Source organism: Henckelia pumila, chromosome 4, assembly GCF_033568475.1.
Source record: "Henckelia pumila isolate YLH828 chromosome 4, ASM3356847v2, whole genome shotgun sequence".
NCBI lineage: Eukaryota > Viridiplantae > Streptophyta > Magnoliopsida > Lamiales > Gesneriaceae > Henckelia > Henckelia pumila.
Window position 1 is genome coordinate 4,050,325 of NC_133123.1, and position 72,089 is coordinate 4,122,413.

The following is a 72,089-nucleotide window of genomic DNA, read 5'->3' on the forward strand; positions in this document are numbered from 1 at the left end:
ATGTGTTTGATTTGAAAAAATAGAGGATGTCATAGCTTATTAATATTTTTTAAGGAGTTTTAATCTTTTAAATTTTTCACAAAATGACTTGATACAATTAGCTAGCCCACATATATTACAACAATATATTCAAGAAAAAAAGTAACTGGCTCCCTATATTTAGATTTAATTCGTTATATTTAATTTTCATATATTTCTAGCAGAATAAAGTATGTATTCCCTTTTTCATATTTACCAATATTTCAATGTTTATTTAGTATTTATGTTTTTGTGTTATGAGTGACACATAACTACAACTCATGTCAATCTATTGCTAGTATTTAGCATGACAAATTTCCTGATCCATAAGATATGAGAACTCCAGTGAATTATATATATGTAGTTTGAGTAAATATTTATTTATAGGAACCAACATCTAGGCCCTAGCTATCAAGTATAGTATGGAATATTTTGTGGAAAGGGGTAGCCTCATTAGCTTTACTTAGAAGCATAAACGAGGACAAAAAGAAAGCATCTTGCACTTTGAACCTCGATCATCATTAGAGAGAAGAGCATCATCATATGATGAAACGCTAATTAATTAACTCTCTAAACATCAAATTAAGATTTTGTCTTCTTAATTGGTTATAATTTTGATGAATATTTTGTATGCACTGTTCAATCATTAAGTTAGCTTACATATGATCTTTGAACTACTATTACAATTTTACCTCGGGTGTCCTACTCCTTGCATGATAAAATGAGCGTGTCCCATTGGGAATCATGGATTCAAAATTTCGACGACAAGTATAACATAATTTAACAAGTTTTATATTAGGAAAATAAGAGAGCAGCTTTGGCTCGCGAAGATTTGTACTGAGGTTATCGTACTGAAATAATACCAAATTTTAGATAAAATACGATAATGATATGTAATTTTTCGTACGATATATGGTTTTCGATACAATAGACCATCCTTAAGCTATGGTGTATCACTCAAGCTTAATTTATAGGGAAATTCTTGGAGGGAAAAAGGGGTTTAATTTGAAGTGCAATATTGACAAGTTGGCGTATAGCAAGTATAATGATTGTTTGTAGTTAGTGCAAAATGTGTTTCGATAATGTGAGCAAGGACGTCAGCGAAGAATTTTGAGCTAAGCGCAACTACCGACGCAGCACTAATGCTTCGGACTTGACCGATTTCATATATCTTATTACTTTGCAACACAAATTAAAGGCACCACTAACAAAGAAAACTCTAATATAAGGTCAATGCGTCATTTTTTAATGTGTACGAAACATTTTTTATATTTTATTTGTTTATTACATAAACTTTGATTATCATAAAGAAGACATTGGAGAAGACACCAAACTGTACAAACTAACCTGCTTTTGCCAAGACACATCATATACGAAATATAATTTTTTTTTCCTCCAAAACGCCATCATTTTGCACTTCTGGAACAAAATAAACTGTGAAACTGGACTCGATCATGATTTTTCGATGATCTATGATAATTGTATTAAATAAATTAGAAAACCCATATTATTATGATCATTATTATTTCTTAGAGAAAAAAAAAACATATCAGACTTAAAATATGTTTAATATTTTTAGAGAGCTAGCCTATGTTGCTCATATTGGGTCAGCGCATCAGAGATAACAAGAAAAGAGTTATAGATGGACTTTTACTCTACATATCAGAGCATAGTATATTTGTTGCACCAAAGCATATCACACGTTACGTTTGCCAAGAAGATAACACCATTTGTCTGAAAGTAATCGAGCACTAACTAAAAAAAAGTTGGCCTTGCATTTGCGATTGAAACACAAGCAGAAGACATATTTGTATCGAAGATAGTGCCAACCACCATAATCCTATCCTCAGCTGAAATTAAAGTTTTTCAAGAAAAAGCTACTTCACCATGGAAGAAGCTAGTCATGCATCGGAACAGTATCCACTGTCGGATTAAAGAATATCTGAAGTTGGCATCAATATGCCACCCCATATCATGCAAAGTTCAAATATGTGTCGCAAATAACGAACTTAACTCATCTCTTAAATGTAGAAGATAATTCCAAGTTCAAGAACATATCCCCAAAACCGTTCCATTTAAATCAGATAGTTGCAACTCTCGTCTTACCCCAATTGACGTGTTCCCCTGCACCCCTCATCCCCCAGATCACTTCGTTCAGTGATGGTGGTTGATGTGGACTGTGTGGTGGGGGTGCATGGAGAGTGGTTTCCAGTTTGAGCCATGCAAATGGTAAGGACTGCGGTGAGGTCGGTGCACTGTTTCATTCTAATAAGGGAAACGAGTGCACCGATCTACTCATGTCAGTTCAACTACACAACAAAGATCTAGACACTTGACCAATTCAATCTATATATGATGGAAATACAGGGAATCGACCGGTAAACGCAGTTTACTACGTACATTAATATTGAAAGTGGACAAACTTTTGAACTGGGCATAACACTGTATTAAACAAAACAAATAGATGGGAACATCATAGCATGAATTACACACCCATTTCATGATATTATATCAATAGGAAAAGAAATAAATCGTAAAACCACAAACAATATGATGTATACGGAATAGATTAGGCGGTGGTTTTCTTCAGTTTCTTGGCAACGGTGGCAATTAACTTGCCTTGGTGAAACGCCTGCTGGATTTCAAGCTCAGATGGCTGCCTCGAACCATCGCCAGCAAATGTTCCAGCACCGTAAGGACTTCCTCCTTTAATTTGTTCCATTTCAAACATTCCAGCTCCGAATGTGTATCCAATGGGGACAAAAATCATTCCATGGTGAACAAGCTGAGTAATGGCAGTTAACCTGCAATAAATCATAGACTCAATTTTGTGCTCAATATTTAGATGATTTTAACGATAAAGAAAAAAAGATGGATAGCTGATGAGTTTGAAATTTTGAGCAACAACTTGTTTTCTACTAAGATACAGGGACTATCACAAAAGGGAATTACGCTGTAGTTTCTTGGCCACCGCCTTGAGATCCAGTGCTGTAGAAAATACCAGCTGGCTTTCCAGCGAGTTGCTGTGTTCTCCAAAGACCTCCAGTAGCATCAAGAAACGCTTTGAATTGGGCAGCCATCATTCCAAACCTCGTAGGGAAGCCAAAAATAAAGCCATCAGCCTCGGCAAGTTCATTAGGCTGGATAATATGTACATCACTCTTTGGAGGCGCACCCATTTTTGCAAGAACATCATCTGGCAGTGTCTCGGGAACCTGGAACACAAAGATTCAAGTAAAAGCTTAAAAATGTTTTTATCATAGGAATGTAACACTCTTCTTTATTCTTTAAACAATCCAAATAAAGATACATAAGAACAAATATCATGCAAAACTCAAACCAAATAATACTAGCCATCCTGCAAATTTGAAACTAGGCCGAAGCACCAAAAATTAAGCAAACATTGGGATACACTTGGGGCCCGAGAGACGCTTAGATGAAATATGCATGCAATCGTCTAAAAAATTAAAATTACTAAAAATTAATTCAAATATAATAAATTTGTCCCATAGATGCATACGTTCCACATCTATTCTTGTTGTTTTCTCTAAAATAAATACAATGAGATAACAGGGGAGCTCATACCTGCCATAGTTTGGCCTCAACTCCTTCAACAGATGCAGCTCCCTTCTTTATCTCTTCAGCCAGTTTCTCCACGTGACCATACATAGAATAGTACCTATTCGGTGAAGTTTTATCGTTATCTTTATTCATAGTATTACCAGAAGAATTTCGCTTGCCTCATGTGCGCTCCCATCACATAGTGAAAAAGTGTTTTCTTAAGAATTCGGACTAACAAGGAAAAAAATAGCATCCAGACTAAACCAAAGGACAACAAAGCTTCTGCAACTGTCACTATTTCACAGGTGTATATCCTAAAAATTCCATATAAATAGATAATTTAAAAACGTAGGTATTAAATTTCTTTAAAATTGGAGCCCCTTTTTTATTGATTCAGGGACTGGTGAAACATTCATCATGACGCTACGCAACCTCTGACCTATTTGTAATCGAAACATAAATTTCAAAGAAGTAGGACAGGGAAACCAGTTTCTTGAAAGTTTATATCTTCCAGAAACAAACAGAGTCCTATGCTTGCCTAATACACATTTTCCATTGAAAAGTTCAGGCTTTTATCTTTCCATTTGATGAACCAAGACTAATGATGCAAGAAACGAAATTAACATCAAATATTTAATATTTAAAGCCATGAGAAACAACTAGATTATATTAACCAAGAGCGCATAAGCAAGCTATGATGGCTGAATAAAAGTAAACCTACTCTAAGTCATAAAATAATTAGCTCAAACGCACACTAAAGAATCTGAAAACTGATATATATTGCTTAAAAATCTAAACTATGTCAATATAGAGGCGTAAATCAAAAACATAAATGAAAAACAAGAATAACGATCATCATATCACGGAAGCGCGTATGATATTACTGGTCCGACAAATACTTTATAAATGTTATCACCAACCAAATAAACATCAATAATCTGCTACCAATTCCTTTTATATTCATAATTTCTGATTTATGGTTTAAGTTTAAAGCAGTGATTAAAGCATTAAGAAGATAAAAGCCAAAAGATTTCAGCTATCGGCTGTTCACTAATAGTACCACCCATTTTCCAACAGATCACAAAAATCAGTCGGATTGGCCCTTAACAATAAGTGGATCAAAAATTTGAAAATGAAAAACACGAAAACAAAGACAACCCCATTAAAACCTCAAGAATTGCAACATCAACCCTTCACACAAGTTTAAGAAGGCGGAGACAAATTAATTACGCAGAGTCGAGGAGAAGTAAGAAGCCCATGAGATGGATGAAAAGAAAAAAAAAGAAGAACGAACTGGAAGATTACTTAAATCATACTTACACAATGTAAATCTTGGTCGCCATTGGTAACAGAGCTACCCTCTTGTTAAAGATTGAATCTTTTTACCAAGAAATGCGTAAAATGCAGCTAACAAAGAGAAGATGAGAGTTGGCTGAATTGGTCCTCGTTTATTATAGTGCAGAAGCTCAGATTCGGTTACGTTTCCGCCGGATTCAGGGGACCTTAAATAAGAGCAATTATCTTGGTACGACGAAACGACGTCGTTTGATAAGTGATGAAATTTGAAGTCGAAGGAAAGACCTGTGACTTAAATGATGATGGATAACGGCCACGCTCATCATCATTTTATTAAAAAAAATTTAATTAACTTATTGTTTTATTAAAGTGGGACTCTAGATAATTCCATAGTTTCATCATTTTATAAGACATGCATATTTTTGTTTGAGATGGATAATGATCCACATAAATGGCGCATAAAATAAGCAATATATTATTCAATATTGTTTTATTAAAGTACGTGATAGCGCATTTTGTTGACATATTTGTGCGCCTAAAACATTTGGACTAATGCTATCAAATATATCTTATATCAATATTTACATCTATTATACAATGAAATATAAGATTCGATGTACATGTAACAAGACTCAAAATAATTTTATCAAAACATAGAATTAGGTGAAAGAAGTGTGTGGCTTCTAGCTAGTGTTTGAGTATTGTTGTTTATACTAGTGTTGGCTGATGATTAATGAATTTGTAGGTGAAGAAAAGAAAGGGGGGATATGGGTGCATCACAGGTTTGCATGGTGGCCAAAGTAGTAATGAGATAATGGTGTCAAATGGTTTCATTTTTGGAACATTCTGTGGTGTCTGCTTTTTGAATTCTTGTACAGAGAGGCCCACCACTGCGAATCATCTCTGGGATTGGCTTTTGCATCGACAAGCCACTGATACAATTTCATGGTTGCTTGCGAAGCCAAGAATTGTTTTTCCCCTGCTTCTTTCTACACACTAATGCTAAAAAATAAACTTATAATAGAAGATTATTTTACTGTTATCGTGATACCATGTATTATGACAACATGGGATTTCAATAAAATAGTAAAAACATATTGATATGATTCGTCCGTAAACATAATTTAATGTACCTGCGATCATGTCGTATGGCTTTCCCAAGACATGCATGCTCCTGGAAAAAAGATGAAGACTTGGAAGCTTCAAACTTACATCGTTCAAAAAAATTCTTTTTGCGCAAGTAAAATAATGTAATTAGAGCATACATATTCATTATCGTACGCATAACGCAACAAAGTAAATTCAATTCAAGCATCATAATTTAATTTATTATAGAGTAATTGAAGAATTTCCCGTTGATCTTTTCCTACCGTTTGTTTTAAATTGATGGCTACCAACTAATTAGCACCAATCTTTATTCTTTAGAGAACCAATAAAATATAATGAAGAATCTGCATGAACTTTTGATCTACATATTTATGTCTTCAAATAACATTTACTTATTTTTATCAACTTAGATTCGTAATGATATTAATATCGAGAAAGAAATTATTCACTTCATTATGTTTAGAATTGTGCGGTCATAAAAAAAAATGATATTTTTTGGGTTCACATCTGCGTGTGACTTGCAAAATAATGGCTTTCACATCAATATGGGATGAGACTGACTCTCAACTGGAATCTTGATAATTCTATACAAGACCCCAACCACTTTGTTATATATATATATATATATATATGATGTGAAGTCACAAGACTTTTTGCAAAATTAGCTTACTGGGGAGCCAAACCAGGATAATTTCCTTCCACAACAAGGTGGACAAAATATGAAAATTACACATTAAGACCACCAAATTGACTCCAGAAATGACCGTAGAATAAATTTAAGAAGCTCATATTATATCATCATACACCATTCATTGTTCTTAATTGTATCTCTAGCCTAAAATCGATGCTCTTGCTAAGGACCAAAACATCCGACGTTCCTATTGTATCGATTTTTTATGCATCAATTCACACATATTTCACCAGTAAATCACTAATGAACTTGGCAAGCCATAGGAACTGGTATATCTGGATTACATCTTTCACCATGTCTCTCTTCTGCTTCTCCTTGCTAACTTGAAGGACTAGCTACAGAGCTGAAAGCCCTACCATGTTAATGGCTTGCCAATTAATTGAAAGTTGCTTACAAAATATGCCTTGCTTCTCCTCAGTTGTAAGGCGGATTTATGCAGAAAATAATGTTTTCGTGGCCAGTCAAATGACCCATTATATGCGTACATGTAACCAGATTATAGCATTGATGTTCTGTTTCAAAACGTTTAACCACAGGCATACACATTAGTCACAGATGACAGCACATTCCATGAGTATTTAGTACCTGTCAAACATACCGAGCAGAAGCTTCCCCACGTGATCTGCATCCGTCCATTGCTAAGTTCTGCAAGAAAGGATGATAAACAGCCCGGACTCTTATACGAAGATAGGCTACAAAGAAAAGTTCTCAACTCCCATCCAAATTTCAAACCTTGTGGCTTGTGCTGAACTAACAACCTTGTGAATCTCATTATAAAGCATAAAACTGTCTTCGCGTTTCTTTTAAACCCTTTCACAAGGGTTGGTGCCTGGCTTCATAAAACACATCTACGAACAGAACCAATCTTCGCAAGCTGGCTGTTTGAGTCCTCAAAAACAAACACCAGAGGTGTAGCTGAGACTTATTGAGGGCCCAATCCCAAATTACTACCACGAGATAGTGTCATCACAAAACTTGCCATCGTGTCATTTTAGGAAAAGAAATTCCATCATCAAGAAAATCCACTGACAGTGACTATGGCTTTTAAGCAATGATTTCAGGGTATATATAACTGGAGTTCTGCAGTTCAAACTCAAGGACATGGGCAATTACTGCTACCATTTAGGATCAAAGTTTTTACCGTATAGTTTGTAAGACAGGATCTCCGTGTTGGAAACAGTAAGAAAATGACCAAACAAATATGACATAAGCTCATATGTCACGACAGAAACATCACTACAAGAATGGGTCAAAATGTGGAATGTTGAACACGAGAAGAAGACAATTTTTTGATGCTGTGAATCATGCTGGTGAAGTTCATCACAGCAAATTTAACAAGATAAAAAACAAAATCGGACGATCAATCCTGTTACATCATATAGCTCACAATAACTAAGGTTCGGGTCACCGACTATGAAATCAATGAATACACACGATATTTAGCTTTTTCTCGAAATATTTCTGCGTTTTGTGTTATTTTGCCTATCAGTTGATAATATACAACAAATATAAGCCACACATAAGCACAACAAGTTGTTTGCATCCAAAAGGAACAAACCAAAATTTCATTATTCTTCACTCAATTAAAATGTATATTTGAATCCAATAATCACCCAACAATCGTCAGAATTACGTTTGTGTATATGTAAAAAAAGAATGTTAAAATAGTTACAAAGAAAAGTCAAAGTATTCGAAACCCTCCTGCTGAAGAAGCTCTTCCAACAAAAACTGGGACTCTTCCATCAACTCGGGGCTCAATCTGAACATAAGCACACAAAACTCCATCTGATTCAGCGCCCCATCACCGTCAAAGTCACCTTCTTTGATCATATTATAAAGATCAGCATCAGAAAATCCTTGAAGCCCCAGTAAAGCAGCGTTCTTTTTGAGACTCTCAAATGTGATGACCCCTTTGTCAGAATCCACCAATAGCTGAAACCCATTGCAGAGCTCCCCAATCAAGCCGTCCCCACCAAGCTTCTCCGCCATCAGGGGCAAGAAATCTTGGAAATCGGATCGACCAGCAGACGCCATGAAAAATGACTTCTTTTTTTGTGCTAGCGTGGGATTCAAAGTCTGTGATCGTCGATTTGCAAGGAACTAGATTCTTGTGTGATGGGTGTGAAGGAAATGGATTAATATAGAGGAAGAATGATGGGGAGTGAGGCTTCTGAGAAGGAGAGGGGCATAATGGAACAACTAAGGGACAGCTTGTTACTCGCAAAGAAATGGTCAGAAGGAGTTGGTTTTAGCTTCCAGGAAGTGGCAATTGACCTGTCTGCTTATTAATGCACAAGAAAAAGAAGTTGCCTTTTACCTTCTCTTCTCAAAAACACGATATTGATTTCTCCAAGGGTAAAACAGTCAATTCAACGCCACATCCCACTCTTTTAACTTGGAAATTTAATTCGAACTTTCCATGATCCCATCACCTTGTTATATATATATTGTTATATATATATATATATATAGAGTTTTGCTATGTTGTTCATCAATCGTGTCAACTTTTGTATCCACCATTAGTCACGCTTAAGCGGTTTTATTTTTTTTAACCTAAATATCTAATTATTCTAGTCCGATCCAATAATTCTTCTTTATCTAATATACATGTCTAAGTGGTGCTTTTTCAAGTCTAAATATCTATTTATTCTTGTTCATCTTAATATTTCTAAAATAATTCATCGTTATCGAATTGAACTCGAAATATATGACATATTTGAGTTTTCATCCGATACAAATTGATGGACAAATATGTCAAATAATCTTTTTTAAAAAAATTAAAATTAAAAATATATATAATATTATATGTTAATATAGGCGGTCACCTAGGCGAATTTTGAAGCGTCTAGGCGACGATTAGGCGGCCTAGACGGTCAACTGATGTAATAGCTCTCAAAAACTTCAACTGTCTAAAAATCGAAGCGGTGAGCAATCGCCTAGCGCCTAAACGATCCTAGGCACTGCCTTTTAGAATACTAATATAAACAAAGTACTGCAAATTGAAATTCAATTCCTAGAAAGAAATCTATCTAATATTAAAAAAAAAAAAGTTTATAGTCGCCTCCTTAAATGACAATTTTTTAAAAATCTCGTGCAATAACAAATTTTTTTTCCAAGTGTGATAACAAGTTTTATTAAACACACATATTTTCAATAAAAATTAATATTTTTAGAATAAAAAGTAATTTTTTTAATGTTTAGTTAGAAAATCTGTCTCATAAAATTTAACCGTGACATTACCGCACAAAGAGTTTTTTGCTAAATTTTTTTTATGAGATCAAGTGTGTGCCATGCACGAATCATGATCTTGTATTAATATGGATGACAGAAAATATATTGATTTGGTATATATGTTTGTCTATTTATCAAGGGAAATTATATGTGTACATGAAGAGTTACACATTGGGTTACACACTACACATAAAATTACAAAAGTATCCCTCCACTTTATTTGAAAAAACTCTTTCCAAAATACATATATGTAATTTCAAGGGCTGACAGTTTATTTTAACAGTTTATTTTTAAAATGAGTCCTGACAATTATTATTTCTTACGAGTTTATAATAAACTATTTTAAATATGTTTAGCCAAACATCATCCTATCAATCTCTATAAATAAAAATAGATGACAAAAAATATAAGTACAAGTAGAGATGTCAAAATGAGTTAGGTCCGTCGGGTTGGCCCGCCCCGCCATACAAATTGGTGGGTTGAGTTGGAAATTTCCCAACACGCCTAAAAGTTGGGCCGGCCCGCACTGCCCCGCCTAATGATGGGTTGTGGTGGCTTGCGGGTTGGCCCGCAAAAACCCGTCAATTTACACATGAACCTGTCGGGTTGGCCTGTCCCGCCACCTAAAATAAGTAGGTTGGGTTGGTGTTTTCCCAATCCGCCTAAAAAATGGGCCGACCAGCCCCGCTTAATGGTGGGTTGTGACGGATTGTGGGTCGGCCCGCTCTGCTGCCCGTTTTGACACCTTTAAGTACAAGAATCTTCCTTAACATTACTGACTATTCCGATTCAAAATCGCAATGATATCCTTTCCCATCCTAATTATCAACATTGATATCCCGATGAAATATCTCTGGTTATCATCAAACCCGAGTGATTGTTAAAGTCCGGGTGCGAAGTGGTTGCTAGATTGGTGAGTGAGAGAAGATAAGAGCCCGGGAATCCGAGCTAAAGGTGTCTTCCCTGGCCAGAGGGCCCTTCCCGTCAAGAGAGCCCTTCCTGGGCCAGAGATCCCTTCTCGGGCTAGATCAGAACGCGGGCCCCACGACATGGTCACCATGTGGAAGTGACATAAAATAATGAATAGACATGGGCACCATCCAAAAATTGCGGGAGACATCACGTCACATTTAATATTGTCAGAAATCACATGTCATGCAATCATTAAGGTCTCTCCAGAACTCATATAAATACCAGGCTCTCGGGCCTGACCATAGAACGTTATCACGTCTTACATTTTACAGACACTCAATTTCTCAAATTTATAAGCTCATTCCATACATCTAAATCTGACTTAAGCATCGGAGTGGTGACGTCGAAAGACTCTCCGACGCTCCACTGACTATTTCCTCGTTTTCGTGTGCGCAGAAACCATATTGGAAGAAAGAATTCATCGTCATGACTTCCCATGAAACCCATTTTATAATAATCGCATCAAACATTCTGCAGACTCTCACGCTAAGTCATTTTTATTTGGCTGATTCAACGAAGTTGTGAATTATTGCAATAAATCCAAACGTCGGTTTATTGACAACTTACTCTTTGTATAGCCGACTGGAAAATTTTTTATTCGTTGTTTTTGAGCTCGAATATGTTTGATTTTATTTTAGCTAAACTCCAACCAAAATTATTTTGTTTAAACGTTCCTTGAATTTTACTATTTTATTAATCTAATAGAATTATATATTAAATAAATATATTTGAAAATCTCCAATATGTATGTTTCGAACATATTCAATTATTTTGAGAACTCGAACAAAAAAAATGTATATTTTCCGAGGTTTGAATCAAACTCGAATATATCTATTTAGGCTGCGTTTACTTGCCTTGATAAATGAAGGATAACATAGATAATACCAACTAATCCTATGTTTACTTGCAAAATTGAAAAATGGTATAAATCTTTAGGCCCGTTAATGATAGGATTGAGAGATGATTTTTAGTCCTAAATTTTTAATGGAATTATAAATATTATGGAGTGAGAGAATGAAAAAAATCAATTATGTCCTTTCTTTTTATCTTCCACCTTCTTTCCTTCTTTGCCGAACATATGATTATTATGATAGCTAAAGGGTGAAATCGTGATTTGTTCTTAATTATCATTTCAATTCCAAAATTAATCCATCCAACTAAACATATTATTATTTATCCATAATCACTCTCTATCATATCAAATTATATTAATAATCATACTTTAATCTATCATTGTTCAATCCCATCATTCAAAGTAAACGTAGCCTTAGAGGATTAAATTTTTTTAAAAATTTGGCTTAATCGTTTACACCACTAGATAGCAATAACCATCAATAATAGTCTCTACAGAGCGGGCCGAGTGCGGGCTGGACGGCCTGTCAGAATATTTATCCTGCCAACCAAACGCATGATAAGGGAGGGATTGAAAAACAATCCTCCCTTATCATGTATACCAAACACAGCCTAGAAGAATAATAATCTCCAGGTCAATTCTGGAGATTGGTTCCAGCCATCGGTTTAGAAAAAATAATTTTCAACACAAAAATCCTAATAATATATTGAAGAAAAAACGACTCGTGAAGTGACGTCATGAGTTTCACATTCACTAAAAAATTGACAAAATGTTTTTTAACACAGACAACGTACAGAATTAGCCAGGCCAAATAGACTTCTTGTTTAAACTCTTCCTCCATGCATACTAGCTGCAGCTGCAGCAATGGAAACTTTACAAAAAAGGCTGACTTTGGTACTCCTTTTCATTCTTCCGACAACTTTTGGTGCGACTAGTACCATAACAACTGGTCAAATGATTAGAGATGGTGAGACCTTGGTCTCGTCTGATGGAGTATTCGAACTGGGATTTTTCAAAACGGGGAAGTTAACAAATCAATACGTGGGTCTTTGGTACAAGAATATCAAAGTTAGGAGAGTTGTTTGGGTTGCAAACAGAGAAGCACCATTAACAGGGGAAGGAGGTGTGTTAAAGGTCATCGAACCTGGACTCTTGGTGCTACTCAATGACACCAATGGAACAGCAGTGTGGTCTTCAAAACCGTCAAGGTCCGTACAAAACCCAGTCGCGCAGTTGCTGGACTCTGGAAATTTAGTCGTAAGAGATGCCAATGATGACAGGCCAGAGAATTTCCTCTGGCAGAGTTTTGATCATCCAACTGATACACGGTTACCTGGACTAAAGACGGGATGGAACTATGTAACAGGTATTGAAACTTTCTTGACGTCATGGAAGAGCAGTGATGACCCTGCTCTTGGAGATTTTAGTACTCACTTAGATCCAACAGGAAGCCCACAAATACTACTCAAAAAAGCTACAGATGTACAGTCCAGAATTGGTCCTTGGAATGGATTTGGCTTCAGCGGGGGACCGGATGGAACAGGAGATGCAACATACAGGATTAAATTTGTAATGAATGAGAGGGAGGTATACGCTGTGCATGAAATTATTGATCAATCAGTTATTACGATCGGTGTAATCGATGAGAGTGGTTATCAACAACGTTGGACTTGGGTTGATGGAGCTCAAAATTGGGTGAAGTTCGCCAGCTTACCAGTAGATACTTGTGATCAATACAAGTTATGTGGTGCATATGGTACGTGTGACACCTACAGTCCATTTTGTAGATGCCTGGACAGATTTGTGCCCAAAGACCAAGAAGGGTGGGCTAGAGCAGATAGGTCGAATGGATGCATTCGGAAGAATAACTTGAGTTGTCAAGGAGATGTATTCTTGAAATATCCTGACATTAAATTGCCGGACGCAAGAAATTCACGTTACATCGAGATTTTGGCACTTGAAGACTGCAAAGCAGAATGTTTAAAGGACTGCTCATGTATGGCATACACACAGTTAGATCGAAGCAAAGGCACTGGATGCCTTCTTTGGTTTGGAGACTTGATTGACATGAAAGAGCAACCTCGCGATGGAGATGATATTTACATCAGAATGTCTTCTTCAGAGGCAGGTAAGAATCATAAACAAAAACATTGTGATCCAGAAATATCTCAATGCTGTTGTGAATGAATTACATTTGCCATTTAAGCTTTTGTTTTTGTCTAAAGTACCTCTAACAAAAATAATCTTCTGATAACAAAAGGACGAGATATTATTTCCCCAAATGTTGGATTTGCTATAGATATTAACAAAAAAATTGAGTGGCAACGTTTTATAATGAAGTAATACCTTTCTAACTGGACAGAAAATGTTGCTGAAACTGAAGGAAAGAAGAAACATATAACCGTTGCAGTGAGTTTGACATCAGTGATGGTTGTAATCCTTATTGTCCTGGGCCTCTTTCTATATATTCGGAAGCGGTTGAGTTATCAAAACCTTAGAACGATGGGTAAGAAAAGAGTTTATGCTCAAGAAATATAATGATTAGGAAGCAAAGAAAAATATTCGGATATTGGGGATTTGAAATAACGAGCATGATTATCTAACTTCCATTTTAAATTTGCAGGCAAACATTTTGGAAGTCATGAGCAGAACTCGGAGCTGCCATTAGTTGATTTATCAACCATTTTGGAAGCTACAGATCACTTTTCAATTAACAACAAGCTTGGGGAGGGTGGATTTGGGCCAGTTTATAAGGTATAATTATTTGCCCACCTCTATATGCAGTTATATGAAACTTACATAAGATGAAGATGACATTTTTATCATTTTAAAATCACTATTGTTTTAATCATCCCAAGGGGGAAAAATATGTGATGAGTAAATCTCACTTGAGAGTTATGCTCTCGAGTGAAATAATGAACCTTTCGCAAAGATGACCAAATCAATGTGTGAATAAAAAAAATCTCAGCTTCTTAAATAGTAAAAATTCTACTGGAAACTTCGTATTTGGAAAAAGAATGGAAGTTGTTGAAGGTTTGATAATTACTTCAAATTTAGTAATGCTGTATTTGCATTGATGGATTTGCAGCTAAGGATTTCGAATAAATAAAAGTAAATAAATTTATTTGTTAGGATGAATCTCATCTTTTTCTTTTTTTTTTCAAATACTTTCCTCAAATCCAACTACTTCAATCCAAATGTTAGTTAAAAATTACTATCTTAATTCTTACATGAACAAGCTGGTACCTTAGGGCGTGCTGGATGGTGGACAAGAAATTGCAGTGAAACGGTTGTCCAAGGACTCCATGCAAGGACTAGATGAATTCAAAAATGAAATCATCTTCATCGCCAAACTTCAACATCGAAATCTCGTCAGGCTTCTCGGCGGCTGCATCCATGGAGAGGAAAATATGTTGATCTATGAATATATGCCTAATAAAAGCTTGGACTTGATTTTATTTGGTGAGCACTCCAATTTTATATGCTCATATCTAGAATCAGATTGCGTGAGAATTACAGAAATATCTATGACTATAACATGAAACAATGAATTTACTTGTGTATACATTATTCATTTCAATCATGCATATCTGTCAGTAATTATTTACTGTGCATATCAAGTTACAAGTACTCCTAATGCTGGCACAATGAATAACAATATAACATATAAACTTGAGGAAAGATTCATATGATGGGCAAATTGGCAGTTCATATCCGATCCTAAAGCCAGTGGACGTTGGGTTATTGAACTTTTTCATGATATTCAAGCAATCAACAGAAAATACTGACTGTAGAATGTTTTGAACAGACCAAACAAGAAACATGTTACTTGATTGGAAAAAACGGTTCAGTATTATCAACGGCATCGCTAGGGGACTGTTGTATCTCCATCAAGATTCCCAATTGAGAATCATACATCGAGACCTCAAACCTAGCAATGTATTGCTAGATTCAGACATGAACCCTAAGATATCAGACTTTGGTATGGCTAGAAGTTTTCGAGGGAATGAGACCGAAGCTAAGACACGGCGAGTTGTTGGAACATAGTAAGTATCTCCACAACTCCACATCTCACTTTGAAACCAACCATTGTTTCTGACTTTATATTCCGGTTAATTCTTTGTTTTAGTGGTTATATGTCCCCAGAATACGCGATAGATGGCCTGTTCTCCACAAAATCAGATGTATTCAGTTTTGGGGTCCTAGTGCTAGAAATTGTAAGTGGACTGAGAAACAGGGGATTTTCTCACAAGGATGACAATCTCAACCTTCTTGGACATGTAAGGGTTGTAACGTAGATCTATTCATCATTCAAATTTAAGTCTTTAATAACAGCTAAAAACCATTAACATTTAATATTGGGAAAAAATGTATGACCCTTTATTATATTTATACTTCATTTTTTACAGGCATGGACGCTCTATAAAGAAGGGCGGTCGCTGGAACTAGTTGATCCTTGTTTAGCTGAATCATTCTACATCTCTGAAATGCTAAGAATAATCCATGTTGGTCTGTTATGTGTGCAAAAGAGACCAGAAGACAGGCCAAGCATGTTTACTGTAGTTTTTATGTTGAGCAATGAAGTAGTCCTCCCCGAAGCCAAGCAGCCAGGTTTTTTTACTGAAAGACAAGTTACTATTGCTCAGAGTTCAAAAAGCATAAACGCAGCTAATTCAGCAAACCAAGTCACCATTACAATGATAGAGGCAAGGTAGGAGACAAACTTGGATTATTCGAATTTTTCTAACTGTTTTTATATTTTATTAAAGGAGAATCATTTGTTTATTTGTTTATTTAATTATTTATTATTATTATTTAATAAAAAAGTGTACATATGTTTGATAATACGAATATTATTTTTTACGAGGACAAAACATGTGTTTTTTTTTAAAGAAGAAAAATATAGTTTTCTCTATTGAAATGATTGGAAAACAAATTAGTGGCTTGTATTTTATCTTCTATGTGTACTCTTTTTATAACTAATAAATATCAATATTTAGTAATCAAAATGACAAAAATCATATCATTAGATATTAGATATGGAGTATATAAGATATGTTTTAGTGAAAATGAATTCATGTTGTCACACCCGACCAAGTATAAAATAGTTCGATAATTTGGAAATTTATGATTTAGTAAAATTATATCAATAATACAAAAATAGATTATCACGTCTATGAACCAATAACCCCCTACCTCACGCCAACAACCAAAAAAATTAAAGAAAAAAGGGGAAAAAAAAAGAAAAATAAAAGAACAGAAGAAGAAAAGAGAAGAAGCATATATAGTATAAAATAGTCTCCAGGTCAATGGCGGGGACTGGCCACAACCATTGCGTTACTAATATACGTTTCAACACAAGAAATTAGAGTACGCGGAAATTATAAATATATATAGTAATATTATAAATTCCGCATAGTCTAAAAGGTGGACCGACCAATCATGATTGCAAGAAACTGAAATTGCTGGTGAGACGAACATTTGATTTGAACACCTTCTCCATGTAAGCTAGCAGCGATGAAAACTTCACAAAAGGGCCAATCTTTGATATTCCTATTCATTTTTCAGACAGCTTTTGGTGCAACTGATATAATAACAACTGATCAAACTTTTAGAGATGGTGACACCTTGGTGTCGTCAGATGGAGTTTTTGAACTGGGATTTTTCAATCTTGGGAATTCAATGAATCGATACGTGGGCATGTGGTACAAAAATATTCCTGATCGGAAAATTGTTTGGCTCGCCAACCAGATCGCTCCGTTGACAAGAGCAGGAGGTCGATTGAAGGTTGTTCAACCAGGACTGTTGGTGCTGCTTGATGACACCAATGACACCGTATGGTCATCAAATAACTTGAGGACCGTGCAAAACCCGATTGCGCAGTTGCTAGACTCTGGAAATCTAGTAGTAAGAGATGCAAACGATGATAGGCCGGATAATTTTCTTTGGCAGAGTTTTGAATATCCCACTAATGTGGCTCTTCCTGGTATGAAGTTTGGTTGGAACTTGGTGACTGGGAAAGAGATTTACTTCCCAGTATGGAAAAGCGATTATGATCCATCTCCTGGAGCGTTGAGCTTCCACTTGGATCCAACAGGATATCCACAGATTATCCTGAAAGAAGGTTCAAAAATACGGTCTAGAATGGGACCTTGGAATGGGATTAGTTTTAGCGGGGGACCTAATGATTTTCAAATTCCTATGTATAGGTTCAGGCTTGTGATGAATCAGAAGGAGGTTCGCTATCTCCAGGAAAGCCTTGACAAATCATTTGTTACTGTCGTTGCGATCAACCCAAGTGGTGTTGCAGAACGTTGGGCGTGGGTTAATAGTACTCAAAGATGGATGATGTACATCAGTTTCCCAGCAGATAATTGTGACACTTACAGGTTATGTGGTGCATATGGTCATTGCAATACCGCAAATTCTCCATTATGTACCTGTATGGATAGGTTTGTACCTAAGCTGATTGGAATAAAGGATGTGTTCGAAGAACAAATTTGAGTTGTCACGGGGACGTATTTCTGAAGTATTCAGGAATCAAGCTTCCAGATGCAAGGCATACTTGGAACAACGCAAATATGACACTATATGAATGCCAAACAGAATGCTTAAAGAATTGCTATTGTATGGCCTACACGCTGTTGGATATACTTAAAGGTAGCGGGTGTCTGATTTGGTACGAAGAATTGGTAGACATAAAAAATATGGTTTCAGATGGACAAGATATTTATGTCAGGATGGCTTCAGCTGAAGCAGGTAATGATTCATGGCATCAATAAATTGTTCGATATTAAGCTAACTATGCTGCAATATTTGGTACCTAAATCATGTGTGTAGTGAAAGTATACTTTTTATTGTATAGATATTGTCGCTGACTCTAAAAGAAAGAAGAGAAAAACAGTACTTGTCGCAAGTTTTGCATCAGCACTGGGGATAGGACTTATAGGATTGAGCCTATGTCTTTATATCCGAACGAGGTCCGTTGATTCAACGATCAGTAGACAAGGTAAGATACTGCAGATCTTTACGCTGAAGAAAAGTAGTCACAAAGAAAAGTGAAGTGAGTTAAATAATCGGGAGATATGAAGAATGACCCTCCACTTTCTATTGCATTTGCAGGAAAATATCATGCCGTTCAAGAGAAAAACTCCGAGATATCATCGTTCGATTTATCTTTTATTGTGAAAGCTACTGGTAACTTTGCAATTGACAACAAGCTCGGGGAAGGTGGCTTTGGGCCAGTTTATAAGGTAAAATTTACCAAACTCTTTACAGTTAGCAGTTAAGTGAACACTAAATTACGACTCATATTTAAATCAGTAAAGTTTTCCATCATCAAAAACAAAATAGAAAAGGCTTTTGATTAAATAAATATCAGCAGACAACATATGACTCGGATTAAAATAATTTGCAGAATGAGGCTTTCATTATGCAAACTGTGTGTTACAAGAGATACGTAACAGAGCGAAACATTACCATGTTTTTGAGTGATAATGAATTTTCTATCAAATGTAATAATAGTAGTACAAAAATTGAAAAAGGTTTGAAGCATGGAAAGGCACACAATTGCATCATATTCAGTAAAGGCCTTTCACATGAATATATAATGAGCTTAGGGCGTGCTGGAAGACGGACAAGAAATTGCTGTCAAACGGTTGTCCAAGGACTCCATGCAAGGACTCGATGAATTCAAGAATGAAATCCTCTTTATTGCCAAACTTCAACATCGAAATCTCGTCAGGCTTATAGGAGGCTGCATCCAAGGAGAGGAAAATATGCTGATCTATGAATATATGCCCAACAAAAGCCTGGACACGATTTTATTTGGTAGGTATCCCAACTATATTCAGTCCAATTGAGAATCAGATTGCATTAGAATTATATATAACCAAAGCCTTGAGCAATTAATACTTGTTGTGACAGTTTCTGCATATAATGGTGCTGTTATTTTGGAAATCGGATAATTCTATTGAAAGTGTAGAGGAATACAAAATATTACATAACTAGAGGCTAGAGCAATGACCCATTTAATGAGTACATCTGGAGATTTATATTAGCGAGCATGTTCGCAATTTTATGATATATTACTGCCAGACTGTAGAAAATGAAATCTAGTTTTGATGTTCCAGCATTCAACAGGAGACCACTAACCGCATGAATATTTTGGACAGACCAAAGGAAAAAACTGCTACTCGATTGGGAAAGGCGCTTCAATGTTATAAATGGAATCGCTAGGGGACTATTGTATTTGCATCAAGATTCCAGGTTGACAATTATCCATCGAGACCTCAAAGCTAGCAATGTATTACTAGATTCTGACATGAACCCGAAGATATCAGACTTTGGTATAGCTAGAAGTTTTGGAGGGAATGAGACTGCAGCTAAGACACGTCGAGTTGTTGGAACATAGTAAGTATCTAAAAATACCCGCATTAGGAATGGCCTTTCATTGCTTGTGACATTGTTTTCTGGCTAATACTCTATTACAGTGGCTACATGTCCCCAGAATATGCAATAGATGGTCTGTTCTCTGTAAAATCAGATGTATTCAGTTTTGGTGTTCTAGCTCTTGAAATCGTGACGGGAACGAGTAACAGAGGATTTACACACACTGATCACAACCTCAACCTTCTTGGGCATGTAATGTTTTTTCTTGGAGCTATTTATTATGAAAAATATAATTAATTTAATTCCTCAGAGGGTATATTTTACAGGCATGGACACTTCATAAAGAAGGGAGGTCATTGGAACTTGTTGATCATTGCCTAGCTGATACATCTAACATTTACGAAATGCTAAGAACGATCCATGTTAGTCTGTTATGCGTTCAACAGAATCCAAAAGATAGACCAAGCATGTCCACTGTGGTAACCATGTTGAACAATGAAAGCTTCTTTCCTTCGCCCAAGCAGCCTGGTTTCTTCACTGAAAGAGAAGTTCTTGCAGTTAAGAGTTCAACTAGAACAAATGCAGCGATTTCAGCAAATGAAGTCACCATTACATTGCTGGAAGCAAGATAGGAGACATTTTGTATAGCATGAATCCTCTTGTCTACCTGTTGGATACCCATGTACATTTACCCATCACCGACTGCAGTTTTACTTGATGAATTCTTCAAACAGCTGCCATAAGGCAAATATGAAACAATGTGCATTGCTTAACGTTATACTTCTGATATTTTGTATCTCCTTGTGTAATCGGCCAATCATGTTCGTTGCAAATAATAGATAGGCTAGTACGTGTCCACCGATGAGCCTGCATTCAAGGCTGTTCTCATATAAAATATGACTTCTTCGCTTATCCCCTACTAGTTTTGTAACCGCTATTGAAGAATTTATCGTGATTATCACAACTTTCTAAGTTCTAACACAAATCTCTGCAATCATATTCACAAACACCTGACAGGTATTGTTCAGTTTCTGCAACAGCCAACAATAGAATAATTATAATACTCCTATGAGCTGAAAATAGAATCTTCAACTAACCTCCAACTATCCATTAGTTCAGGTGTTCAATATACAGCAGCTTTGTGTTTGCTACATTCTACTTGGTTGAAGCTGTGTTTCCATTAACACCTGAATAAACTGATCAGCCAAAAAACAATTTGATGAATTTGTTTTGAGACAATAAATTCATCAATGACCAATTCAAGCACAACCTAAAATTCTCCATAACACTTAGACAATAGCTCAAAGCACATTGTTCGGAACTATGAGTAAAGTTGTAATGGATATCAATACTTATATTTTTGAATCTTGAACAACTGCATTCAAATCGTTTGGTAATATGATATATTACTAATTGTGAATTTCTGTTATGTTTATATATTTATATTTACTGTATAAAGAATGAGTAATTCATGGTGGGTTCTTTTTTTGATTCCATCTTTTATAGTAATTTATGGTGGGTTCAATTCACATGCAAGCATTACTTGTCAAGAGTCAAGAGTCAAGAGTCAAGAGTCAAGAGTCAAGAGTCAAGAGTCAAGAGATACTAATTACTAATTATATTATTATTCATGTGTATCATATACCAAATAACTGTACCATTCGATCTTAGTTTCACTTTCAATCCCGCCTCTTTATTTCTTGGAGCAACAACTCACTCAAAAAGTGCTTTAGGAATAAACAAATTTAAATTATGGTCTTGTAGAGTACCCCTTGTTAATTTTGCTACATTGGGATTCAACCTAACCACGAAATAGTTCCAGTCTAACCGATACCATGGGAAGACCCCATGAAGCGTGCATGTTTGTTGATCAGAATTGAAGCATTCGCTGTACCATAAACTACTATTTTCTTGCGAACTTCCACAGAATCAATTTCGCAAACACCAAAAATGCAAAGCTCGTTCTATCAACAGGAAACAACACAATTTTTAACTAACTGAAAAATTGATGATGATGGAAGTAAACATAGAAGAATTCAGCGTCTAACCTCCAAAAATCGTTAATTGATGAGTTGAACAAAGCCGTGGAGCTGAAAAACATGCTTCTACCTTCGTTCAGGCTTTGCTGCATGTGTTTGACTCGAATCTGAACAAGTGACGTTAAAAAACAAAACAGCATTTTTGTAAACTACTTCAAAGTTCGAATTCTTGAAACTTCCACGTAACATTGTTCAATGACACCCATTATCACAATTCCTAGCGCCCATTTTTGCGCTTCAAGATGTGATCTTTTTATAATGAAATAAAAAATCTTTTTATAATGATTATCGAAATGGGATTTATGATGTTTTTGGTTGCGTATTCGATTCGAATTCCATAAAGTCGAATGATGGAACAGAACAATTACTCATAAGTATACCAAAGGTCCATGGTCTTTAATGTTTGCACGTCAATGAGTCATCAAAAGAAAAAGGTAGCGAGAAACATTGTACACAAAATATTCTCCAGGTCAATGTCGGGGACTGGGTTACTCATACTTTTCAACATATAATATCATAATAAAAAAAAATTACTAACGAAAGAGAAGTGGAAATTATAAAAGGTGGACTGACCATTCATGATCGCAAGAAACTGAAATTGCAGGCCAGATGAAAATTTCATCTGAACACCTCCTCCAGCTCCATGTAAACTAGCAGCCATGAAAACTTTTCAAAAGGGCCAATCTTTGATACTCCTATTCATTTTTCAGACAGCTTTCAGTGCAACTGATGTTATAATACCAACTGATCAGATTTTTAGAGATGGTGACACCTTGGTGTCGTCGGATGGAGTTTTTGAATTGGGATTTTTCAAACCTGGGAATTCAATGAATCGATACGTGGGCATGTGGTACAAAAATATTCCAGATCGGAAAATTGTTTGGGTGGCCAACAGAAACACTCCCTTGACAAGTGCAGGAGGTCTATTGAAGGTTGTTCAACCAGGACTGTTGTTGCTACTCAATGACACCAATGACACCATCTGGTCATCAAATAACTCGAGGCCCGTGCAAAACCCAATCGCACAGTTGCTAGACTCTGGAAATCTAGTCTTGAGAGATGCTAACGATGATAGGCCGGAGAATTTCCTTTGGCAGAGTTTTGATTATCCCACTAATGTGGCTATTCCCGGTATGAAGTTTGGTTGGAACTTAGTAACTGGAACAGAGTTTTACTTCCCAGCATGGAAAAGCGATGATGACCCTTCTCCTGGAGCTTTTGGCCTTCACTTGGATCTAACAGGATATCCACAAATTCTCATGAAAGAAGGTTCAAAAATACGGTCTAGAATGGGACCTTGGAATGGAATTACTTTTAGTGGGGGACCAAATGATTATCAGATTCCTATGTACAGGCTGTGGCTTGTGAAGAATCAGAAAGAGGTTAACTATTTCCAGGAAACCATTGACAAATCATTTGTTAGTATAGTTGCAATTAACCCAGGTGGTGTTGCAGCACGCTGGACGTGGGTTAATCGTACTCAAAAATGGATAACGTACATCAGTTTCCCGGCAGATAATTGTGACGCTTACAGGTTATGTGGTGCATATGGTCGTTGCAGTATCGCAGATTCTCCATTATGTACCTGTATGGACAGGTTTGTGCCAAAAGATCCAGAAGGTTGGGCTAAAGCTGATTGGAGTAATGGATGTGTCAGAAGAACAAAATTGAGTTGCCAGGGAGACATATTTCTGAAGTATTTAGGAATCAAACTGCCAGATGCAAGGTATACTTGGAACAACGCAAACATGACACTAGAAGAATGCCGAGAAGAATGCTTAAAGAATTGCTCTTGTATGGCCTACACGCTGTTGGATATACTTGAAGGTAACGGGTGTCTGATTTGGTACCAAGAATTGATAGACATCAAGAGTATGGTATCAGATGGACAGAATATTTATGTCAGGATGGCTGCATCTGAAGCAGGTAGCGATTCATGGCATCAAGAAATTGTTCAATATTCACCTAAGTATGCTGCAATTTTTTATCCCTTGATCATGCTTGTAGTGATATTATAATTTTTTATTACATAGAAACTGTTGCTGACCCTGAAATAAAGAAGAGAAAAGCAATACTCGCTGCAGGTTTTGCATCAGGGCTGGGGATAGGTCTTATAGGATTGAGCCTCTCTCTTTATCATTGGAAGAGGTCCATCAGTAGACAAGGTAAGATGCTGCGAAGCTTTTATGGTGAAGAAAAGCAGTAGTCACAAAGAAAAGTAAATTCAGTTTAATAATCAGGATATATGAAGAATGAGTATCCACTTTCCATTGCAGGAAAATATCATGCAATTCAAGAGAAAAACTTGGAACTACCATTGTTCGATTTATCTTTTATTTTGAAAGCTACTGGTAACTTTGCAACTGACAACAAACTTGGGGAAGGTGGCTTTGGGCCAGTTTATAAGGTAAATTTTATTAATCACTTTATATTGTTATGGAAACACTAAGTTATCACGCATTTTTAAATCAGTATAGTTTTCAAACATCAAAAACGAAAAAAAAAAACAGAAAAAGCTTTGATTAAATAAATATCAGTAAACATGCAACAACTCAGATTAAAATAATTTGCACACTGAGGCTTTAATTATGTCAACTGTGTGCACGAGAGATAAGTAATAGCGAAACAATACCTTGTTCTTGTGTGAAAAATGAACTTCTATCAAATATGATGGTGCTTATTCATCTCTGGTAAATAAACTTCCTAGATATGATAAAAACTGCACAAAAGTAATAAGAGCAGTTCAAAAATTGAAAAGCTTTGAAGCATGGAAAGGCACAAGATTGCTTCATATTCAGTAAAGGCCTTTTCACATGAATATATTATGAGCTTAGGGAGTGCTGGAAGACGGACAAGAAATTGCAGTCAAACGGCTGTCCAAGGACTCCATGCAAGGACTTGATGAATTCAAGAATGAAATCATCTTTATTGCGAAACTTCAACATCGAAATCTCGTCAGGCTTATAGGAGGCTGCATCCAAGGAGAGGAAAATATGCTAATCTATGAATACATGCCAAACAAAAGCCTGGACAAGATTTTATTTGGTAGGTATTCCAACTATATTCGGTCAGATCGAGAATCAGATTGCATCAGAATTATAGACACACCATAGCCTTGAGCAAGTAATTAACTTGTTGAGAGAGTATCTTTATATTGTGTGTATGTTCATTACTTTAGAAATCAGATAATTCTAGAGCAAGTGTAGAGGAAAACAAAATACTAAATAACTAGAGCGTGTCTGCAGTTTTATTTTTAGCGAGCATGCTTGCAGTTTTATAACATATAACTAACTGGTGGAGTGTAGAAAGCGATGACCAGTATTGATGTTCCACATTCTACAGGATACCACTAACCACATTAACATTTTGGACAGACCAACAGAGAAAAGGGCTACTTGACTGGGAAAAGCGCTTCAATATTTTAAATGGAATTGCTAGGGGACTATTATATTTGCATCAAGATTCCAGGTTGATGATTATCCATCGAGACCTCAAAGCTAGCAATATATTACTAGATTCTGACATGAACCCAAAGATATCAGACTTTGGTATTGCTAGAAGTTTTGGAGGGAATGAGACTGCAGTTAAGACACGCCGAGTTGTTGGAACATAGTAAGTATCTAAAAGTCCCCGTGTTAGTAATGGCCTTTCATTGCTTGTGACACTATTTTCCGTTAATACTCTATTACAGTGGCTACATGTCCCCGGAGTATGCAATAGATGGTCTGTTCTCTGTAAAATCAGATGTATTCAGCTTTGGCGTCCTAGCTCTTGAAATCGTGACGGGAATGAGTAACAGAGGATTTACCCACACCGATCACAATCTCAACCTTCTCGGCCATGTACTGTTGCTTCTTGGATCTATTATCTATTATTATGAAAAATATAGTAAATAAATTAAGTCTTCGTACACTAAATTTTACAGGCTTGGACACTTTATAAAGAAGGGAGGTCACTGGAACTAGTTGATCCTTGCCTAGCTGAGCCATCTAACATCTATGAAATGCTAAGAACGATACATGTGAGTCTGCTATGTGTGCAACAAAATGCAAAAGATAGGCCAAGCATGTCCACTGTGGTAGCCATGTTGAGTAACGAAGGCTTATTTCCTTCACCCAAGCAGCCTGGTTTCTTCACCGAAAGAGAAGTTCTTGCAACCAAGAGTTCAACTAGATCGAATGCAGTGATTTCAGCAAATGAAGTCACCATTACATTGCTGGAAGCAAGATAGGAAACAATTTGTATAGCACGAATCCTCTTATCTAGATATTGATACCCGTGTACATTTATCCTTCACTGTTCATTACCACAAACACTTTAACTTTGCCTGATGAATTCCCCAACATGCTTCCTGAAGGTAATTAATATGAAACGATCTATGTTGCTTACCGTTATATATACTTGTGATATATTGGGTCCCCTTCTGGTTTACTTAGTTTTATATTATTCTACAAATCCTGTTCATTGTAAACCGTAGATGGGCCAGTACATGTCCTCTCAGCCTGCACTCATGGCTATTCCCAGGGAGAGGGGAAAAAAAAAAGACTTTTCGGTTTATTCCCCTGCTAGTTTTTGAACTGCTGGAAAGGTGTTTCCCATGAAGTGGGGAATATTTGTGAACCCAACAGTATTTAGATCATATCTTTAGAACATAAATCTCTGCAGTCAGATTCACAAACACCTGACAGGCATTGTTCAGTTTCCCCAACAGCCAAAAATAGAATAATTAAGCTAAAAGTAGAATCTTTACTAACCTCCATACATCCATTAGTTAGTTCAGGTGTTGAATATAAATACGGCAGCTTTGTGTATGTTACATTCTCTTTGGCTTCAAGCCGTGTTTCCATGGAATCAACTCATCAGCCAAAAGACAACCAGGAGTTCAAAAACTTTGGTCAAATTCTATTGGGGGAAATATTAAGTAATTAACCTCCATTTGAGTATCACTTAAAAAAATAACCTCCTGTTTTTTTATTATTTATTTTAACTGTTTTATCCTTTTTTTAAACACTAGTAAACATCACGCGTGCTGACACTTTATTTTTATAATATATATTTATTATTTTTTATTCATAATAAAAATCATATAAAATTAAATTATTAATTATGAAAACAACTCAAATAATATAATGATCAATTTTTTTTCACTTTGTGCATTTTAATGGTGAATTTATATTTCAGTCATGTAAATTGAATATTTTTCATTTTTAGTCATGTCACGATGCATTTTCATTTTAGTTATGTCACTCGTATATTATTTTATTTTGATAATTTAACTCAATTGTTTTTTTTTTATTATTTTCGGTTTTGTTACCATAATCTATTATGTTTTTTGATCATAAAAAAGATCAAAAATTAAAATAAATACAAGTTAAATGGTCAAAATAAAAACAATATATAAGTTAATTAAATGACAAAAATGAAAATATATCGTAATATGATTAAAAATAAAAAACATTCAAGTGATAATATTCATCCGTCCCAATTATATAGATCATGTTTGTTTATTTTTTTTGTCTCAAATTTATAGGCATATATATATATATATATATATATATATCATTTTAGTAATATTTTTTACACTCTACCCCTATTAACTATATTTGAAACTTGTGTATTAATTTTTTGAATACATTCAAATGTATAAATTAATGGAAAGTTTACAAAAACATCAAATTTATTAATTTAAATTTTTTTACCATAATAATCAAACACACACACACATATATATATTTACCATTATTAATTAAAATTTTATAGGCATTATTAAAAAATTTCTGCTTCTTAAATATATAAAAATATCAATGGTTTAATTTATAATCTAAAATTTTTGTAAATATATATTTTTAATTATAATTTTTTATATTAATGTCGTAATATTTAGCTTTTAGTTTTGTTCTTTTCAAGATTTATTTATATTTGATTAACTATAACTCAATTAAAATCATAAACTAAAATTTATCTTTTACTTTAACATTGATAAGAAATCAAAACATATGATATAATTATAATAATTATTATTTAAATAAAATAATATATGAAATTACTCTTCGTAATTAACAAATAACATAATAACTAAAATTGTTAAGTTGCTAATTTTTTTTGGCATGCTAATTCATTACTTTATGATCTTTTATGTGAAATTTTCAAAATTTTTATTATATATAATCCTTTTTTAATTATTTATTAAATTATAATATGATCCATTTAAGATAGAAATACAACAATATTTAAAATAAAACTTCATAATTTTTTTAAAAATACTTAAATACTATGATTATCTCCTCATCATTTTCTATAAAAATTAGTCTAAGTTTTAAATACTTAAAAAAATTAATATATTAACTATTAATTTATTGAATACTCCATTTATTTGCACTAAAACTTTAAAAATTATATATAATTAAAATTTCATAATAAATGTTATATTTTTTTAATAGTTAAAAATAATTTTAAAAATAATTATCAATAAATTCAATATATTAATAATATGATATCTATGATAATAAAAAAACCTTCATCTACAAAACCTTTTGATGACAAATTAATGATATATTAACAAATAACACTAAACTCAATATTGTTGTTATTATTATTCTTATTATTATTATCATCATCGTCGTCATCATCTGTGTAAAATAAATAAATGTTTTTCATGATAAAATAATGAATTAATAACAAAAATACTAAGGTATTATTTGATAGAGCTTCTAGAAAGTACTTCTCAGCTTTTCGTTAACAAAAATTCATAAAATTTCAAATTTTTGTTAACGGAAAAGTTGAGAAGTACTTCTGAGAAGTTCTCCCAAACACAACCGAAATCCACTCTTCTTCTTCTTCTTCTTCTTCTTATTATTATTATTATTATTATTATTATTATTATTATTATTATTTTATATTAGTATTTTATATTTTATATTTTATATTAATTAATAGTTTATATCATCATCTAATCATCTTAAATAAATTTATTTTTAAATATTATTATATATATAAAGATAATTTCACTAAGTATTTTTTCATATTAATTAATACTTTAATTCTCATCCAAAATTTATCATATTTAATTAGCATTTTGTTTTCTTCTCTTTCACCAACTAAAAACTAAACATATCAAGTATGATGAAAGATAATTTATAACAATTTTTAATTATAATTTTCTCATTAATTATTTAACAAAATTGTTTTTTATTCAAAAATAAAAAATATAAAAATTCAAAATAAATTAATATCCTTACCAAAATATTTTTAATGAATAATAAGGATGTTAATTATATCGTAAAAAATTAGTTTAGTATGCTTACTAATTTACATATATCAAAGTATTATAATTTACTATGTTTATTAATATTTTATTTTTGTATCAATTCATATATAGTGTTTTTTTGTCAAATTAATCACCCAAACGCATGATATTTTATTTATATTAGAGTGTATATTTCGTAAAGAATTGTTAATAATCATTGATTTGTAAGGTATATGATAATAAATTTACATAACCAATGTTTATCTTTAAAGTGATACAACCATTTTTTTTATAATCAAACAAACTATTATCATAATCTCGAACCAAATAGCATAATAATAGAGTTACTAAAAACATAGATATTTAAATAAATCATTTTAACAAATAATTGAAATAAATCTAGGATATTTGAATTTTTGTCTATTTACTTTAAATATTTGAATTTTTGAAAACATCATATAACTTTTATTATAATAATTTATTTATTTTTGACGACATTTTATTAATATACTATTTGAATTGACTTTATAATGGATCTTTTAAATAAATCATCATAATAAATAATTGAAACCAATCTTGGTTTTTTAAATTTTTGTCTATTTACTTGAAATATTTTATGAAAATCTGTCAAAATGAAATATATAGTACTATAAGCATTTATTATATTGGAATTTTGAATTTTTTAATTTTTAGTTACTTTAAATAATTCTTGATAATTTGTCAAAATTTTATATAATTTTACTATATGTATTTTTTTTATTTTGCAAGAATTTTTAATATATTATTTATCGATAACAATAATCTATTATCTCTACATTTTTTTTTCTATTTACTTTAAATATTTGAAAGTTTTGAAAACATCATATAATTTTTATTATAATAATTTATTTATTTTTGAAGACTTTTTATTAATATACTATTTTAATGTCATTAAAATAAATCATTGAAATAAATCATCATAATAAATAATTGAAACAAATCTTAGATTTTTGAATTTTTTTCTATTTAATTTAAATATTTATGAGAATTAGTCAAAATGCAATATATTTTTATTATAAACATTTATTATTATGGAATTTTGAATTTCTTTCTATTTAATTACTTTTAAAAAAATTTAAAATTTCAATGACAATAATCTATTCCTTTCACAAATAATATTAATATATTATTAAAAAATTTATATTAGAATATTACAAATATATGGACAAAAGGAAAAGAAAAGATATAAATTATATGTATGACAAATATTTAACATAATTAATAATATGATAGAACTAAAGTAAAAGTTATAGAATTAAATAGAGACCATTAAAATAGAAGTTATAAAGAAAAAATTTTGTGTGTTGCATTTTACATCTTTGTTTATTTTTCAAAAAATTTAATATATATACTATTTTTTCGATGACAATAATATATTCCTTGCTTAAAAATATTAATATATTATTAAAAATATTTATATTATAATATTACAAATACATTACGAAAGAGAAAAAAACATATAAATTATATGTATGATAAATATTTGACACAATTAATAATATGATAAAACTAAAGTAGGAGTTATAGAATTAATAAAGGCTGTTGGGATCGGTTCAGAGGGTAGAGGGGGGGTGAATACACTCTGAAACTTATTTTCTTTCTTTTCAAAATGATCAAGTGAAGTTTAGTTCACTTAATCTGTTTTCTCAACTTCTAAAACGGTTTGAACAACTTAAATAGTGCGGAAATAGTTCAGAGGTTTTAGTGATGCAAAGGCAAGTTATAACACGATGTATGAGCAATATATAAGATAAATATGCAGTAAAGACTAAGGCACGATTTATGGAAGTTCGAAGGCCTAATCCTTCTACGTCTCCCCTTCTTCCACTTAGGAAGGAATTCACTAGAAGACTTTGGTTATTACAACGTCTTGCAATACACCCACTTCAGACTTAGGACTTATCCAATGCCTAATCCGAAACTCCTAGATTTACACAGATAAGATTCTCAGTTCTTATCAGACTGGTGGAAGCTTTCAGAGTAGCTTCAAGTCTCTTCAATAATGAATACAGTTCAGTTGAGCTTCTCAAACTGCAGAGCGGTCGAGAGGCTTGGAAACCCTAGGATGATCCTTGAAGATCAGATATATAAACTGTAGGCGAGGGTTTATTTGAGCAGCAAGTGAATGATCTTGTAAGTGTGCTCAAGTATTGCTTCAGTATATCAGATGAGGACTTCTGATAGTATTCAAGTGATTGAGTTGATTGAGATTTTTCGTGTTGCTTGTCTTCTTCTTGTCACTTCTTGAGCAATCTTCCCTTTATATAGGTCAATCAACAACGTCTTTATTTTGAACGTTCTGATGCTGCATTGAATGCACATTTAATGCTTCATAAATGCATTGATGAATCTGCATGAAGATCGTATACTTCTTTAAATGCAGACAACTTCCAGGGTCCAAAACTGGTATAAACGGTCGAATGCTTTATCTGTAGCCATTCTGCGTTTTTGCCATTTTAGTGCAACCTATTGTCTCGATGCAAGAGTCAACAGATCTTCTGATACGCCGGTTCTGCTTTTGATAAAAGATCTTGCAATGAACGTCTTGTCACAAGTATTTGTCTTGAGATATCTTGATAAGCAGTTGGCATTCTTCCGGTAGATAGATTTATCCTCTGCTGGTTTGAATAACCAGTCGATAGGCTTGTGACTGCAACCGGTCGAGAGACAAAGGCGGTTGACAAGCTTCCGGTAGGAGTTGTAGTAGATTCCTGAAATACAAAAGATTGGCAGCACATTCCTATACAATGAGTTGTTGTTTGTTATCACCAAAATGTCGGATTCAACAATTTCCCCCTTTTTGGTGATGACAAAACTTAAGTGCTCCGAAAAAAATATGAAAGCATTAAAATGAACTTCATTGAGAGAATGAATTTCATTAATTACAATAAGCATTCTTATTACACCTACTGAAGAAAAAACAAAATGAGATACAGCTGCGATAAGTAAAGAAGAGACAAGTTGTTCATCTTTTGAACCAACTGGCTCCTCCTGACCTATCGCCTTCTCTTCTTCTTCTGTCGGCTTCTTCCTTTCTTCTGGATTCTTCTTCACGTCTTCTTGCCTCTGCTGCTCTTCGTTGCTCTTCTTCCCCCTTTTTGGCATCACCTTGGTTGAGTCGAAGGATGATCTCAGTGAGTTGAGTGCCAAGGCAGGCTTGCATAGTATCAATTTTTGCATCTATTTGAGCAATTAGAGTAGCTTGCATAGTGTCCATCCGATCATTCAACTGCCTATGAAGGCGGTTTTCGGATCTGACAACTTGTTCGGAGACGGTAGAGAGCGTTTTGATTTGAGTGCGATGATGGGCAGTGATCTCTTTGGACAGATGAGCAAGGTCGCTAGACACGGTCTCAAAATGCCGAATCATCGTCGTGCGTGAATTGTCAACCCATGAGGATGTGTTTGTGATGGCTTGTGAAAAGGATCGAACTGTTTGCATGAGCTCATGAAGCCTATTTATCAATGTGTGATCCAGAGCTGCTGCCATGGCTTCAATATATGAGTCATCAGTCTGAAGCATTTGACTCTGTGTGTCATGCCTTGGTGAAGCCGGTCCAGACTCAAGATGATGTGATGCTGGTGATCTGGCTGGAGAGCTAGCTGATGGACCTTCCAATAGTGGTACAGTTGGAGATGTAGGGGTCTCGACTGCAGCCAAGATGGTTGGTGGAGTAGCAGGATCAGCACTCGGTTCATCCATTAGGAGATCTTCCACAAACTTTTCAATAGATGGAGACGGTTGAAGTGCTGGGTCAGCATCAGTCACTGGCTGTTCTTGAGGTGCAAGTGATACAATAGTGCTTGGTATCTCTGTTGGGGGCACTACTGCTTCACTGCTGCAATGAGCCTCTGTCACAGAGGTGACAGGAATTTCTTGTTCAATCACTTTTAAAAAATCTTGTGGACGACTGGGAGAGGTGTGAGCGGTCGCCGCTGAAGATGAGTGAGCAGTCACAGCTGCTTTCGGTTGAATTACTGCTTGGACTGCGGTTGAGGCGGGGTCGACCGATGAAGATGCTGCCACAATCGATCCTAGAGCGGATGACTGAAACAGGTCAGCAGTGATGAGACCGGTCAGAATCCCATCTGAAAGAGTAATAGCAGAGACGTCTTCTTCACCCTGATCTTGGGTAAGAAAAGTCTTCATCATCACCCGTGCTTCCAGTCCATAAGCCTGTACACAAGCTGCTGAAGATGTCGTCTTTACGTTGTTAAGAGCTTGGAAGTGCTGAAGTAGTTGAGTGATTTGACGTAGACTATTCTATAGTCCAGTCAAAATCACAAAGTCATCGGCGGCGGTAGGACTCTTGGATTTGAAGTTCTTGACACGCTCATTAATCAACAGAGATATCAGGCTTCCTCGAAGCTTCAAGTCGATGAGCTGTCTTCTTCCCAGAGCCTCCACGATGTCTTCAGTGTCAGCAAAAAGAAGCATCTTCTGCTCAATATCGTTCAGAGCTTTTCACTTAGAAAATATTTGAGCAAGCGTCAGGTGAGTACGGGAATGATGCCATCTATCAAAGAGCTGTAGGTGACGCTTGACAGTGCGGAGAACGTGAGAGATGATCAAGTTGAGCTCTACAGTAGCTGCTGGTTGAGCCTTAGGTGAGTAGATCATCACACCTTTCCCTTTGTCCTTGGGATCAGCGAGGGTGACCTTTGGAGTTGATGAGGCACCTTCCATGATTATCACACCCTTGGTAGGACGTGGAGCAGTAGTAGCAGTAGTGGTAGTAGTCTCGACCGTTGGCAGAATTGGTGTTGGAACGGTAGGAGCAAGTCCAGAAAGGGACTTTAACTTCTTGTGCTGCCTCTTCTTCTCGCCTGCAGGCGTGGATGGCACAGCTGCTTTGGAGACAGAAGGAGATGACTTGCTGAAGGCTTGAATCAGTGGAACGTTCTCACGTGATTCTTCTTCAGAGTCAGACTCTATGATAAGTTGACGCTTGGTAGATTTCTTGGTATGGGCTGGTTTGGCCGCTACCGGGACTGTTGAAAGCGGTTGAGTGACAGCAACAATACTTGCGGTTGAAGGCAGAGTGTCGACCGCAACTTTTTTCTTGTTCAGAAACTTGAAGATGGTAGACTTGTTGAGCCATTTGGTGGGATGCAGAGGCTCAGTCTTGGAGAAGTCTACTCCAAGGACGCTCAAGATGTGGCAAATTTGCAGAGCAAATCCCTCGGATTGCCCTTTTCCCCTGATCATTTCACATAAAGTAGTGAACAATATGTCTGACCAGTTGATGTTGATTTTGGAGGCGATACAAGCCATGTATTGGAATTTCTCCATCGTCACCTTGTCGTACGATCCAGCCTTGGCAAGAAGATTCTTGGCCACGATGTTGGTCAATAGACTGAATGGAGCTTTAAGAGATGTCTTCTGAGCCGGCAGTTTGATCGGAGCATCAGTGGTTGAGAATTCCTTCAACCAGTATGAGCAGTTACCATCGGGAAGATCCGCGCATTTTTTCAAACCCCTGGAGGGCAGATCAAATGTGCTGGCAAAAAACTTTTGATTGAAGGAGTAGGACTCTGTCCGGATCAAGCATTTGACAGTCCCATGCTCGATTTGAGAGGTTGCAAAGAACTCCTTCAAGACAGGCAGATCGCAGATGGCGCTGCTTCCCAAAAAATTCTTCAGTCCAGAGGCTTCAAGCATGGTGAAGACCTCAGTGATTCCTGCATTGTTTGCCTCAATAACGGAATCAAAGTTGATTGCAAGGCAAGTCTTCTGGATCGACATGATAGCTGTAGATAAGAACTCGAGAAGAGAGTAAGCAAAAGCTTGATAGTAATACGATAGAACTTTTAATGCAATATGAAAGCTTTAGCAACGGTGAAAGGTTGATAAACGAGTGTAAAGAAGTATATATAGGAACCTATGGGTCATAGGGTGACGTCATGAAAAGTATTTTTGAAATTCAAAAAGTTTTGAAGAGTATAATCACCGCGCCCAATTAATGTCATTTGGTTCAAAGCACAAAGCTGCTAGTACGGAGCCTGTCAGAGACTAGCTAAAGGCGGATGATATGCCAACATTTATGGCAATGTAACAACTAAGCTATTAACGTCATACTAGCAATCATTCCCCCTAAAAACATGCATACTAACTTAGATCTACTAAGCCAAGAATATTTCGAAAATATGAAAACTTAGCGTCCGGTAAAGGCTTGGTGAATATGTCTGCTGCTTGCTGATCGGTAGAGATGTATTCCAGCCTGATTTCCTTCTTTAAGACATGATCTCGGATAAAGTGATGCCTGACATCAATGTGCTTTGTCCTAGAGTGGATCACTGGATTGTGAGTGATGGCTATGGCACTTGTATTGTCACAGTAGATTGGAGCTTCACTCGACCGGATTCCATAATCATTAAGCTGCTGTTGAATCCAGAGTATTTGAGCACAACAGCTGCCAGCAGCAAGGTATTCTGCATCGACGGTCGAGGTAGCAATTGATGTCTGCTTCTTACTTGACCACGAAATTAGTCTATCTCCAAGGAATTGACATGTGGCACTTGTACTTTTGCGATCAATTCTACAACCTGCATAATCTGCATCTGAATAGCCAATAAGATTAAGATTTGAATCTTTGGGATACCAAAGACCCACATTAGTAGTTCCTTTAATATATTTAATTATTCGTTTGGCGGCAATGAAATGAGATTGCTTAGGTGCTGCTTGAAATCTAGCACATAAACAAACTGAATACATGATATCCGGTCGACTGGCAGTCAAATAAAGCAATGAGCCAATAAGGCCTCGATACATTGTTACTTCGACCGGGATTCTCCCTTCATCTTTATCAAGCTTGATTGATGCACTCATGGGGGTAGATACAGTTGAGCACTGTTCCATTCCAAACTTCTTTACCAATTCCTTGGCATACTTGGATTGATTGATAAATATTCCAGTTTCAAGTTGCTTCACTTGCAATCCAAGAAAGAAATTTAGCTCGCCCATCATGCTCATTTCAAATTTCTCCTGCATCATCTTAGAGAACTTTGAGCACAACTTGGGGTTAGTTGACCCAAATATAATGTCATCAACATAAATTTGTACTAGTAACACATGATCACCTTTTACAAATTTAAACAAGGTCTTATCGACCGTTCCAATTTGGAAATCATGTTCCAGTAAAAATTTTAGTAATGTATCATACCATGCACGCAGTGCTTGTTTTAATCCATAGAGGGCTTTGTCAAGTTTATAGATATGTTGAGGATGAGTAGGATTGACAAAACCTGGTGGTTGTTCAACGTACACCTCCTCTTGAAGTAGACCATTGAGGAATGCAGACTTGACATCCATTTGATAAACTTTAAAGTCCTTGAAAGCTGCATAGGCAAGAAAAATGCGGATTGCTTCTAGTCTTGCAACTGGCGCGAAGGATTCCTCAAAGTCTATGCCTTCTTCTTGTCTGAATCCTTGTGCAACAAGCCGAGCTTTGTTACGCACAACAGTGCCATGTTCATCGAGCTTGTTACGAAACACCCATCTAGTTCCAATCACATTTTGATTTTCTGGTCGAGGAACTAGATGCCAAACATTGTTGCGGGTGAATTGATTCAACTCTTCTTGCATAGCTTCAATCCAGCTGGCATCTGATAGAGCTTCATCTATCTTCTTGGGCTCTACCTGAGATAGGAAAGCTGCATGCAAGAATTCATTAATCATTTGACCACGTGTTTTTCGAGGAGCAGAAGGGTCACCTATGACCAACCCAGGTGGATGATCTTTGTTCCACCTAAAATAATTCCCTAAAGGGTTGTCATCAATTGGTTGACGAACGTCCTCGTTTACTGGATCATCATTGGCAGGAGGATCGTTATCAACCGGTGGATCCTCTTCTGGCCTTGTTTGATCACACACGGTAGAGGGAACTGGATCATCCTTCTTTGGAGGATATGGATCACTGTCACTCTCTTCCTGTAGATTTGTGTTTTCCAGTCTATGACTCAGATCATTTATGCTCCCTTGAGTTTGTTCTGTACAGAGAGTAGATTCATCAAAAACAACATGAAAGGTTTCCTCGACCGTTAGTGATCTTTGATTGAACACTCGATAAGCTCTGCTAACGGCTGAGTAACCAATAAAAGTTCCTTCATCTGCTTTGGCATCGAAGGCTGTCAAATGATTTTTGCCATTGTTGTGGATAAAGCATTTGCACCCAAAAATTTTGAAGTATGAAATATCAGGTTTTGTGCCATTTCAGATCTCATATGGAGTTTTGTTAAATCATTTATTAATCATAGATCTGTTTTGAGTATAGCAAGCTATGTTAACTGCTTCTGCTCAAAGCCTTTGAGAAACATTTGAATCAGCAATCATAGTTCTGGCTGCTTCTTTTAAAGTACGGTTCCTTCTTTCAGCCACCCCATTTTGCTGTGGGGATCTAGCAGCTGACAACTCATGCTTGATTCCCTGATCATCTAGATAAGTCATAAGAGTGGTGTTTAAAAATTCAGTCCCTCTATCACTCCTGATTCTATCTATCACAGTAGATTGTTCATTTTGCAAGAGTTTAAAAAGCTTAATTAGGTGAGGTGCAGTTTGATCTTTTGAAGAGAGAAAGATGACCCAAGTAAATCGAGAAAAGTCATCTATAACAACAAGAGCATATCTCATTCCCCCTATGCTTCTTACTGGTATAGGACCAAATAGGTCCATGTGAAGTAAATCTAAGCATTTGAAAGAAGACATACACCCTTTATTTTTAAAGGTTGCTCTCACCTGCTTTCCTAGTTGACAAGCAGGACAAACTTTGTCTTTTATAAAATCTCCTTCAGGCAGACCAGAAACCAAATCATGCTTCCTCAAGTTAGAGATGGACTTAAAATTTAGATGATTTAACCGCTTATGCCACAACCAATGTTTATCATGATGAGCAGTAAGACAAGTAGGTGAAGAAATATGTGAGCAAGACCAGTTTACCTTGTAGGTGTTTAGGTCTCTTACACCGGTCATAAGAGTCTCACCTTTGTCATTTTTGATGATGCAAGTGTGTTTGTGAAACTCGACCGAATGATCATTGTCACATAGTTGACTAATACTTATCAAATTATAGCACAGTTTGTCAACAAGCAACACATCTTTAATAATGATGTTACCATGGATAATCTTACCCTTACCCACGGTTTTACCTTTGGAGTTGTCTCCAAAGCTGATCTTTGGTCCTTTGCACAGCACAACTTCTGTTAGAAGTTCTGGATTCCCTGTCATGTGCCGTGAGCAACCACTATCTAAGTACCAGGTAGTGTCCTTGATAGAAGTGGTCTTCTCGCCCGTTTGGACTTTTAGTACCTGCAAAAAGTGAAGAACTTTTGGTACCCATATCTAGTAGGGTCCAGGTCGGATTAGCCCTTTCGGGACCCATACCTGGAACACCCTTACAGGTTTGCCCGTGTGTGTGTCCAGAAATCTGTGCGGTCGATAAGCAGTAAATGTGTGTGCTTGTGAGGTTGCTGTGTGCTGCTTGCCTTTTTGATCTTTATCAGTTAGCATGTACCTCTTTTGAACTGGCCTGCAATTAAAGTACTGGTAAGGCTTCTCCTTTGACCATCTTCTCTTAGAGTAGTTAGACTCATTCCATGGCCTTTTGAAATTAGATTGGTTTCCCTTTCTTCTTTCATTAGGTTTTGGTTTAATCCAAGTTCCTCTTTGATTAGAGATCTGGGGATCCACATATCCCAGCCCTCTATGCTTAGAGCTTCGTTCGTTAGATACTTTCTGATTTTTGTCAAAGCTGCACTCATCATGTTCATATATCGTGCTGGACCTGACAAATCTTATTTTGTTAAGATTGCCTTTGTCCAGGCTTGACTGAATACAAGATTCCATAGACTGTTCATTTGTTCCAAACCCTAGACCGGTTTTGTCATGTGCCGGTCTTTGGATTTCTTGAATCTTGTCAATGGTTACAGAAGATTTATTCCAAGCCTTAATTGTTTCAAGTAGTTTTTTGTTCTCAGTCAAGGTTTCTTGGAACACTCTTTTCAAGGTGTCATTCTCAGTAGCCAGCAGACTTAGCTTGACCTTAAGACCATCAACCTCTTTTCGCTGCATGCAGCTTGATTCGCTTGACTTATCTTTTAGGTCAGCTCTTTCTGCCTTTACCTCCTCGAATTCCTTGGATAATGCTTTGTATTCATTAGCCATTTCGTGTAAAGCAGTAACTAGATCACTGTGAGTAAATTCAGGTGAACCAAAGTCAAATACCTCCTCAGCTTCTTCTTCGATGTCAGCCATAAGGCATTCCACATTTTCATCATCGCTGTCATCTGAAGAGCTTCCGGTATTGGGGTTGTCAGAGTCAGACTCAGCCCACTTGCTTTTGCTTTCGTCTGCTACTAGAACCCTTTGGTCTCTTCCTTTTCTAAACGTCCTCTTGTTCTCCTTGCCCCTTCTTCTTTCGAAGAATTGCTTCTGATCATTGCTCTTAGGCTTGGTGCAATCTGCAATGAAGTGGCCTGGCTTGCCACAGTTAAAACAAGTAGGACCATCGTCTGTATGGTCCGATTTATGATAATTTTTAAATTTAGAATTGTTTTTACGCATAAATCTACCAAATTTCTTGACAAAGAGTGTCATGGCTTCGTTGCTGATTTGCTCAGCTGATCTCTTTGGAGCTTCCTCGACCGGTGGACGCATCACCGTTGAGGTTAAGGCCTTGGTTGGTTGAGAGGTAGATGGTTCATCTTCTGTCCTCATGTTGAGCTCGAACTCGTAGGCTTTGAGATCTGCAAAGAGATCATGCAGTTCAACCTTGCTTAAGTCTTTTGACTCCCTCATGGCCACTGTCTTGATCTCCCATTCTTTGGGCAAAGCTCTCATAACCTTCACAGCAATTTCACGGTTAGTATAAGTTTTTCCTAAAGCAATAAGATCACAAATGATACTACTGAACCGTTCATCAAATTCAGCCATGGTTTCTCCTGGCTTCATTTTGGCATTGTCATATTTTTGAATGGCCATGGTGAGCTTGTTTTCCTTGGTCTGGTCATTTCCTTCACACAGCTGAGTGAGCTTCTCCCAAATCTCTTTTGCTGTGGAGCATGACTTGATTTTGCTGAACATTTTCTTATCCAGTGTTTTGTATAGGATGTCCCGGGCCACATTGTCAAGATTGGCCTTCTTTTTGTCCTCAGTAGTCCACTCAGCTCTTGGTTTCTCAATCATTTGTCCTGCACCATCGGTTAGAGCTGGGTTGACCTTCATGATTTTGATAGGACCGTCTGTTATGACATATAGCATGTCATCGTCCTGTGCTGCAAGATGTGCCTGCATGCGAATTTTCCAGTCATCATAATCTTCTTTAGAAAACATAGGAATTTTGTTGAAAGAAGTCATGATTTTAAAACTTTAGATCAGCAGTTGAGAAAGGAACCCGCTTTGATACCACTTGTTGGGATCGGTTCAGAGGGTAGAGGGGGGGTGAATACACTCTGAAACTTATTTTCTTTCTTTTCAAAATGATCAAGTGAAGTTTAGTTCACTTAATCTGTTTTCTCAACTTCTAAAACGGTTTGAACAACTTAAATAGTGCGGAAATAGTTCAGAGGTTTTAGTGATGCAAAGGCAAGTTATAACACGATGTATGAGCAATATATAAGATAAATATGCAGTAAAGACTAAGGCACGATTTATGGAAGTTCGAAGGCTTAATCCTTCTACGTCTCCCCTTCTTCCACTTAGGAAGGAATTCACTAGAATACTTTGGTTATTACAACGTCTTGCAATACACCCACTTCAGACTTAGGACTTATCCAATGCCTAATCCGAAACTCCTAGATTTACACAGATAAGATTCTCAGTTCTTATCAGACTGGTGGAAGCTTTCAGAGTAGCTTCAAGTCTCTTCAATAATGAATACAGTCCGGTTGAACTTCTCAAACTGCAGAGCGGTCGAGAGGCTTGGAAACCCTAGGATGATCCTTGAAGATCAGATATGTAAACTGTAGGCGAGGGTTTATTTGAGCAGCAAGTGAATGATCTTGTAAGTGTGCTCAAGTATTGCTTCAGTATATCAGATGAGGACTTCTGATAGTATTCAAGTGATTGAGTTGATTGAGATTTTTCGTGTTGCTTGTCTTCTTCTTGTCACTTCTTGAGCAATCTTCCCTTTATATAGGTCAATCAACAACGTCTTTATTTTGAACGTTTTGATGCTGCATTGAATGCACATTTAATGCTTCATAAATGCATTGATGATTCTGCATGAAGATCGTACAATTCTTTAAATGCAGACAACTTCCAGGGTCCAAAACTGGTATAAACGGTCGAATGCTTTATCTGTAGCCATTCTGCGTTTTTGCCATTTTAGTGCAACCTGTTGTCTCGATGCAAGAGTCAACAGATCTTCTGATACGCCGGTTCTGCTTTTGATAAAAGATCTTGCAATGAACGTCTTGTCACAAGTATTTGTCTTGAGATATCTTGATAAGCAGTTGGCATTCTTCCGGTAGATAGATTTATCCTCTGCTGGTTTGAATAACCAGTCGATAGGCTTGTGACTACAACCGGTCGAGAGACAAAGGCGGTTGACAAGCTTCCGGTAGGAGTTGTAGTAGATTCCTGAAATACAAAAGATTGGCAGCACATTCCTATACAATGAGTTGTTGTTTGTTATCACCAAAATGTCGGATTCAACAAAGGCCATTAAAATAGAGGTTATAAGTGAAATTATTGAGTATATTTTTACTATAAGCATTTTTTATTTTGGAATTTTGAATTTATTTTTATTTAATTACTTTAAATATTTTTTTGAAAATATGTCAAAATGCTATATAATTTTACTATATGCATTTGTTTATTTTGCAAAAATTTTAATATACTATTTTTATGACAAAAAATTATTCCTTGCTTAAACAATATATTATTATAAAATTTATATTAGAGTATTATAAATATATGGACAAAAGGGAAAAAAACATATAAATTATATGTATGACAAATATTTGACACAATTAATAATAAGATAGAACTAAAGTAGAAGTTATATAATTAAATATATGTCATTAAAATAGTAGTTATAAGTGAAATTATTGTGTATTGCATTTAATTATATCTTTGTTTATTTTGAAAAAAATTTAATATACTATTGTTCGATGAAAATAATCTATTTCTTGCTTAAATAATATTAATATATTATTAAGAAATTTATATTAGAATATTTCAAATACATGGACAAAAGAGAAAAAATATATAAATTATATGTATGACAAATATTTGACACAAATAATAATAGGATAAAACTAAGGTGGAAGTTATAGAATTAAATAGAGGCCATTAAGATAGAAGTTATAAGTGAAATTATTGTGTTGTGCATTTTACATCTTTGTCCCTATAGTTTTTGTAATTTTACAAATATAACCCTCATTATTATCCCATTTATATAGAATAAAAGGGTAAATATGTGAATTAAATAGATGTCATTAAAATAGAAGTTATAAATGAAATTATTGTGTATTGCATTTAATTATATCTTTGTTTATTTTGCAAAAAATTTAATATACTATTGTTCGATAAAAATAATCTATTCCTTGCTTAAATAATATTAATATATTATTAAGAAATTTATATTAGAATATTTCAAATTACATGGACTAAAGAGAAAAAAAAATATAAATTATATGTATGACAAATATTTGACACAATTAATGATAGGATAAAACTAAAGTGGAAGTTATTGAATTAAATAGAGACCATTAAAATAAAATTTAAATAGATGTCATTAAAATAGAAGTTATAAATGAAATTATTGTGTATTGCATTTAATTATATCTTTGTTTATTTTGCAAAAAATTTAATATACTATTATTCGATGAAAATAATCTATTCCTTGATTAAATAATATTAATATATTATTAAAAAATTTATATTAGAATATTTCAAATTACATGGACTAAAGAGAAAAAAAAATATAAATTATATGTATGACAAATATTTGACACAATTAATAATATGATAAAACTAAAGTGGAAGTTGTTGAATTAAATAGAGACCATTAAAATAGAATTTATAGGTGAAATTATTGTGTTGTGCATTTTACATTTTTGTCCCTATCTTTTTTGTAATTTTACAAATATAACCAGCATTATTATCCTCTTTATATAAAATAAAAGGGTAAATATGTATATACACAATGTAAAACTTTGTCATGTATTCACACAATTATTTACTATATTGGATTACATCTTTTAAAATTTTTAATAAAATTGTTAGCTCTCTTCGGAATAAATTCTTTTAAACCAAATTATTTACTTTATTCTGATAATATTTTTTAAATAAAATCTTACATGCATGAAATAAGTGATCTTGATTAAGTATCAATTAGAGGAGCAAACAACCAATCTTAATTAATTATCAATTACAGCAGCAAACTACCGAATTTAGTGGATAATTTAGTTGAGAAAAATGGGTGGGCCATGAGAACAATGTGTGCTTCCCCCATTTATTTTGGTTTTATTTATTACTATTAACCATCCAGATTTTATAGTGCTCTAATTAATATTTAATTATTAATTATTCATTACAGAACATATAATGTTTTAATGGTTAATTCACTTAAAATTTCACATACATCCTTCTCAACTTACCAAATTATTGACTTCTCCTGGATTAAATTTTTCCTTCAAATATTACATCCTTTATTGTGGTTTTATTTCTTTAATATGAACAATCCAAATTATGACCCTATTTTTTTAAGTCTATAGATTCTCCTGCCTTTTGGATTTGAAAATATGTATTCTAAATCTAACGTTAACAACGGTTATTGGATTTGAATAAGTCCACGATTCTTTAAATTGAGTTATATTTGCCATATTTTATTTTGGTTTCTTCCTTAATTAAACACAAATCAGCTCTTAAATATAGAACGTAAAATTTGTAGATAATAAATGAAAAGACACACGCATATATATCATTTTTATTTTGATTAATATAAATAATAATATTATAACATAGATAAACCTAAAAATATCTTTTAATATATATTTTTAATATATATTATTTTTGAATATATAATTTATCAATCATTATATATGCAATTTTTACTATAATCATTTATTTATTTTCCAAAACTTTTTATTAATATACTATTTGAAACAAATTTGGATTTTTGGATTTTTTTTCTATTTATTTAAAATATTTTATCAGAATTTGTCAAAATGCTATATAATTTTTACGAGTAAAAATTTATTTTAGTACATGAACTATTGATAAAATGTCAAATTGGTACATGAACTATTGAAAATAGTTTAATTGGTATATGATCAAACTCAAAAGTCAATTTTACCATTTACTTAAATTGTTTTTAAGTTGAATATTGTTATTAAATTGATTAATTAAACTATGTTGGGATCGGTTCAGAGGGTAGAGGGGGGGTGAATACACTCTGAAACTTATTTTTTTTCTTTTCAAAATGATCAAGTGAAGTTTAGTTCACTTAATCTGTTTTCTCAACTTCTAAAACGGTTTGAACAACTTAAATAGTGCGGAAATAGTTCAGAGGTTTTAGTGATGCAAAGGCAAGTTATAACACGATGTATGAGCAATATATAAGATAAATATGCAGTAAAGACTAAGGCACGATTTATGGAAGTTCGAAGGCCTAATCCTTCTACGTCTCCCCTTCTTCCACTTAGGAAGGAATTCACTAGAAGACTTTGGTTATTACAACGTCTTGCAATACACCCACTTCAGACTTAGGACTTATCCAATGCCTAATCCGAAACTCCTAGATTTACACAGATAAGATTCTCAGTTCTTATCAGACTGGTGGAAGCTTTCAGAGTAGCTTCAAGTCTCTTCAATAATGAATACAGTCCGGTTGAACTTCTCAAACTGCAGAGCGGTCGAGAGGCTTGGAAACCCTAGGATGATCCTTGAAGATCAGATATGTAAACTGTAGGCGAGGGTTTATTTGAGCAGCAAGTGAATGATCTTGTAAGTGTGCTCAAGTATTGCTTCAGTATATCAGATGAGGACTTCTGATAGTATTCAAGTGATTGAGTTGATTGAGATTTTTCGTGTTGCTTGTCTTCTTCTTGTCACTTCTTGAGCAATCTTCCCTTTATATAGGTCAATCAACAACGTCTTTATTTTGAACGTTCTGATGCTGCATTGAATGCACATTTAATGCTTCATAAATGCATTGATAATTCTACATGAAGATCGTACACTTCTTTAAATGCAGACAACTTCCAGGGTCCAAAACTGGTATAAACGGTCGAATGCTTTATCTGTAGCCATTCTGCGTTTTTGCCATTTTAGTGAAACCTGTTGTCTCGATGCAAGAGTCAACAGATCTTCTGATACGCCGGTTCTGCTTTTGATAAAAGATCTTGCAATGAACGTCTTGTCACAAGTATTTGTCTTGAGATATCTTGATAAGCAGTTGGCATTCTTCCGGTAGATAGATTTATCCTCTGCTGGTTTGAATAACCAGTCGATAGGCTTGTGACTGCAACCGGTCGAGAGACAAAGGCGGTTGACAAGCTTCCGGTAGGAGTTGTAGTAGATTCCTGAAATACAAAAGATTGGCAGCACATTCCTATACAATGAGTTGTTGTTTGTTATCACCAAAATGTCGGATTCAACAATTTCCCCCTTTTTGGTGATGACAAAACTTAAGTGCTCCGAAAACAATATGAAAGCATTAAAATGAACTTCATTGAGAGAATGAATTTCATTAATTACAATAAGCATTCTTATTACACCTACTGAAGAAAAAACAAAATGAGATACAGCTGCGATAAGTAAAGAAGAGACAAGTTGTTCATCTTTTGAACCAACTGGCTCCTCCTGACCTATCGCCTTCTCTTCTTCTTCTGTCGGCTTCTTCCTTTCTTCTGGATTCTTCTTCACGTCTTCTTGCCTCTGCTGCTCTTCGTTGCTCTTCTTCCCCCTTTTTGGCATCACCTTGGTTGAGTCGAAGGATGATCTCAGTGAGTTGAGTGCCAAGGCAGGCTTGCATAGTATCAATTTTTGCATCTATTTGAGCAATTAGAGTAGCTTGCATAGTGTCCATCCGATCATTCAACTGCCTATGAAGGCGGTTTTCGGATCTGACAACTTGTTCGGAGACGGTAGAGAGCGTTTTGATTTGAGTGCGATGATGGCACTATCTCTTTGGACAGATGAGCAAGGTCGCTAGACACGGTCTCAAAATGCCGAATCATCGTCGTGCGTGAATTGTCAACCCATGAGGATGTGTTTGTGATGGCTTGTGAAAAGGATCGAACTGTTTGCAGGAGCTCATGAAGCCTATTCATCAATGTGTGATCCAGAGCTGCTGTCATGGCTTCAATATATGAGTCATCAGTCTGAAGCATTTGACTCTGTGTGTCATTCCTTGGTGAAGCCGGGCCAGACTCAAGATGATGTGATGCTGGTGATCTGGCTGGTGAGCTAGCTGATGGACCTTCCAATAGTGATACAGTTGGAGATGTAGGGGTCTCGACTGCAGCCAAGATGGTTGGTGGAGTAGCAGGATCAGCACTCGGTTCATCCATTAGGAGATCTTCCACAAACTTTTCAGTAGATGGAGACGGTTGAAGTGCTGGGTCAGCATCAGTCACTGGCTGTTCTGGAGGTGCAAGTGATACAATAGTGTTTGGTATCTCTGTTGGGGGCACTACTGCTTCACTGCTGCAAGGAGCCTCTGTCACAGAGGTGACAGGAATTTCTTGTTCAATCACTTCTAAAAAATCTTGTAGACGACTGGGAGAGGTGTGAGCGGTCGCCGCTGGAGATGAGTGAGCAGTCACAGCTGCTTCCGGTTGAATTACTGCTTGGACTACGGTTGAGGCGGGGTCGACCGATGAAGATGCTGCCACAATCGATCCTAGAGCGGATGACTGAAACAGGTCAGCAGTGATGAGACCGGTCAGAATCCCATCTGAAAGAGTAATAGCAGAGACGTCTTCTTCACCCTGACCTTGGGTAAGAAAAGTCTTCATCATCACCTGTGCTTCCAGTCCATAAGCCTGTATACAAGCTGCTGAAGCTGTCGTCTTTACGTTGTTAAGAGATTGGAAGTGCTGAAGTAGTTGAGTGATTTGACGTAGACTATTCTGTAGTCCAGTCAAAATCACAAAGTCATCGGTGGCGGTAGGACTCTTGGATTTGAAGTTCTTGACACGCTCATTAATCAACAGAGATATCAGGCTTCCTCGAAGCTTCAAGTCGATGAGCTGTCTTCTTCCCAGAGCCTCCACGATGTCTTCAGTGTCAGCAAAAAGAAGCATCTTCTGCTCAATAACGTTCAGAGCTTTTCACTTAGGAAATAGTTGAGCAAGCGTCAGGTGAGTACGGGAATGATGCCATCTGTCAAAGAGCTGTAGGTGACGCTTGACAGTGCGGAGAACGTGAGAGATGATCAAGTAGAGCTCTACAGTAGCTGCTGGTTGAGCCTTAGGTGAGTAGATCATCACACCTTTCCCTTTGTCCTTGGGATCAGCGAGAGTGACCTTTGGAGTTGATGAGGCACCTTCCATGATTATCGCACCCTTGGTAGGACGTGGAGCAGTAGTAGCAGTAGTGGTAGTAGTCTCGACCGTTGGCAAAATTGGTGTTGGAACGGTAGGAGCAAGTCCAGAAAGGGACTTTAACTTCTTGTGCTGCCTCTTCTTCTCGCCCGCAGGCGTGGATGGCACAGCTGCTTTGGAGACAGAAGGAGATGACTTGCTGAAGGCTTGAATCAGTGGAACGTTCTCACGTGATTCTTCTTCAGAGTCAGACTCTATGATAAGTTGACGCTTGGCAGATTTCTTGGTATGGGCTGGTTTGGCCACTACCGGGACTGTTGAAAGCAGTTGAGTGACAGCAACAACACTTGCGGTTGAAGGCAGAGTGTCGACCGCAACCTCTTTCTTGTTCAGAAACTTGAAGATTGTAGACTTGTTGAGCCATTTGGTGGGATGCAGAGGCTCAGTCTTGGAGAAGTCTACTCCAAGGACGCTCAAGGTGTGGCAAATTTGCAGAGCAAATCCCTCGGATTGCCCTTTTCCCCTGATCATTTCACATAAAGTAGTGAACAATATGTCTGACCAGTTGATGTTGATTTTGGAGGCGATACAAGCCATGTATTGGAATTTTTCCATCGTCACCTTGTCGTACGATCCAGCCTTGGCAAGAAGATTCTTGGCCACGATGTTGGTCAATAGCCTGAATGGAGCTTTAAGAGATGTCTTCTGAGCCGGCAGTTTGATCGGAGCATCAGTGGTTGAGAATTCCTTCAACCAGTATGAGCAGTTACCATCGGGAAGATCCGCGCATTTTGTCAAACCCCTGGAGGTCAGATCAAATGTGCTGGCGAAGAAATTTTGATTGAAGGAGTAGGACTCTGTCCGGATCAAGCATTTGACAGTCCCATGCTCGATTTGAGCGGTTGCAAAGAACTCCTTCAAGACAGGCAGATCGCAGATGGCGCTGCTTCCCAAAAACTTCTTCAGTTCAGAGGCTTCAAGCATGGTGAAGACCTCAGTGATTCCTGCATTGTTTGCCTCAATAACGGAATCAAAGTTGATTGCAAGACAAGTCTTCTGGATCGACATGATAGCTGTAGATAAGAACTCGAGCAGAGAGTAAGCAAAAGCTTGATAGTAATACGATAGAACTTTTAATGCAATATGAAAGCTTTAGCAACGGTGAAAGGTTGATATACGAGTGTAAAGAAGTATATATAGGAACCTATGGGCCATATGGTGATGTCATGAAAAGTATTTTTGAAATTCAAAAAGTTTTGAAGAGTATAATCACCGCGCCCAATCAATGTCATTTGGTTCAAAGCACAAAGCTGCTAATACGGAGCCTGTCAGAGACTAGCTAAAGGCGGATGATATGCCAACATTTATGGCAATGTAACAGCTAAGCTATTAACGTCATACTAGCAATCATTCCCCCTAAAAACATGCATACTAACTTAGATCTACTAAACCAAGAATATTTCGAAAATATGAAAACTTAGCGTCCGGTAAAGGCTTGGTGAATATGTCTGCTGCTTGCTGATCGGTAGAGATGTATTCCAGCCTGATTTCCTTCTTTAAGACATGATCTCGGATAAAGTGATGCCTGACATCAATGTGCTTTGTCCTAGAGTGCATCACTAGATTGTGAGTGATGGCTATGGCACTTGTATTGTCACAGTAGATTGGAGCTTCACTCGACCGGATTCCATAATCATTAAGCTGCTGTTGAATCCAGAGTATTTGAGCACAATAGCTGCCAGCAGCAAGGTATTCTGATTCGGCGGTCGAGGTAGCAATTGATGTCTGCTTCTTACTTGACCACGAAATTAGTCTATCTCCAAGGAATTGACATATTCCACTTGTACTTTTGCGATCAATTCTACAACCTGCGTAAAATAGCCAATAAGATTAAGATTTGAATCTTTGGGATACCAAAGACCCACATTAGTAGTTCCTTTAATATATTTAATTATTCGTTTGGCGGCAATGAAATGAGATTGCTTAGGTGCTGCTTGAAATCTAGCACATAAACAAACTGAATACATGATATCCGGTCGACTGGCAGTCAAATAAAGCACTGAGCCAATAAGGCCTCGATACATTGTTACCTCGACCGGGATTCCCCCTTCATCTTTATCAAGCTTGATTGATGTACTCATGGGGGTAGATACAGTTGAGCACTGTTCCATTCCAAACTTCTTTACCAATTCCTTGACATACTTGGATTGATTGATAAATATTCCAGTTTCAAGTTGCTTCACTTGCAATCCAAGAAAGAAATTTAGCTCGCCCATCATGCTCATTTCAAATTTCTCCTGCATCATCTTAGAGAACTTTGAGCACAACTTGGGGTTAGTTGACCCAAATATAATGTCATCAACATAAATTTGTACTAGTAACACATGATCACCTTTTACAAATTTAAACAAGGTCTTATCGACCGTTCCAATTTGGAAATCATGTTCCAGTAAAAATTTTAGTAATGTATCATACCATGCACGCAGTGCTTGTTTTAATCCATAGAGGGCTTTGTCAAGTTTATAGATATGTTGAGGATGAGTAGGATTGACAAAACCTGGTGGTTGTTCAACGTACACCTCTTCTTGAAGTAGACCATTGAGGAATGCAGACTTGACATCCATTTGATAAACTTTAAAGTCCTTGAAAGCTGCATAGGCAAGAAAGATGCGGATTGCTTCTAGTCTTGCAACTGGCGCGAAGGATTCCTCAAAGTCTATGCCTTCTTCTTGTCTGAATCCTTGTGCAACAATCCGAGCTTTGTTACGCACAACAGTGCCATGTTCATCGAGCTTGTTACGAAACACCCATCTAGTTCCAATCACATTTTGATTTTCCGGTCGAGGAACTAGATGTGAATTGATTCAACTCTTCTTGCATAGCTTCAATCCAGCTGGCATCTGATAGAGCTTCATCTATCTTCTTGGGCTCTACCTGAGATATGAAAGCTGCATGCAAGAATTCATTAATCATTTGACCACGTGTTTTTCGAGGAGCAGAAGGGTCACCTATGACCAACCCAGGTGGATGATCTTTGTTCCACCTAAAATAATTCCCTAAAGGGTTGTCATCAATTGGTTGACGAACGTCCTCGTTTACTGGATCATCATTGGCAGGAGGATCGTTATCAACCGGTGGATCCTCTTCTGGCCTTGTTTGATCACACACGGTAGAGGAAACTGGATCATCCTTCTTTGGAGGATATGGATCACTGTCACTATCTTCCTGTAAATTTGTGTTTTCCAGTCTATGACTCAGATCATTTATGCTCCCTTGAGTTTGTTCTGTACAAATAGTAGATTCATCAAAAACAACATGAATGGTTTCCTCGACCGTTAGTGATCTTTGATTGAACACTCGATAAGCTCTGCTAACGGCTGAGTAACCAATAAAAGTTCCTTCGTCTGCTTTGGCATCGAAGGCTGTCAAATGATTTTTGCCATTGTTGTGGATAAAGCATTTGCACCCAAAAATTTTGAAGTATGAAATATCAGGTTTTGTGCCATTTCAGATCTCATATGGAGTTTTGTTAAATCGTTTATTAATCATAGATCTGTTTTGAGTATAGCAAGCTGTGTTAACTGCTTCTGCCCAAAGCCTTTGAGAAACATTTGAATCAACAATCATAGTTCTGGCTACTTCTTTTAAAGTACGGTTCCTTCTTTCAGCCACCCCATTTTGCTGTGGGGATCTAGCAGCTGACAACTCATGTTTGATTCCCTGATCATCTAGATAAGTCATAAGAGTGGTGTTTAAAAATTCAGTCCCTCTATCACTCATGATTCTATCTATCACAGTAGATTGTTCATTTTGCAAGCGTTTAAAAAGCTTAATCAGGTGAGGTGCAGTTTGATCTTTTGAAGAGAGAAAGATGACCCAAGTAAATCGAGAAAAGTCATCTATAACAACAAGAACATATCTCATTCCCCCTATGCTTCTTACTGGTATAGGACCAAATAGGTCCATGTGAAGTAAATCTAAGCATTTGGAAGAAGACATACACCCTTTAGTTTTAAAGGTTGCTCTCACCTGCTTTCCTAGTTGACAAGCAGGACAAACTTTGTCTTTTATAAAATCTCCTTCAGGAAGACCAGAAACCAAATCATGCTTCCTCAAGTTAGAAATGGACTTAAAATTTAGATGATTTAACCGCTTATGCCACAACCAATGTTTATCATGATGAGCAGTAAGACAAGTAGGTGAAGAAATATGTGAGCAAGACCAGTTTACCTTGTAGGTGTTTAGGTCTCTTACACCAGTCATAAGAGTCTCACCTTTGTCATTTTTTATGATGCAAGTGTGTTTGTGAAACTCGACCGAATGATCATTGTCACATAGTTGACTAATACTTATCAAATTATAGCACAGTTTGTCAACAAGCAACACATCTTTAATAATGATGTTACCATGGATAATCTTACCCTTACCCACGGTTTTACCTTTGGAGTTGTCTCCAAAGCTGATCTTTGGTCCTTTGCACAGCACAACTTCTGTTAGAAGTTCTGGATTCCCTGTCATGTGTCGTGAGCAACCACTATCTAAGTACCAGGTAGTGTCCTTGATAGAAGTGGTCTTCTCGCCCGTTTGGACTTTTAGTACCTGCAAAAAGTGAAGAACTTTTGGTACCCATATCTAGTAGGGTCCAGGTCGGATTAGCCCTTTCGGGACCCACACCTAGAACACCCTTACAGGTTTGCCCGTGTGTGTGTCCAGAAATCTGTGCGGTCGATAAGCAGTAAATGTGTGTGCTTGTGAGGTTGCTGTGTACTGCTTGCCTTTTTGATCTTTATCAGTTAGCCTGTACCTCTTTTGAACTGGCCTGCAATTAAAGTACTGGTAAGGATTCTCCTTTGACCATCTTCTCTTAGAGTAGTTAGACTCATTCCATGGCCTTTTGAAATTAGATTGGTTTCCCTTTCTTCTTTCATTAGGTTTTGGTTTAATCCAAGTTCCTCTTTGATTAGAGATCTGGGGATCCACATATCCCAGCCCTCTATGCTTAGAGCTTCGTTCGTTAGATACTTTCTGATTTTTGTCAAAGCTGCACTCATCATGTTCATATATCGTGCTGGACCTGACAAATCTTATTTTGTTAAGATTGCCTTTGTCCAGGCTTGACTGAATACAAGATTCCATAGACTGTTCATTTGTTCCAAACCCTAGACCGGTTTTGTCATGTGCCGGTCTTTGGATTTCTTGAATCTTGTCAATGGTTACAGAAGATTTATTCCAAGCCTTAATTGTTTCAAGTAGTTTTTTGTTCTCAGTCAAGGTTGCTTGGAACACTCTTTTCAAGGTGTCATTCTCAGTAGCCAGCAGACTTAGCTTGACCTTAAGACCATCAACCTATTTTCGCTGCATGCAGCTTGATTCGCTTGACTTATCTTTTAGGTCAGCTCTTTCTGCCTTTACCTCCTCGAATTCCTTGGATAATGTTTTGTATTCATTAGCCATTTCGTGTAAAGCAGTAACTAGATCACTGTGAGTAAATTCAGGTGAACCAAAGTCAAATACCTCCTCAGCTTCTTCTTCGATGTCAGCCATAAGGCATTCCACCTTTTCATCATCGCTGTCATCTGAAGAGCTTCCGGTATTGGGGTTGTCAGAGTCAGACTCAGCCCACTTGCTTTTGCTTTCGTCTGCTACTAGAACCCTTTGGTCTCTTCCTTTTCTAAACGTCCTCTTGTTCTCCTTGCCCCTTCTTCTTTCGAAGAATTGCTTCTGATCATTGCTCTTAGGCTTGGTGCAATCTGCAATGAAGTGGCCTGGCTTGCCACAGTTAAAACAAGTAGGACCATCGTCTGTATGGTCCGATTTATGATAATTTTTAAATTTAGAATTGTTTTTACGCATAAATCTACCAAATTTCTTGACAAAGAGTGTCATGGCTTCGTTGCTGATTTGCTCAGCTGATCTCTTTGGAGCTTCCTCGACCGGTGGACGTATCACCGTTGAGGTTAAGGCCTTGGTTGGTTGAGAGGTAGATGGTTCATCTTCTGTCCTCATGTTGAGCTCGAACTCGTAGGCTTTGAGATCTGCAAAGAGATCATGCAGTTCAACCTTGCTTAAGTCTTTTGACTCCCTCATGGCCACTGTCTTGATCTCCCATTCTTTGGGCAAAGCTCTCATAACCTTCACAGCAATTTCACGGTTAGTATAAGTTTTTCCTAAAGCAATAAGATCACAAATGATACTACTGAACCGTTCATCAAATTCAGTCATGGTTTCCCCTGGCTTCATTTTGGCATTGTCATATTTTTGAATGGCCATGGTGAGCTTGTTTTCCTTGGTCTGGTCATTTCCTTCACACAGCTGAGTGAGCTTCTCCCAAATCTCCTTTGCTGTGGAGCATGACTTGATTTTGCTGAACATGTTCTTGTCCAGTATTTTGTATAGGATGTCCCGGGCCACATTGTCAAGATTGGCCTTCTTTTTGTCCTCAGTAGTCCACTCAGCTCTTGGTTTCTTAATTATTTGTCCTGCACCATCGGTTAGAGCTGGGTTGACCTTCATGATTTTGATAGGACCGTCTGTTATGACATATAGCATGTCATCGTCCTGTGCTGCAAGATGTGCCTGCATGCAAATTTTCCAGTCATCATAATCTTCTTTAGAAAACATAGGAATTTTGTTGAAAGAAGTCATGATTTTAAAACTTTAGATCAGCAGTTAAGAAAGGAACCCGCTTTGATACCACTTGTTGGGATCGGTTCAGAGGATAGAGGGGGGTGAATACACTCTGAAACTTATTTTCTTTCTTTTCAAAATGATCAAGTGAAGTTTAGTTCACTAAATCTGTTTTCTCAACTTCTAAAACGGTTTGAACAATTTAAATAGTGCGGAAATAGTTCAGAGGTTTTAGTGATGCAAAGGCAAGTTATAACACGATGTATGAGCAATATATAAGATTAGTAAAGACTAAGACATGATTTATGAAAGTTCGAAGGCCTAATCCTTCTACGTCTCCCCTTCTTCCACTTAGGAAGGAATTCTGAAACGACCCTAACTCTCTAATAAATAAATATGCGGAAAATTTTTTTTTTTTTTTTTTATACTACTAAATAAATATATGTACATATATGCCCATACATATATGCACAAAATAAAATAATTAAAATAAATACACGACTAAATAAATAAATAATTAAATACTTAAGAAAAATGCATTCTTTTAAATAACTATCTGAGTCAAAACAATAATTAAAAATATACTGCATAAATAAAATAATTAAAATGTGTGCATGCACTAAAAATATTTAATAAAAATATTCCATCAACCTCAACCCTTAAAAATAATAAAATGTATCATGACAACATGCACGGTGACTCAGAAGCTGTCACGGTCACGGGGCTACTGCAGCGCTGCTCATACGTCCTCACCACCGGTAGGAGTAACCTGCTCCTCTACGTACTCACCTGCACCATATCAGTGTAGTGAGCCTAGAGGCCCAACATGCATACTAACAAGGGTTTAAAAATAATTTAAATCAATTTAATACTAATACATACATATACATGAATGAGCATGCTTAAAAATTTCATAACATAACTTACATAAATAAACATACATAACATACATAATATCATACATACTAGAGTTGTTGAGCATTTATTTTCTTAACATCGAATGGTCCTATCCGTAAGTGTGACCCATAGTGCGACTGATCAGTCTAAGAAACCATCGTACGAGGCTGGTGGCGAACCACCCATACATAAATGGCAGAAAACTGCCCATACATAAATGGCAGAAACTGCCCATACATAAATGGCCACACTACTTCAATTTCCACCTAAAATATTTTATTTGCTCAACCATAGAAATTCAATCATAGCATAAAAATTGATTTCATGAATGCATGTACTTAAATAAATTGTGTGTCCTTCATATATTTAATTTAATTTTCTTACTAACATATAAATATTAAAATAACTTAAATGCATAAAAATAATTAAATATATAATCAGGACACATGCAATTTTCTCATGGATGGTCCTGGACTGCTGGCCCTTCACTCAAGCCCATTAACTTAACTTAAGACTTGGCCCATTAAGACTAAATTAGGCCCAATAACACTGACCCTGGCCCAATGGGCCCAAAAACCCATTAACAGGCCCAATAACTTTCATGGGCTCCCAAGCCCATAAAAATTTCTGGCCAACTTAAAAATTTAAATAAAAATTATTAAAAGCCCAAAAATAAATAAAATAACCCAAAATAATTTAATGTAACCCAAATAAATTAAATGGTACTAATTAAATTTTTGGGAATTTAATTAGTCCATTTAACTCCTAATTAACTTAAAAACTTAAAAATAAAAATACCCGAGCCCAATTAAAATAACCCGGACCCGAACCCACTTAACTTAACCCATATTATTTTAGACCCGACCCGGACCCAAGACCCGACCCGGAACACCCTCAAACCCTAGAACCCGAAACCCTAGCCTACCTACCCCTCTCGGCCGCCGAGGCTTGGGCAGCAGGCCTTCAACGCCTGCTGCCGCCCTGCTCCGGCCACGACCGGCTGGAGCGCCGCCGGCAGGACCTCCCCAGGGTCCTGCCGGTTCGAACTCCACCAAGCCCCCGACCCCATGCACGTCCAACCACTGAACCGAAGCCTTGCAACCCAAAACCCTAAATTGCTTCTCGGCTGCGCCCCTGCACCTTTCTAGCTCAAAACCATTCGGCCGAGCCCTTACCAGCCCAAAGCCCTGCCATGGCTCGATCCTTAGGCACCCTAGGACCTTACCTGACCGAACCCTCAGCCCCGAACCAAGCATGGAGAGGAAAAACGTGAGTATGCATAGAGAATCGAAGAACAATGCACAAACAACAACATTACATCGATTTTTCTGAAAAAAAATACTTAAAAGATTTAGAAGTCTACCTTAACTTACATGATATATATACTGATATAGCGTAAAAAAAAATGAGAAAAAGATCATGCCTTTCACCGTAAATATGGATTTAACACGTGTAGGAAGGACTCCGGGACGACGGGACGACCTTGGCTTGCTTGGAACCTTGAAACCGACCTTCTATGGAGTTCCTAGGGTTGAAGATCGATGAAGAAGAAGATGGAGTGAAAGTGACGGCTGATGGGGGGAAAAAGTGATCGGCTAGAAGGGTTTTAGGTTGATTAGGTTTTATTTTTGTGTTAAATAAAAATATAGGTTAAGTAATTAAATATAAAAGGTTTTAAATATTAAATATATAACTTAAACTCTTAATCATAACTTTAAAAATCTGATAACAAAATAAAAATCTCGAATTATTAATTTAGGGGAATTTTAAAAATACTAAGAAGTCAATATTTTGACTAATTTTGGATAAAAATGACCCCTAAAATTAAATAAAATTAAATACTTAAAATTTTGAGATAATAAAACTCAAAATAATATTTTAAGGCTCCAAAAAGGTTCATAAAATAATTTGGCTAGAAAGTTGTCATCTCGTCCGTCCACGGTCCCGTCTACGCGATTAAATAATAAAAATACTAAAAATCATAAAAATTACTAATTATGGGTTAAATGCTTAAAAAATAAATTAAATCATGCATAAATAATTCACATAATTATTTAACCCATAAATCATAAATTTAAATAATTAAATATCCTAATTATGCAGGCGGATTTATGTAATTAAAAATAACGGGTGTTACAATTCTCCCCCCCTTAAATTGAATTTCGTCCTCGAAATTAAAGTACTTACCCGAACAACTCCGGGTAGCGAGTCCTCATATCCTCCTCGGTCTCCCAAGTAGCTTCCTCCTCCGAGTGATTCAGCCACTGGACTCTGACCATCGGTATGACCCGCGTCCTAAGCCTCCGCTCCTCTCTAGCCAAGATCCGCACTGGTCTCTCCTCGTACACAAGATCTGGTGGCAACTGTAAGGGCTCGAAATCCAACACATGCGACGGGTTGGAGACATATCTCCGAAGCATGGATACATGGAAAACGTTGTGCACTGCCGCTAGCCCTGGAGGTAGAGCTAAACGATAGGCCAACGTGCCAACTCGCTCCAAGATCTCGAATGGCCCTATATATCTCGGATTAAGCTTGCCTCTCCGCCCAAAACGCGTTACTCCCTTCATAGGTGACACCTTCAAGAATACGTGATCACCTACTGCGAACTCCAAATCGCGTCGTCTGGCATCTGCATAACTCTTCTGCCGACTCTGCGCAGTCCTCATCCTCTCTCGAATCTGCATCACGATGTCAGCGGTCTGCTGCACAATCTCTGGACCCAACAATATCCGCTCACCAACCTCATCCCAATGCACCGGAGATCTGCATCTCCTCCCATAAAGTGCTGCATAAGGAGCCATACCTATAGACGACTGAAAGCTATTGTTATAGCTAAACTCCACTAATGGCAGTCTAGTCTCCCAAGATCCTCGAAAATCGATGACACAAGCTCTCAAAAGATCCTCGAGAACCTGGATCACTCTCTCGGATTGACCATCTGTCTGGGGATGAAATGCTGTACTGAACAAAAGTCTAGTCCCCAAAGCTGTGTGCAGACTCTTCCAAAACGCTGAGGTGAACCTCGGATCTCTGTCTGACACGATAGACACTGGTATGCCATGCAGTCTAACAATCTCTCTGATGTAAAGCTCTGCATACTGTGTCAAAGTGTAAGTAGTTCTTACCGGCAAGAAATGAGCTGACTTGGTGAGTCTATCCACAATCACCCAAATCGCTGTACACCCTCTGGTACTCCTCGGTAAGCCAACCACAAAGTCCATCGTAATATTCTCCCACTTCCATTCCGGAATAGGGAGAGGTCTAAGAAGTCCTGCTGGACGCTGATGCTCTGCTTTGACTTGCTGACAAGTCAAGCACTCTGACACCACTCTCCCGATGTCACTCTTCATCCCAGGCCACCAATACAATAACTGCAAGTCTCGGTACATCTTCGTACTTCCGGGGTGAATGGAGTACGGAGATGCATGAGCCTCTGCTAGAATCTCGGCTCTCAACTGATCAACGTTCGGTACCCACATCCTCCCACGGTACTGAACGATGCCATCCTCCACTGTATATAAGAGATTTCCTCTAGCCTCATCTTTCTGTCTCCAACGCTGTAGCTCCTCATCAGTGGACTGTCCCTCTCTAATCCGATCTCGCAAAACTGGCTGCACCGTCAACACTGACAAGCTCGGTGCATGGCCGCTCGGATAGCACTCCAAACCAAATCTCTGAATCTCGGTCTGTAGTGGTAACTGTACAGTCAAACATGATACCACTGACGACTTCCGACTCAAAGCATCTGCCACTACATTAGCTTTACCCGGATGGTAGCTAATGTCACAGTCATAGTCCTTAACAAGCTCAAGCCATCTGCGCTGCCTCATGTTCAACTCCTTCTGGGTGAAAAAGTACTTGAGGCTCTTGTGATCGGTGAAAATCTTGCACTTCTCGCCGTAAAGATAGTGCCTCCAGATTTTCAACGCAAATACCACTGCTGCAAGCTCCAAATCATGCGTCGGATAGTTCTGCTCATGAATCTTCAACTGTCGCGACGCATATGCGATAACTCTGCCACTCTGCATAAGTACTGCGCCCAAACCAAGCTTGGACGCGTCGGTGTACACCACTAACTCCTCATGTGGCACTGTCATAGCTAACACAGGTGCTGAAGTAAGTGCATCCTTCAGCTGATCAAAACTCCTCTGACAATCTGGACTCCAACTATACTTCGCGTTCTTCTTGGTTAAGGAAGTCAAGGGTACTGCAATAGAGGAAAAACCCTTGATGAACTTCCTATAGTATCCTGCCAAACCCAAGAAGCTACGAATCTCCGAAGCATTCTTTGGAATCCCCCAATCCTTCACTGCCTGCACCTTGGACTGATCCACTGCAATCCCATCCCTAGAAATAATGTGGCCTAGAAACGCCACTTGCTCCAACCAAAACTCACACTTACTGAACTTTGCAAACAGTCGATGCTCTCTCAAAGTCTGCAAGGCTGTATGCAAATGCTGTGTATGCTCCTCAATGCTCCTCGAGTAGATCAATATGTCATCAATGAATACAATGACAAACTGATCTAGATACGGCTGGAAAACACGATGCATGAGATCCATAAAAACTGCTGGAGCATTGGTCAATCCAAAGGGCATCACCAAGAACTCATAGTGTCCATATCGTGTCCTAAAGGCAGTCTTAGACACGTCGGAATCTCTGACTCTCAGCTGATGGTAACCAGATCGCAGATCGATCTTGGAGAATACCGAAGCTCCCTGCAACTGATCGAATAAATCCTCTATCCTCGGTAGTGGATACTTATTCTTCACTGTGACTCTGTTGAGCTCTCGGTAGTCAATGCACAATCTCATGCTGCCGTCCTTCTTCTTCACAAACAACACTGGAGCTCCCCATGGAGAAAAGCTAGGACGAACAAAGCCCTTCTCCAACAGCTCCTGAATCTGCTCCTTCAACTCTCTCATCTCTGTAGGAGCAAGTCGATATGGTGCCTTAGAGATAGGCACAGTATCCGGCAACAACTCAATACTGAACTCCACCTCTCTCACTGGTGGAACTCCTGCAACATCGTCAGGAAAAACATCTGGATAGTCACGTACCACCTCTATGTCTGATAAAGATCTGCTAGAAACATCTGAGGTAGTGACCACACTAGCAAGAAAACCCTGACATCCATGGCGCAACAGTTTCCTCGCACGAACAAGTGATATCATCTGAGGAATACTGCTAGACTGAGATGCAAAGAAAGTAAACATCTCACCTCCTGCTGGCTTCACTGACACTGTCCTACGTCGGAAATCAATCGAAGCTCCATTAACTGATAGCCAGTCCATACCCAGAATCAAGTCAAACCCAGTCAATGGAAGAACCACTAGATCTGCTCGAATGGAGTGTCCCTGCAACTCCAATTCCAGGTCCCTGATGACACTAGTGGTAGTGATAATCTGTCCGGATGGCATGGTAACATCGTAACCACTGTCTACAACCTCTGGTGAAATGCCTATCCGTCTGATAAAATCCCGGGAGATAAACGAATGCGTGGCTCCTGAATCTAGCAACGCAAACGTGGAGTTGCCTCCAACTAGAATTCTCCCTGCACGCAGAAGATTCCCAACAATTCACACCACTATGCTCCCAAGGTTAAAACACTAAAATCCTTAATTCTAATCACAAAGAAACAAAATTCTTATTCTAGCATGCTGATAATTAAACTCATGTAACAGGCATTCAGATATAATCGCAATTAAACAAAAGCAAAGAATTGAAAAAGTTCTAGGGGTTAGGTATACCGATGATCAAGGAGGTATCTGGGTCTGCCTCCTCTGCCTGCATCACATACACTCGCCCACTGACGTTCTGCCTCTGCGGGCAGTTGGCAATCTGATGCCCTGGCTCCTTGCAGCGATAGCAGACTCCTGCTCCCAATAGACACTGCCCGGAATGCATCTTCTGGCACTTCGGACATACTGGATATCTCCCTGGAGTAGGGGCCCCGCCCCTAGTCTGCTGCTGTGGCTTCCCCTGAGGCCTCTGCTGATTCGGGCCCTTAGATGGCCCTGTAGACTGCTTCTTCGCAGGTGGCTGCGAAGATGGTCGCTGATACCCTGTCTGCATAAACTGCCTCTTACCCTGCTGCTCTCTATGTATCTCTCTCCGTCCCTCCTCGGAACGCAAGGCCCTGCTGACTGCAGACTCATATGTAAAGACGTCTGCCATACGCACGTCATGCCTGATCTCAGCCTTCAGGCCCTCCACAAACTGTCGCAGCTTCTCCTGCGGACTATCAGCAATCATGGGCACAAAGCGACAGCCCCTCTCAAACTGGCTCACGTACTCCACAACAGATCTGTCCCCCTGACGGAGACTCATAAACTCCCGGATCATGCGACTGCGCACGTCCTCAGTGAAATACTTGGCGTAGAAGATACGCCTGAACTCAGCCCACGTCAGTGTAGGTAGATGGACTCCTCTAACTGCACCCTCCCACCATAAGGCTGCATCGCCTCGCATCATGTACGTAGCACAGCTCACCCTGTCGGCGTCTGTGATCCCCATATAGTCGAAGATGGACTCAAGAGAGCGAATCCATCCCTCAGCCACCAACGGATCGGTGGTCCCCACAAACTCCTTAGGCCCCTTCTTCTGGAACCTCTCTGCGACGTCCTCCTCGTGGGACAGTCTGGGACGGGCAGCCTGCTGCTCCAACAGAGCAGTAATCCCCGCCATCATCGTCGCACTGGCCTGCTCCAGTGCTGTCATGGGGTGCTGCGGAGGTGGCGGTGGAGGTGGAGGTGGATGTGGAGGTCTCCCACGTCGGTTCACTTGTCTGGGAGGCATTCTGCACCACCACATATTTATTTACGTAAATCGCCATGCATAACTAAGTGTTTAAAATTAAGGCTAACTTTAAATTCTAGAAATTAAATCATACTATAAACATTAAAACTTACAGACCGGTAGCGTGGATTTCTGAGCTAGCATAGCAGTAGTGACCCCTCCAAGGACCGTGCTCTGATACCAACTGAAACGACCCTAACTCTCTAATAAATAAATATGCGGAAATTTTTTTTTTTTTTTTATACTACTAAATAAATATATGTACATATATGCCCATACATATATGCACAAAATAAAATAATTAAAATAAATACACGACTAAATAAATAAATAATTAAATACTTAAGAAAAATGCATTCTTTTAAATAACTATCTGAGTCAAAACAATAATTAAAAATATACTGCATAAATAAAATAATTAAAATGTGTGCATGCACTAAAAATATTTAATAAAAATATTCCATCAACCTCAACCCTTAAAAATAATAAAATGTATCATGACAACATGCACGGTGACTCAGAAGCTGTCACGGTCACGGGGCTACTGCAGCGCTGCTCATACGTCCTCACCACCGGTAGGAGTAACCTGCTCCTCTACGTACTCACCTGCACCATATCAGTGTAGTGAGCCTAGAGGCCCAACATGCATACTAACAAGGGTTTAAAAATAATTTAAATCAATTTAATACTAATACATACATATACATGAATGAGCATGCTTAAAAATTTCATAACATAACTTACATAAATAAACATACATAACATACATAATATCATACATACTAGAGTTGTTGAACATTTATTTTCTTAACATCGAATGGTCCTATCCGTAAGTGTGACCCATAGTGCGACTGATCAGTCTAAGAAACCATCGTACGAGGCTGGTGGCGAACCACCCATACATAAATGGCAGAAAACTGCCCATACATAAATGGCAGAAACTGCCCATACATAAATGGCCACACTACTTCAATTTCCACCTAAAATATTTTATTTGCTCAACCATAGAAATTCAATCATAGCATAAAAATTGATTTCATGAATGCATGTACTTAAATAAATTGTGTGTCCTTCATATATATTTAATTTAATTTTCTTACTAACATATAAATATTAAAATAACTTAAATGCATAAAAATAATTAAATATATAATCAGGACACATGCAATTTTCTCATGGATGGTCCTGGACTGCTGGCTCTTCACTCAAGCCCATTAACTTAACTTAAGACTTGGCCCATTAAGACTAAATTAGGCCCAATAACACTGACTCTGGCCCAATGGGCCCAAAAACCCATTAACAGGCCCAATAACTTTCATGGGCTCCCAAGCCCATAAAAATTTCTGGCCAACTTAAAAATTTAAATAAAAATTATTAAAAGCCCAAAAATAAATAAAATAACCCAAAATAATTTAATGTAACCCAAATAAATTAAATGGTACTAATTAAATTTTTGGGAATTTAATTAGTCCATTTAACTCCTAATTAACTTAAAAACTTAAAAATAAAAATACCCGAGCCCAATTAAAATAACCCGGACCCGAACCCACTTAACTTAACCCATATTATTTTAGACCCGACCCGGACCCAAGACCCGACCCGGAACACCCTCAAACCCTAGAACCCGAAACCCTAGCCTACCTACCCCTCTCGGCCGCCGAGACTTGGGCAGCAGGCCTTCAACGCCTGCTGCCGCCCTGCTCCGGCCACGACCGGCCGGAGCGCCGCCGGCAGGACCTCCCCAGGGTCCTGCCGGTTCGAACTCCACCAAGCCCCCGACCCCATGCACGTCCAACCACTGAACCGAAGCCCTGCAACCCAAAACCCTAAACTGTTTCTCGGCTGCGCCCCTGCACCTTTCTAGCTCAAAATCATTCGGCCGAGCCCTTACCAGCCCAAAGCCCTGCCATGGCTCGATCCTTAGGCACCCTAGGACCTTACCTGACCGAACCCTCAGCCCCGAACCAAGCATGGAGAGGAAAAACGTGAGTATGCATAGAGAATCGAAGAACAATGCACAAACAACAACATTACATCGATTTTTCTGAAAAAAAATACTTAAAAGATTTAGAAGTCTACCTTAACTTACATGATATATATACTGATATAGCGTAAAAAAAAATGAGAAAAAGATCATGCCTTTCACCGTAAATATGGATTTAACACGTGTAGGAAGGACTCCGGGACGACGGGACGACCTTGGCTTGCTTGGAACCTTGAAACCGACCTTCTATGGAGTTCCTAGGGTTGAAGATCGATGAAGAAGAAGATGGAGTGAAAGTGACGGCTGATGGGGGGAAAAAGTGATCGGCTAGAAGGGTTTTAGGTTGATTAGGTTTTATTTTTGTGTTAAATAAAAATATAGGTTAAGTAATTAAATATAAAAGGTTTTAAATATTAAATATATAACTTAAACTCTTAATCATAACTTTAAAAATCTGATAACAAAATAAAAATCTCGAATTATTAATTTAGGGGAATTTTAAAAATACTAAGAAGTCAATATTCTGACTAATTTTGGATAAAAATGACCCCTAAAATTAAATAAAATTAAATACTTAAAATTTTGAGATAATAAAACTCAAAATAATATTTTAAGGCTCCAAAAAGGTTCATAAAATAATTTGGCTAGAAAGTTGTCATCTCGTCCGTCCACGGTCCCGTCTACGCGATTAAATAATAAAAATACTAAAAATCATAAAAATTACTAATTATGGGTTAAATGCTTAAAAAATAAATTAAATCATGCATAAATAATTCACATAATTATTTAACCCATAAATCATAAATTTAAATAATTAAATATCCTAATTATGCACGCGGATTTATGTAATTAAAAATAACGGGTGTTACAAATTCACTAGAAGACTTTGGTTATTACAACGTCTTGCAATACACCCACTTCAGACTTAGGACTTATCCAATGCCTAATCCGAAACTCCTAGATTTACACAGATAAGATTCTCAGTTCTTATCAGACTGGTGGAAGCTTTCAGAGTAGCTTCAAGTCTCTTCAATAATGAATACAGTCCGGTTGAGCTTCTCAAACTGCAGAGCGGTCGAGAGGCTTGGAAACCCTAGGATGATCCTTGAAGATCAGATATGTAAACTGTAGGCGAGGGTTTATTTGAGCAGCAAGTGAATGATCTTGTAAGTGTGCTCAAGTATTGCTTCAGTATATCAGATGAGGACTTCTGATAGTATTCAAGTGATTGAGTTGATTGAGATTTTTCGTGTTGCTTGTCTTCTTCTTGTCACTTCTTGAACAATCTTCTCTTTATATAGGTCAATCATCAACGTCTTTATTTTGAACGTTCTGATGCTGCATTGAATGCACATTTAATGCTTCATAAATGCATTGATGATTCTGTATGAAGATCGTACACTTCTTTAAATGCAGACAACTTCCAGGGTCCAAAACTGGTATAAACGGTCGAATGCTTTATCTGTAGCCATTCTGCGTTTTTGCCATTTTAGTGCAACCTGTTGTCTCGATGCAAGAGTCAACAGATCTTCTGATACGCCGGTTCTGCTTTTGATAAAAGATCTTGCAATGAACGTCTTGTCACAAGTATTTGTCTTGAGATATCTTGATAAGCAGTTGGCATTCTTCCGGTAGATAGATTTATCCTCTGCTGGTTTGAATAACCAGTCGATAGGCTTGTGACTGCAACCGGTCGAGAGACAAAGGCGGTTGACAAGCTTCCGGTAGGAGTTGTAGTAGATTCTTGAAATACAAAAGATTAGCAGCACATTCCTATACAATGAGTTGTTGTTTGTTATCACCAAAATGTCGGATTCAACAAACTACATACATATTTTTTTCTTTTAAATTATTATACTAATTATAATTGTAAATATAAATTCATATTTACTAATTACTATTACTATACTATAAAAAGAAGATTATATATCATGTATACAAAAAAGTATTCAACGTAAAATTTGTAGATAATAAATGAAAAGACACACACATATATATCATTTTTATTTTGATTAATATAAATAATAATATTATAACATAGATAAACCTAAAAATATCTTTTATTATATATTTTTAATATATATTATTTTTGAATATATAATTTATCAATCATTATATATATGTGTAATGTGTATGTACATGTTTGTATTAATTAATATTTACAATGTTTCGTACAATAAGTACGATCTATTGTTTATAATATAAAATTTAAATAAATATAAATTTATTCTTATAATTCTATTAGTAAAATAATTTTGAAAAATCAAATGTGTATCTATTTTAATTTAACAAAAATATTAGACTTTAAAATAATGTAGATAAATGGTAAAATTGACTTTATAAATTGATTATGTACCAATTAAATCATTTTCAATAGTTTATACCAATATACTATTGTTCGATGAAAATAATCTGTTTCTTGATTAAATAATATTAATATATTATTAAGAAATTTATATTAGAATATTTCAAATTACATGGACTAAAGAGAAAAAATATATAAATTATATGTATGACAAATATTTGACACAATTAATAATAGGATAAAACTAAAGTGAAAGTTATTGAATTAAATAGAGACCATTAAAATAGAATTTATAGGTGAAATTATTGTGTTGTGCATTTTACATCTTTGTCCCTATCTTTTTTGTAATTTTACAAATATAACCCTCATTATTATCCCCTTTATATAGAATAAAAGGGTAAATATGTATATACACAATGTAAAACTTTGCCCCTATATTCATACTTTTATAGTAGTAATAATGACTCTCATTATTAAGTATTAGATTTTTGACCTCTCAATTTGATGACAATTTAAAATATATTAGATTTTTGACCTTCTTAATTTGATGGCAATTTAAATATGCCGATTTGCCAAAGTAAAGAGTTATAAAATTTAATGATTTGTGCTATAATTACATATATAATTAAAATTTAATAATTTTAATTTATTAATATGACTTTTCTCCTTACCAAATCCACTAATTAAGGTATTTCACCAACAGTATTATTTTTAATTGAAAATGTTTAATTTATCGATAATTTATATACACATAAAAAAAATTAATTAAATTTTTTTTTTTATAATTTTCAAAGATGATCATAGAAACACAAAATCATCAAAATGTCAAGTTTGATATTTATTGCATTGCAATAGCTAGAAATCCTTAATAAATCCACTCAATTTCTTTGCATCATTAATTATTTAATTTATTATGATGTCGGTTCTTCACACAATTTAAAAACAAAGTAATAGACACCAAAAATAAAAAAAAAATCAAAGGAATAAAAATTATTTAAATATAAAAAATAACGAAAAATTAATTTTTTTATAAAAAACATAAGTACATTGGGTATGGAGAAATGGAAGGTGCAGAAATTTAAGAGTGGGAAATTTATTTATTTATTTATTTATTTAAAAAAGGGAGAAGGTTAAAACAATGGAAGAAGAAAGGAGGAGTTGCACGGAGGCGGCAAGCAATGCTGAGAAGGGAAAATTAGGGATATTAGATGATTAGTCTAATTGAGATTAAATAACTTAAAGGGTAATTTTGACATATATTAAATTAAAACTCATTTACAAGGTTAGTTTACAAAATAAAATAATAAAAAGGTCAAAAATCTAAGTAAAAATTAAAAGAAGGTTATTTTTCAAATTGTCCCAATTCTATTGTGCTTTGCTTTTTTTTATTTATTTATGCTTTATTTAATAAAATATTGCAAAAATTAGAATATGTGGGGGTTTTACATATTTATTTATGTGAGTTTGACCTTTCAGAAAAATAAAAATTATGTGAGTTTGAGGAATTATTCTTTGGATTTCCTCAATCTTCGGTTTGACCTGTTCACCAAAAAATATTTTTTTAAAAAAACAATAAGGGTTGAAATTCGAGCAATTATTGCTCGGATTTCAACTTTATTAATTTTAGTTAAAAAATATATATGTACAGTAAGTGTTCCAATCAAAATTATTTAATAGAAGGATTTTTATTTTTTTTTGAAGGTTTAATAGAAGGAATTTAAAACGATCCTACCGTAAAAATTTCAAGTCAATCGGAATTATTTTGAGCACGGGTGTGCACGGATTCCCCGCACCCTAGGGTGCGAGGATCAAGTATATATATATATATATATATATATATATATATATATATAATTTTCGAGCTCGAGTAGTATGCTACTCGAGTTCGACTCGACTCGATTGCACCCCTAACTTCAATTGTTATCAGTTCACTTAATTATTGTTTTTATTATCTCGTGAGCATTCATTTCGTGAAGATTTTTTCATACCCAAGAATTCTTATGCCACAATTATCTAAGTTAATAATTTTTAAGTATCAACATACAACAATGGTCGGTTCCTATCCAGGTAAGTATTTATTATTAGAGCTCGTTAATCGAATCGATCCAATTCATAGTGAAACATATTCGCAGTATCGTCAATATAAACTTAGATTACACGTATTAAAATAAATATAAACAAAAAATGAAGGGAAACAAATGACACCGAAGATCAAAATAGGATGAAAAAAACTTGACTGTTTCTTTAAATTTTATTTTAAAGACTAAAACCTAAAACAACTTACCCAAATTGTTTGAATTTTCTGCCGTCTTTTTGGACTTTTTATTGTCCTGTCCCACTAGGAAAATGAAGTTGGATTTATTTTTTTTATAAAAAAAAATTCGAGCAGGAAGAAATCAAATAAGAATTTCTGGTCCATTGCAACAGTGAATTTTCAGGATTCACCGAGCATATATAACCAAGTCTGAATAAGAAATACCTGTATTTTGTCGATCATGTTTTTCGGTTATAAAGAATTTTGTCTAGCTGGAGGAGACCAAGAACCATGAAGTCCAGATGGATTAATGAAAGCTGCATGTTCTTGCATTTTGTTGCAACAATAATCTCGTTACTTTCTGTGCCGAGGATGCTCCAAGCAATGGACATTTTAAATCCAGTTCAGGTTCTGAAAGATGGTGATACTCTGGTTTCATCTGGTGGAGACTTCGTGTTGGGATTTTTCTCTCCTGGAAACTCCAAGAATCGGTTTGTGGGCATATGGTACAATAAAATCAAAGTACAAACTGTGGTATGGGTCGCCAACAGGGAAACTCCACTCACGAATAATGCATCAGGCATGTTTAAAATCACCGAGACAGGGTTCCTGGCCGTTATTGATGAGTCGAACCGTGTCGTTTGGTCTTCAAATTCGTCGAAAACAGTGCAGAATCCAGTAGCACAGTTGCTCGACACAGGGAACCTCGTGGTTAAAGAATCAAATAATCCCAACCCGGAGAATTTCATTTGGCAGAGTTTTGAGCATCCCACTGATCATTTATTACCTGGGATGAAGCTTGGTTGGAATTTTGTAACTCGTCGAGAGGTCTACCTTTCGGCCTGGAAGAGCTATGATGATCCAAGTACGGGAGATTATACGCTTCATTGTGATCCTTCTGGTTATCCGCAGCTCACAATAAAGAAGGGAGAAGCTTTGCAGTTGAGAAGTGGAGCCTGGAATGGTGAAGGCTTTAGTGGAGTGCCGAATGTGCGAAAAAATACTATTTATAGCTTCGAAGTAGTCGTGAACAAGGACGAGATTTACTATCATTATGAGCTTTTAAACCATTTGGTTGTTTCAAGATATATGTTGAATGAGAGTGGTGTTGGACAAAGGTGGACTTGGGTCGACGAAAGACAAGGTTGGGTTATTTACCTCACGTCACCAACAGATAGTTGTGATGCATATGGTTTTTGTGGCGTGCACGGTAGTTGTAACATTGTGAATTCGCCTCTGTGTGGATGTTTGGATAGATTCGTGCCGAAAGATCCAATAGGGTGGGAGAGGACAGATTGGTCTAAAGGATGTGTACGAAGGACGCCTTTGAATTGTTCGAAAGGAGACGCGTTTTTGAAGTATTCGGGTCTTAAGTTGCCGGATACAAGAGGTTCTTGGTTTAACTCCAGCATAAATCTTGAAGACTGTGGGGCATTATGTTTAAAGAATTGCTCGTGTATGGCTTATGCGAGTCTCGATATAAGTAAAGGAGGAAGTGGGTGTTTACTTTGGTTTGGCGAACTTGTGGATATCAGAATGGTACCTCATCCTCAAGGAGAAGATATTTACATTAGAGTGGCTTCTTCTGAGACTGGTAAGAATTTTACTGAGTTTGTTCTATTTTAAGCTGGCTTCTTATTCGTTAATGGAAGTAGAAATGAAAAGGGGGAGATCGAACTAGTTTCTTCTAATGTGGGGTTGTTTATTTTCTGCCACAGATTCGAAAGGAATGAAACGCATACTTGTGGTGATTTTGGCCCTGGTAGGGGGAATGATCCTGCTAGGCCTGAGCCTGATGCTATATTTAAAGAAAATGAGGAAGAGCGATCATCTTGTCGGGAGATTCTTTTCTTCATCAAATCAGAAAGATGAATGCCATGACAGAGAACTAGGGATGCCAATGTTTGATCTCAACTCATTAATCAAAGCCACTGATAATTTTTCAATCCACAACAAGATTGGAGAGGGTGGATTTGGACCTGTTTACAAGGTAAATATATAGATTTGCCAAGTGATACCTAGCGAAACCCAAAGATTTTAACTGTGTAAATTCTGATTTCAGGGCCTGTTGGAAGGTGGAAAAGAAATTGCTGTCAAATGCCTGTCTCAAACGTCGCATCAAGGAGTAGACGAGTTCAAGAATGAAGTGAGCTGCATTGCTAAACTCCAGCATCGTAATCTAGTGAGGCTTCTAGGATGCTGCAGTCAAGGAGTAGAGAACATGCTGGTTTATGAGTACATGACCAACAAAAGCCTGGACCTGATTCTATTTGGTACGTAACAGTTAAGCCTCTTGCCAACATTTTCGACATCTTCATTCTGCAAAAGTTGAACAAAATTAAATGCTGCATCATTTATGTGACAGATCCAATGAAAAGCAGTGTGCTTGATTGGCCAAAACGCTTCCATATCATAAATGGAATTGCTCGGGGATTATCATATTTGCATCAAGATTCCAGGTTGACAATCATCCATCGAGACGTCAAAGCTAGCAATATATTGCTAGATTCTGACATGAACCCAAAGATATCAGACTTTGGTATAGCTAGATGTTTTGGAGGGGATGAGACAGCAGCTAAGACTCGCCGAGTTATTGGAACATAGTAAGTATTCAAAAGACCGCTAGTTATTAATGGTCTTTCATTGCTTGTGACATTGTTTTCTGGCTAATACTCTATTACAGTGGCTACATGTCCCCAGAATATGCAATAGATGGTCTGTTCTCTGTAAAATCAGACGTATTCAGCTTTGGCGTTCTAGCTCTTGAAATCGTGAAGGGAATGAGTAACAGAGGATTTACCCACACTGATCACAGCCTCAACCTACTCGGCCATGTACAGATCATGTACTGTTATTTCTTTTGGCTATCATTATGAAAACTATCAAGTGAATTAATTTCTCATGTACTACATTTTGCAGGCATGGACACTTCATAAAGAAGGGAGGTCACTGGAACTGGTCGATCCTTGCCTAGCCGAACCATTTAACTTTTGCGAACTGCTAAGGACGATCCATGTTAGTCTCTTGTGCGTGCAACAAAATCCAAAAGATAGGCCGAGCATGTCCACTGTGGTAATGATGTTGAGCGGCGAAGACGTCTTTCCTTCACCCAAACAACCTGGTTTCTTCACTGAAAGAGAAGTTCTTGCTGCTCAGAGTTCAGCTAGAACGAGTGCAACGATTTCAGCAAATGGAGTCACCATTACATTGCTGGAAGCAAGATAGGAAACAATTTGTATAGCATAGACTACCCATAGGCGTTCATTTAGCAATTAGCACATTCAGTCA

General features: G+C 36.7%; 4 protein-coding genes, 1 long non-coding RNA gene and 1 pseudogene across 7 annotated transcripts in view; 3 read left to right on the top strand and 3 right to left on the bottom strand.

Annotated features, from left to right (window-relative positions):
- Positions 1 to 2,343: 2,343 nt before the first annotated feature.
- Positions 2,344 to 5,169, bottom strand: LOC140894652 (probable NAD(P)H dehydrogenase (quinone) FQR1-like 1). The gene is made up of 4 exons (XM_073303218.1): positions 4,900 to 5,169; positions 3,604 to 3,697; positions 2,971 to 3,233; positions 2,344 to 2,822 (listed from the first exon to the last, which is right to left on the bottom strand). Exons 1-4 carry the CDS (start codon positions 4,920 to 4,922, stop codon positions 2,588 to 2,590), a joined length of 615 nt encoding a protein of 204 aa, XP_073159319.1. The 5' UTR covers positions 4,923 to 5,169; the 3' UTR covers positions 2,344 to 2,587.
- A 3,024-nt stretch (positions 5,170 to 8,193) lies between these two features.
- LOC140894654 (calcium-binding protein KRP1) lies at positions 8,194 to 8,795 on the bottom strand. Its single transcript, XM_073303219.1, has one exon. It carries the CDS (start codon positions 8,705 to 8,707, stop codon positions 8,342 to 8,344), a length of 366 nt encoding a protein of 121 aa, XP_073159320.1. The 5' UTR covers positions 8,708 to 8,795; the 3' UTR covers positions 8,194 to 8,341.
- Positions 8,796 to 12,520: 3,725 nt separating this feature from the next.
- On the top strand, positions 12,521 to 20,752 carry LOC140863489 (G-type lectin S-receptor-like serine/threonine-protein kinase At4g27290; annotated as a pseudogene).
- A 108-nt stretch (positions 20,753 to 20,860) lies between these two features.
- LOC140863491 (uncharacterized) lies at positions 20,861 to 22,304 on the bottom strand. Of its 2 annotated transcripts, none has more exons than XR_012143945.1 (3): positions 22,169 to 22,304; positions 21,218 to 21,316; positions 20,861 to 20,999 (listed from the first exon to the last, which is right to left on the bottom strand). It is a non-coding gene; the product is annotated as an uncharacterized lncRNA (long non-coding RNA). The 2 variants fall into 2 exon arrangements; XR_012143944.1 differs by lacking the exon at positions 20,861 to 20,999 and adding an exon at positions 21,024 to 21,151.
- A 381-nt stretch (positions 22,305 to 22,685) lies between these two features.
- Positions 22,686 to 26,590, top strand: LOC140863490 (G-type lectin S-receptor-like serine/threonine-protein kinase At4g27290). The gene is made up of 7 exons (XM_073266951.1): positions 22,686 to 24,085; positions 24,193 to 24,324; positions 24,436 to 24,566; positions 24,994 to 25,204; positions 25,534 to 25,771; positions 25,851 to 26,001; positions 26,085 to 26,590. Exons 1-7 carry the CDS (start codon positions 22,819 to 22,821, stop codon positions 26,388 to 26,390), a joined length of 2,436 nt encoding a protein of 811 aa, XP_073123052.1. The 5' UTR covers positions 22,686 to 22,818; the 3' UTR covers positions 26,391 to 26,590.
- Positions 26,591 to 69,038: 42,448 nt separating this feature from the next.
- The window catches only part of LOC140861254 (G-type lectin S-receptor-like serine/threonine-protein kinase At4g27290), a 3,091-nt gene continuing 40 nt past the window's right edge, over positions 69,039 to 72,089 (top strand). Inside the window, exons 1-6 of one of the 2 annotated variants that reach the window (XM_073264247.1) lie at positions 69,039 to 70,395; positions 70,520 to 70,791; positions 70,864 to 71,074; positions 71,167 to 71,404; positions 71,485 to 71,635; positions 71,721 to 72,089. The exon at positions 71,721 to 72,089 is cut by the window's right edge and continues 40 nt beyond it. In XM_073264247.1, coding sequence (XP_073120348.1) covers positions 69,093 to 70,395; positions 70,520 to 70,791; positions 70,864 to 71,074; positions 71,167 to 71,404; positions 71,485 to 71,635; positions 71,721 to 72,026 — 2,481 coding nt within the window. In that variant the 5' untranslated portion in view covers positions 69,039 to 69,092 and the 3' untranslated portion in view covers positions 72,027 to 72,089. Of the gene's footprint in view, positions 70,396 to 70,519; positions 70,792 to 70,863; positions 71,075 to 71,166; positions 71,405 to 71,484; positions 71,647 to 71,720 lie in introns of both variants that reach the window. The other variant, XM_073264248.1, reaches the window with a different exon arrangement.

What these genes read in the sequence shown, in the direction of transcription:
- LOC140894652 (XM_073303218.1), bottom strand. Translation starts at nt 4,922, where the DNA reads ATGGCGACCAAGATTTACATTGT. An exon ending in GCGACCAAGATTTACATTGT is followed by an intron (nt 3,698 to 4,899) that starts GTAAGTATGATT and finishes TTCACCGAATAG; the next exon opens with GTACTATTCTATGTATGGTC. An exon ending in TTGAGGCCAAACTATGGCAG is followed by an intron (nt 3,234 to 3,603) that starts GTATGAGCTCCC and finishes TTTGTGTTCCAG; the next exon opens with GTTCCCGAGACACTGCCAGA.
- LOC140894654 (XM_073303219.1), bottom strand. Translation starts at nt 8,707, where the DNA reads ATGGCGTCTGCTGGTCGATCCGATTTCCAAGATTTCTTGCCCCTGATG.
- LOC140863490 (XM_073266951.1), top strand. Translation starts at nt 22,819, where the DNA reads ATGAAAACTTTTCAAAAGGGCCAATCTTTGATACTCCTATTCATTTTT. An exon ending in GCTTTGGGCCAGTTTATAAG is followed by an intron (nt 24,567 to 24,993) that starts GTAAATTTTATT and finishes TTATGAGCTTAG; the next exon opens with GGAGTGCTGGAAGACGGACA. An exon ending in CGCCGAGTTGTTGGAACATA is followed by an intron (nt 25,772 to 25,850) that starts GTAAGTATCTAA and finishes ACTCTATTACAG; the next exon opens with TGGCTACATGTCCCCGGAGT.